Source organism: Bos indicus x Bos taurus, chromosome X (assembly GCF_003369695.1).
Source record: "Bos indicus x Bos taurus breed Angus x Brahman F1 hybrid chromosome X, Bos_hybrid_MaternalHap_v2.0, whole genome shotgun sequence".
In the NCBI taxonomy this organism is placed as follows: Eukaryota; Metazoa; Chordata; class Mammalia; order Artiodactyla; family Bovidae; genus Bos; species Bos indicus x Bos taurus.
In genome coordinates this window covers 29,065,539-29,137,627 of record NC_040105.1, presented here as the reverse complement: position 1 = coordinate 29,137,627, position 72,089 = coordinate 29,065,539, and the positions used below count along the sequence as shown (strand labels likewise).

General features: G+C 43.9%; 3 protein-coding genes and 1 pseudogene across 3 annotated transcripts; all 4 read right to left on the bottom strand.

Annotated features, from left to right (window-relative positions):
* Window positions 1-28,571: 28,571 nt before the first annotated feature.
* On the bottom strand, window positions 28,572-30,340 carry LOC113887648 (melanoma-associated antigen B2-like). The gene has a single exon (XM_027534820.1). The coding sequence runs from the start codon at window positions 30,281-30,283 to the stop codon at window positions 29,000-29,002; it is 1,284 nt and encodes a 427-aa protein (XP_027390621.1). The 5' UTR covers window positions 30,284-30,340; the 3' UTR covers window positions 28,572-28,999.
* Window positions 30,341-44,745: 14,405 nt separating this feature from the next.
* LOC113887885 (melanoma-associated antigen B4-like) lies at window positions 44,746-46,107 on the bottom strand. The gene is made up of 2 exons (XM_027535141.1): window positions 45,065-46,107; window positions 44,746-44,873 (listed from the first exon to the last, which is right to left on the bottom strand). The coding sequence occupies exons 1-2, from the start codon at window positions 46,071-46,073 to the stop codon at window positions 44,779-44,781; spliced, it is 1,104 nt and encodes a 367-aa protein (XP_027390942.1). The 5' UTR covers window positions 46,074-46,107; the 3' UTR covers window positions 44,746-44,778.
* A 12,962-nt stretch (window positions 46,108-59,069) lies between these two features.
* LOC113887630 (melanoma-associated antigen B1-like) lies at window positions 59,070-64,291 on the bottom strand. The gene is made up of 2 exons (XM_027534804.1): window positions 64,193-64,291; window positions 59,070-60,469 (listed from the first exon to the last, which is right to left on the bottom strand). The coding sequence occupies exon 2, from the start codon at window positions 60,409-60,411 to the stop codon at window positions 59,401-59,403; it is 1,011 nt and encodes a 336-aa protein (XP_027390605.1). The 5' UTR covers window positions 60,412-60,469; window positions 64,193-64,291; the 3' UTR covers window positions 59,070-59,400.
* A 5,197-nt stretch (window positions 64,292-69,488) lies between these two features.
* On the bottom strand, window positions 69,489-70,520 carry LOC113887990 (annotated as a pseudogene).
* Window positions 70,521-72,089: the final 1,569 nt, after the last annotated feature.

Below are 72,089 nucleotides of genomic sequence, written 5' to 3'. Positions count from 1 at the left end.
ATTCTCTACACAGGAAACACAGAACAGGTGTATAAACTCGAACCCAAAACAACAAAGTAAATGGCAACAGGATCATACTTATCAATAATTACCTTAAATGTAAATGGGTTGAATGCCCCAACCAAAAGACAAAGACTGGCTGAATGGATACAAAAACAAGACCCCTATATATGTTGTCTACAAGAGGCCCACCTCAAAACAAGGGACACATACAGACTGGAAGAGAAGGGCTGGAAAAAGATATTCCACAGAAATAGAGACCAAAAGAGAGCAGGAGTAGCAATACTCATATGAGATAAAATAGACTTTAAAATAAAGGCTGTGAAAAGAGACAAAGAAGGACACTACATAATGACCAAAGGATCAATCCAAGAAGAAGATATAACAATTATAAATATATATGCACCCAATGTAAGAGCACTGCAATATGTAAGACAAATGCTAACAAGTATGAAAGGGGAAATTAACAATAACACAATAATAGTGGGAGACTTTAATACCTCACTCACACCTATGGATAGATCAACTAAACAGAAAATTAACAAGGAAACACAAACTTGAAATGATACAATAGACCAGTTAGACCTAATTGATATCTATAGGATATTTCATCCCAAAACAATGAATTTCATCTTTTCCTCAATGGCACATGGAACCTTATCCAGGATAGATCACATCCTGGGCCATAAATCTAGCCTTAGTAAATTCAAAAAAATTGAAATCAGTCCAAGCATCTTTTCTGACCACAATGCAGTAAGATTAGATGTCAATTATAGGAGAAAAACTATTAAAACTTCCAACATATGGAGGCTGAACAACACACTGCTGAGTAACCAAAAAATCACAGAAGAAATCAAAAAAGGAATCAAAATATGCATAGAAATGAATGAAAATGAAAACACAACAATGTAAAACCTATGGGACACTGTAAAAGCAGTGCTAAGGGGAAGGTGCATAGCAATACAGGCTTACCTCAAGAAACAAAAAAAAAGTCAAACAAATAACCTAACTCTACACCTCAAGCAACTAGAAAAGGAAGAAATGAAGAACCCCAGAGTTAGTAGAAGGGAAGAAATCTTAAAAATTAGGGCAGAAATAAATGCAAAAGAAACAAAGAGACCATAGCCAAAATCAACATAGCCAAAAGCTGGTTCTTTGAGAAGATAAATAAAAGTGACAAACCATTAGCCAGACTCATCAACAAACAAAGGGAGAAGAATCAAATCAACAAAACCAGAAATGAAAATGGAGAGATCACAACAGACAACAAAGAAATACAAAGGATCATAAGAGACTACTATCAGCAACTATATGCCAATAAAATGGACAACTTGGAAGAAATGGACACATTCTTAGGAAAGTACAACTTTCCAAAACTGAACCAGGAAGAAATAGAAAATCTTAATAGACCCATCACAAACAAGGAAATTGAAACTGTAATCAGAAATCTTCCAGCAAACAAAAGCCCAGGACCAGATGGCTTCACAGCTGAATTCTACCAAAAATTTAGAGAAGAGCTAACACCTATCCTACTCAAACTCTTCCAGAAAATTGCAGAGGGAGGTAAACTTCCAAACTCATTCTATGAGGCCACCATCACCCTAATACCAAAACCAGACAAAGATGCCACAAAAAAAGAAAACTACAGGCCAATATCACTGATGAACATAGATGCAAAAATCCTTAACAAAATTCTAGCAAAAAGAATCCAACAACATATTAAAAAGATCATATATCATGACCAAGTGGGGTTTATCCCAGGGATGCAAGGATTCTTCAATATCAGCAAATCAATCAACGTAATATACCACTTTAACAAATTGAAAGATAAAAACCATATGATTATTTCAATAGATGCAGAGAAAGCCTTTGACAAAATTCAACATCCATTTATGATAAAAAAAAAACAGGACTAGAAGGAACATATCTCAACATAATAAAAGCTATATATGACAAACGTACAGCAAACATTATCCTCAATGGTGAAAAATTGCAAGCATTTCCCCTAAAGTCATGAAGAAGACAAGGGTGGCCACTCTCACCACTACTATTCAACATAGTTTTGGAAGTTTTGGCCACAGCAATCAGAGCAGAGAAAGAAATAAAAGGAATCCAGGTTGGAAAAGAAGAAGTAAAACTCTCACTGTCTGCAGATGACATGATCCTCTCCATAGATAACCCTAAAGATGCCACCAGAAAATTACTAGAGCTAATCAATGAAGATAGTAAAGTTGGAGGATATAGAACTAACACATAGAAATCCCTTGCATTCCTAGACACTAACAATGAGAAAACAGAAAGAGAAATTAAGGGCACAATTCCATTCACCATTGCAAAAGAATAAAATACTTAGGAATATATCTACCCAAAGAAACAAAAGACCTATAGATGGAACACTATAAAACACTGGTGAAAGAAATCAAACAGGACACGCACAGATGGAGAAATATACCATGTTCATGGATTGGAAGAATCAATATAGTGAAAATGAGTATACTACCCAAAACAATCTATAGATTCAATGCAATCCCTATCAAGCTACCAACAGTATTTTCCCAAAACTAGAACAAAGAATTTCACAATTTGTATGGAAATACAAAAAACCTCAAATAGCCAAAGCAATCTTGAGAAAGAAGAATGGAACTGGAGGAATCAGCCTGCCTGACTTCAGGCTCTACTACAAAGCCACAGTCATCAAGACAGTATGGTACTGGCACAAAGACAGAAATATAGATCAATGGAACAAAATAGGAAGCCCAGAGATAAATCCATGCACCTATGGACACCTTATCTTTGACAAAGGAGGCAAGAACATACAGTGGAGAAAAGACAATCTGTTTAACAAGTGGTGCTGGGAAAACTGCTCAACCACTTGTAAAAGAATGAAACTAACACACTTTCTAACACCATACACAAAAATAAACTCAAAATGGATTAAAGGTCTAAACATAAGACCAGAAACTATAAAACTCCTAGAGGAAAACATAGGCAAAACACTCTCCAACATAAATCACAGCAGGATCCTCTATGACCCACCTCCCAGGGTATTGGAAATAAAAGCAAAAATAAACAATGGGACCTAATTAAAACTTAAAAGCTTTTGCACAACAAAGGAAATTTTAAGCAAGGTCAAAAGACAGCCTTCAGAATGGGAGAAAATAATAGCAAATGAAGCAACAGACAAAGAATTAATCTCAAAAATATACAAACAACTCCTGCAGCAGCTCAATTCCAGAAAAATAAATGACCCAATCAAAAAATGGGCCAAAGAACTAAACAGACATTTCTCCACAGAAGACATACAGATGGCTAACAAACACATGAAAAGATGCTCAACATCACTCATTATCAGAGAAATGCAAATCAACACCCCAATGAGGTACCATGTCACACCAGTCAGAATGGCTGCTATCCAAAAGTCTACAAGCAATAAATGCTGGATAGGGTGTGGAGAAAAGGGAACCCTCTTACACTGTTGGTGGGAATGCAAACTAGTTCAGCCACTATGGAGAACAGTGTGGAGATTCCTTAAAAAACTGGAAATAGAACTGCCATTCCAAGTAGTGGGACCCAGCAATCCCACTACTTGGCATACACATCGAGGAAACCAGAATTCAAAGAGACATGTATACCGCAATGCTCATTGTAGCACTGTTTACAATAGCCAGGACATGGAAGCAACCTTGATGTCCATCAGCAGATGAATGGATAAGAAAGCTGTGGCACATATACACAATGGAATGTGACTCAGCCATTAAAAAGAATACATTTGAATCAGTTCTAATGAGGTGGATGAAACTGGAGCCTGTTATACAGAGTGAAGTAAGCCAGAAAGAAATATACCAATACAGCATGCTGCTGCTAAGTCGCTTCAGTCATGTCCGAATCTGTGCGACCCCATGGCAGCCCAGCAGGCTTCCCCGTCCTGGGATTCTCCAGGCAAGAACACTGCAGTGGGTTGCCATTTCCTTCTCCAATGCACGAAAGTGAAAAGGGAAAGTGAAAGTGAAGTCGTGTCCAACTCTTAGCGACCCCATGGACTGCAGCTTACCAGGCTCCTCCATCCATGGGATTTTCCAGGCAAGAGTACTGGAGTGGGTTGCCATTGCCTTCACCAGTACAGTATACTAATGCATATATATGGAATTTAGAAAGATGTTAATGATAACCCTGTATGTGAGATAGCAAATGAGACATAGATGTATAGAACAGTCTTTTGGACTCTGTGGGAGAGGGCAAGGGTGGGATGATTTGGGAGAATGGCATTGAAACATGTACATTATCATATGTGAAACAGATCGTCAGTCCAGGTTCGATGCATGGGACAGGGTCCTCAGGAGTGGTGCGCTGGGATGACCCAGAGGGATGGGATGGGGAGGGAGGTGGAAGGAGGGTTCAGGATGGGGAACACATGTACACCCATGGCTTATTCATGTCAATGTATGGCAAAACCACTACAATATTGTAAAGTAACTAGTCTCCAATTAAAATAAATAAATTTATATTAAAAAAAGATGTTTCACATAGCAATCAATCAATCAACAAAATACCATCATAGGAAAAAGTGATGGGGATCCATGAAAGAAATAATTGATGAGCTAGATTTCATTCCCATTAAATGTCTGCTCTGTAAAAATATACCATCAAGAGAACAAGAAGATGAGCCATAGTCTGGGAGAAAATATTAGCAAAAGACGTATCTGATGAAGACTCTAACCTAAAATATACAAAGAACTCTTAAAGTTAATAAGAAGAAATCTAACATCTAATAAAACATGGACAAAAGATATGAATAGAGACCTCCCCAAGGAAGATACACAGATGGAAACAAGCATATGAAAAGATGATCCACATCATATACCATTAGCAAACTGAAAATTAAAAAAAAAAAAAAAAACAAGCAGATATCACAACATGCCTTTTAGAATGGCCAGCATCCAAAGGACTGACAACACCAAATGCTGGTATGGATGTGAATCAACAAGAATTCTCATTCCTTGGTGGTGGTGATGCAAAATGGTAAAACCACTTTGGAAGACAGTCTGAAGTTTCTTAGTAAACTATACATATTCAACAATGCTGGTAGGAATGTAAATTGGTACGCCCACTATGGAAAACAGTATTGAGGTTCCTCAAAAAATCAAAAATAACACATAATATTCTCTGCAATTCCACTACTATCCAAAGGAATTGAAATCAGGACCTTGAAGAGAACTCTGCACTCCCACATTCATTGCAGGGCTACTCACAATAGCCAAGAGAGGGAAGTAGCCTAAGTGTCCAGGGACAGATGAATGGATAAAGAAGATGTAAAATATACATACAATGGAATACCATTCAGCCTTAAAAAGAAGCTAACCTCTCCAGTTATGACAGCATGGATATAACTAGAGGACACTATGTTATAGTGAAATAAGCCAGACACAGAAGGACAAATACTACATGACATTTATATGAGCAATCCAAAATGGTCAAAGTGAAAGAAGCAGAGAATAGAGTGGTGGTTGCCGGAGGCTATGGGAGAGTGGATGGGAAGGAACTGTAGACTTAAAAAACATTCACAGCCTAAAAGTTGACAGTTATGTTCTATTTGGTAGAAACCTTTAGGACTTCTACCCTGGAGGCAGCATCTCGGGTAACCCTGAGGGTTCGAACTGCTCCGGGCAAGGGAGGGAGGGGAGGAGCCAGGTCATATAGAAGTTTTGCAACAAAGGGTGGGTAGTCTGAATATCAAAAGATTATCATAAATGAAGGAAAACCAGATAACCCAAGTTAAGGAATTTAGTGCTTTTCCTTGTATGGGAAGATGCAAGAATCTGGGCTCACTGAAATCATTCCTTTGATATGAACCTCACCTATCTGTATCCCATAGTTTTACATCTTGTGTTCCCTCAAGGCTCAACATCTATGGGGGCTGCAACTGTTGATAACTGACAATGTACTTTCACTGATATGGTAGGCAGTATTCCAATTCTCAGTATTAATCAAAAGTTATACAGAATGAATAAGTTCTAGGAAACTACTATGTAATATAGAGCTTATAGTTAAGAATACTATATTGTACACTCTCTAAGAGGGCAAATACTATGATAAGTGTTCTTATCACACACAGAAAACATAAAGGGTGAGAAGGCAACTCTTAGAATGGCCATGATCAAAAAAGCTACAAACAATAAATGCTGGAGAGGGTGTACAGAAAAGGGAACATTCTTGCATTGTTAGTGGGAATGTAAATTGATACAGCCACTATGGAGAACAATATAGAAATTCCTTAAAAATTAGCAATAAAACTACCACATGATCTAACAATCCCACGATTGGGCATATACCCTTAAGAAGTCGTAACTGAATAAGACACATGTACTCCAATGTTAATTGCTGCACTATTTACAATAGCTAGGACATGGAAGCCACTTAGATGTCCATTGATAGATGAATAGATAAAGAAGCTGTGGTATACATATATATACAGGTCATGGAAGCCACTTAGATGTCCATTGATAGATGAATAGATAAAGAAGCTGTGGTATATATATATACAACAGAAAACTACTAAGCAATAAAAAGGAATACATTTGAGTCAGTTCTAATGTGCTGGATGAACCTAGATACAATTATACAGAGTGAAGTAAGTCAGAAGGAGAAATATAAATATTGTATACTGACGCATACATGTGGAATCTTGACAGATAGTACTCTTGAAGGTATTTGCAGGTCAGGAATGGAGACGCAGATGTAGGGCTCAAACCACTGCTCTGTGATAACCAAGAGGGGTGGAAAGGAGTGGGAGGTGGGAGAGAGGTTCAAGTGGAAGGGGAAATATGTATACCTATTGTTGATTCGTGTTGCTGTATGGCAGAAACCAACACAATACTGTAAAGCAACTATACTCCAAATAAAAATAAACTTTAAAAAGAGTGAGAGGGACATTTTGGAGGTAATGGATATGTTTATGGCATAAACTGTGGTGGTAGTTTCACAGTAGACTTAACTCCAAACTCATCAATTTGTATACATTAAATATGTACAGGTTATTGTATGTCAATCATACCTTAATAAATTGCTTTTTTTTTTTAACAAACTAAACATATTCTTAGGCTTCCAAGGTGGCTCAATGGTAAAGAATCCATCTGCATTGCAGGAGACATGGGTTCGATCCCTGAGTTGGGAAGATTCCCTGGAAAAGGAAATGGTAACCCACTCCAGTATTCATGCCTGGGAAATCCCATGGATAGAGGAGCCTGGTGGGCTATAGTCCATGAGGTGGCAAAGAGTCAGACATGACTGAGCGACTAAACAACAAACATACTCTTACCCTACGATCTAGTGGTCATGCTCCTTGGTGTTTAGCCAGATGAGCTGGAAACTTACATCCACACAAAACCTGCATGCAGTTCTTTATAGCAGCTTAACTCATATTTTCCAAAACTTAAAAAAAGCAACAATGGTGTCCTTTAGCAGGTAACAGGATAAGTAATGGAATACTGTTCAGTGCGAAAAATGAATAAGTTTCCAAACCCTGAAGACACATGAAGGAAACTTAGATGTGTATTACTAAGTGAAAGAAACTAATGTGAAAAGGCTACACACTGCATGATTCCAACTACATGACTCCTGGAAAAAGCAGAACTATAGAAACAGTAAAAAGACCAATGGTTGCCTGGGACTGGGTGTGGATGGGCAGAGGGAGGGATGAACAGAGCAGAGAGAGGTTTTACTGTTGTGAAACTGCTTTGTATGACCCTATAGGGGTGGATGCTGTTGTTTAGTCACTCAGACATGTGCGATTCTTTGTGACCTCACAGATTGTAGCCTGCCAGGCTCCTCTGTTTATGGGATTTCTCAGGCAAGAACACTGGGGTGAGTTGCCTCTTTCTTCTCCAGGGGATCTTCCCATCCAGGGATTGAACCCGTGTCTCCTGCATGAGCAGGTGGATTCTTTACCGCTGACTCACCAGGGAAACCCATAAGGCTGGATACAAGTCATCATCCATTTGTCTATATTCACAGTGGGTACAGTACCAAGAATGAAGGTAATGCAAGTAAGCAAGTAAGTGTGCTAGGTCAGGACTGTTTGCTAAAGTAGCTTCCTAGATTGTAGCAAACAGCCCACTCTACTGGGGGCCACTGACAGTGGGGGAGGCTGTACACGTGTCCAGGAAGAACACATATGGGAACTCTCTGTACTTTCTGCTCCATTTTGCTGTCAATCTAAAACTGCTTTAAAAAACGAAACTTAAAAAAATCTTTGGGGCCTGGGGTGGTGGCTCAGTCCCACACCCTTCTCTCAGGATCTCAGTCTTGAGTGCAGGGCCAGGCCCTCTTATCCCTCTATCCAAAAGTGGGTGGGCCCCTCAATCCTCAGTTAGCTTGATTTGGATGCAGGCAGGACCCAAGGCTCCCCTCTTTGTCTATCTGAGAACATTTCTGCAGAGAATGGCTCTCACTTCCTGAGATCCAAAAGGATGTGAGGGTGGCATCGCTTGACCACACCTGTCATGCCATGAGTGACAACTGCATCAGGCAGGTTGAAAACGCATATGATGGTGATCCCACTGAGGGTGCTGACTCCATACCCTAAATCTGACTCAGGTGAAGACCTAAGAGTTCCCCCTGTGCTGACCTGAGACCTCCATCTCAAATCAAGCTCATCACTTTTCTGTTACCCCTGAGAAGGATATGAGGACATCTCTTTCTGACATTTACAAGGATCTGCCATGGCAACCGCAGAAGGAAATGGCACCCCACTCCAGTACTTTTGCCTGGAAAATCCCATGGATGGAGGAGCCTGGTAGGCTGCGGTCCATCGGGTCGCTAGAGTCGGACACGACTGAGCAACTACACTTTCACTTTTCACTTTCATGCATTGGAGAAGGAAATGGCAACCCACTCCAGTGTTCTTGCCTGGAGAATCCCAGGGACGGGAGAGCCTGGTGGGCTGCCATCTATGGGGTCCCACAGAGTTGGACACGACTGAAGCGACTTAGCAGCAGTAGCAGCAGCAGCCATGGCAACAGAGAGGAATCCATGACGTCTCTGCTGATATGGGCTTGGCAGGGCTACTCTCCTTCCTCCTGGCACACCTTAGAAATATTTCTCTCTACTGACCTGAGCTGGCCAACCTGTGCTGACCTGGGAACCCTCCTAGGCAGCAGTCACAAGTCCCTGAGAACCCTCAACCTTAAGTGAGCAATTGCTCAGGCTGAGAACTTTGCCTGGGGCATGTTACCCTCCCCAGCCCACCTAAGGGCCTCTTCCTTCTGGCTCCTGTTTCTATTTTTTTTAATTTAAATTTATTCTTTTAATTGGAGGCTAATTACTGTACAATATTGTATTGGTTCTGCCACACATTAAAAGTCTTCCTGGGCAAGGCCACATCCTGGCAACCTCGACCCATTTCCCTATTGAAAAGCATTCAGAGACTGCATTCCCATCCCTGGAGTGATGTGAAATAGGGAAGTTGTATGTCAAGGTAGAATGGATGTGTTGACAAAGGATAAAACACTTTCATCTACCCCTTCTCTTTACTAGCCACACTTCACCTTTTGTGTAACTTCTCTTTGAACAGTTTTAACTTCCAAATGCAAGGGGCTGTCCAGCATGATTTTCTGGGCCCCTGATAATTTGGGTTCTCTGACTTTGGATATGTAGATGATTGGCCTAGAGCCAGACATCCTGGAATGTGAAGTCAAGTGGGCCTTAGAAAGCATCTCTATGAACAAAGCTAGTGGAGGTGATAGAATTCCAGTTGAGCTATTCCAAATCCTGAAAGATGATGCTGTGAAAGTGCTGCACTCAATATGCCAGCAAATTTGGAAAACTCAGCAGTGGCCACAGGACTGGAAAAGGTCAGTTTTCATTCCAATTGCAAAGAAAGGCAATGCCAAAGAATGCTCAAACTACTGCACAACTGCACTCATCACACATGCTAGTAATGCTATGCTAAGACACTTCAGTCATGTCCGACTCTGTGTGACCCCATAGACGGTAGCATACCAGGCTCCCCCGTCCCTGGGATTCTCCAGGCAAGAACACTGGAGTGGGTTGCCATTTCCTTCTCCAATGCATGAAAGTGAAAAGTTAAAGTGAAGTCGCTCAGTCGCGTCTGACTCTTAGTGACCCCATGGACTGTAGCCCACCAGGCTCCTCCATCCATAGGGTTTTCAAGGCAAGAGCACTGGAGTGGGGTGCCATTGCCTTCTCTGTTATTAGACTACAGGCACATTCTAACTACATATAGCACATTTAGCTATAGGAACATTATAATGAGGTTACTCACCCCAAAAATATATGATCCAGGAGCTATTCCTTTTCTTAAAAGGAAAGGAGCCAAAGAAGCCCTAGGAGGCCAGAGTGCCATGGCTAGGAAATAGGAACCTGAGAGCTGACTTTCTAGACAAACTCACTCGAGGTGGCCACTCAGGGTGGGTGCTGAGAACCACCAGGGGCTAAGTGCCTCAAGCAGATGGTCACAAGTCCTAAATTTCAACTAGGCTGCCCAAACTCACTGAACATGGGCTCACTGACAGATGTGCACAGAAGCCAATACTTATGGCAAGAGCTTTTGAGAAAAGAGCTTTACTGCAAGGCTGACCAAAGCAGGAGGCAAGGTATCAAATCTCTCTTCAATCCAGCAGCCTGGGAGAAATCTAAGGGGTCACGGGAATTTCTAACTTGGAAGCTAATTGGCTAGTCTTAAATTAGTCCATCAGCTACTCAGGTTACAGGAAGCCAGGCTTTCCTTATTGAAGGACTTCTCATTTTGCAATGGCCCTTGGGGCAACATTTGTATTCTCTGAGTTCCCCCAAATTGAGGATCTTGGCTCCAGGGTCATCCTGAGGTCATGGGTTCCTTCTTGGACACATGCAGTTCTTTCTTTGTAAAATGACTCAAAGTGTGATTAATCAACAATCTCTTTGAGGAGGCAAAAGCAATTTAAGCTGGTCAATTGTTTCACATACTGTTTCACTAGCCTTCTGAACTCCAGCACATTAACCAAACTCCAAGACAAAGAAAATCACAGTGAATTCAAATGTTGCCTAGCAAGGACAATCATGTAATAGTCACACCAGAGGATGTAACATAGAATGTGCTTGAGGTAGAATCTTTCCCAGTTGCAAACAACTCAAAGTTCTTAGAATTTTTGTCATTGACCAGTATCTTCCCTCCTAGCTACCCTTTCATCTAAATTACCAATATTTCCACGTATTTAAGTACCAACAAAAAATCTAGAACTTGCCTAGAATTTGCCCAATTACACACAAGATAAAAATAATCAAGTACCTTCTTAATGGAAAGGTCTCTGGCTCCCTCAACCCAGGGTAAATGTCACCAGTGCAGGAGTCTCTGGACTCTCTGAGGTCCTCCATCTGAGAACCTGGCCACGCCCACCACTCCCACTGTCTCTCTAGCCCACGAGACAACTTCACTTAAAATGACTTCTCACTGAAGGCTCTGCATTTTCCTAAGGCTCCAAACCTAGACATTGTATTAAAAAACAGAGACATCATTTTGCCAACAAAGGTATCTATATCTATGGATTTTCCAGTAGTCATGTACAAATGTGAGAGTTGGCCTATAAAGAAAGCTGCATTGAAGAATTGATGCTTTCTGACTGTGGTCTTGGAGAAGACTCTTGAGAGTCCCTTGGACTGCAAGGAGATCAAGCCAGTCCATCCTCAAGGAATCAACCCTGAATATTCATTGGAAGGACTGATGCTGAAGAAGAAGCTCCAATACTTTGGCCACCTGATGCAAAGAGCCAACTCATTGGAAAAGACCCTGATGCTAGGAAAGAAAGATTTGGGGTAGGAGGAGAAGGGGGCAGTGGAGGACAAGATAGTTCAATGGCATCACCGACAATGCACTTGAATTTCAGAAAACTCTGGGAGATAGTGAAGGGCAGGGAGGCCTGGTGAGCTGCAGTCCATGGGGTCACAAAGAGTGGGACATGACTTAATGACTGAACAACAACAAGGCTCCAAACTGCCTCACCGCAGGCCATTTACACTTGCTTTCAACTCCAACTGTCTGCCCTCCTTACCCCTGCTTTTGACTTGTTCTTTCAGCAGTCCCCAACCTTTTTGGCACCAGGGACTGGTTTTGTAGAAGACAATTTTTCCACAGACTGGAAATGGGGGATGGTTTGGGGATAATTCAAGCACATTACATTTATTGTGAATTTTATTTCTAATCTAAATGCTGTTGCTGATCTCACAGGAGGTACTGGTTGCAGGCCTGAAGTTTGGAGAACCCTGCTTTTGGTCATAGAGAGTATCTCACCATCTTTTCATATAATAGTACCTCCTAGACTCTAAAATTCAATGGACAGGATCTTGTTTTGGAGGTTGCTGTTGTTCCAGTTTTTTAAAAAGCATCCACAGTACTAGTAAGCCTACCAAAAAGGTCATTCTCAGAACTTCTCTCTTGGTCCACTGTTTACGACTCCCTGCTCCCAATGCAGGGGGCATGGGTGGGTTCGATGCCTGGTTGGGGATGGTCCAGTATGCTTCACAGCCAACAGAAAAAATAAAGAGCTCCTTCTCAAATAATAATTGGGAAATAAACAAGAGAATAAGCATGCGGCCTAATCCATTAGAATTTATCTTACATTCCTAAATAATATAAGCAAGTACGAGCATATAACTTTAATTTTTAGAAGAAAAAGCACAAGAAGGAGTTAGGTAAACCAAAAATTAACAGTCTTTTCCTCATTTATACTCTTTCTGTTTTTATTGATTAAATATAAAGTGCCTACTGTACACTTTGCAGATGGCACCCCACTCCAGTACTCTTGCCTGGAAAATCCCATGGATGGAGGAGCCTGGTGGGCTACAGTCCATGGGGTTGCACAGAGTCAGACAGGACTGAGCGAATTAACTTTCACTGTTCACCTTCATGCACTGGAGAAGGAAATGACAACCCACTCCAGTGTTCTTGCCTGGAGAATCCCAGGGATGGGGGAGCCTGGTGGGCTGCCGTCTATGGGGTCGCACAGAGTCAGACACGACTGAAGCGACTTAGCAGCAGCAGCAGCACACTTTGCATTATGCTCAGACTACAACCCCAAATAAGACCAAATATCTGCTCTTTTTAAAAAAAAAAAAAACACTTTATTGAGATATGATTATCATATAAAAAAACTGTACTCATTTAATGTATACAACTTGATGTTTGGAAATAAATATACACTTCTGAGGATGAAATGGCTGGATGGCATCACTGACTCGACAGACGTGAGTCTCAGTGAACTCCAGGAGTTGGTGATGGACAGGGAGGCCTGGCGTGCTGCAATTCATGGGGTTGCAAAGAGTCGGACATGACTGAGAGACTGATCTGATCTGATCTGCTACACTTCTGAACCACCGCTACAATCTATGCCATAAACATGTCCATTACCTCCAAAAGTTTCCTCCTATACTCTTTATTGATTTACTCATTTATTTTTGTGGAGGTGAGGAGGAGCAAGGACAACTAACAATCCTTTTAGCAAAACTTTAAGTATCTAATATGGACTTGTTAAGTATAGGCTCTATGCTACACATTACATTTCTTTTTTTTTTTCTAATTTTATTTTATTTTTAAACTTTACATAATTGTATTAGTTTTGCCAAATATCAAAATGAATCCGCCACAGGTATACATGTGTTCCCCATCCTGAACCCTCCTCCCTCCTCCCTCCCCATACCATCCCTCTGGGTCGTCCCAGTGCACTAGCCCCAAGCATCCAGTATCGTGTATCGAACCTGGACTGGCAACTCGTTTCTTACATGATATTTTACATGTTTCAATACCATTCTCCCAAATCTTCCCACCCTCTCCCTCTCCCACAGAGTCCATAAGACTGTTTTATACATCAGTGTCTCTTTTGCTGTCTCGTACACTGGGTTATTGTTACCATCTTTCTAAGTTCCATATGTATGCGTTAGTATACTGTATTTATGTTTTTCCTTCTGGCTTACTTCACTCTGTATAATAGGCTCCAGTTTCATCCACCTCATTAGAACTGATTCAAATGTATTCTTTTTAATGGCTGAGTAATACTCCATTGTGTATATGTACCACAGCTTTCTTATCCATTCATCTGCTGATGGACATCTAGGTTGCTTCCATGTCCTGGCTATTATAAACAGTGCTGCGATGAACATTGGGGTACACGTGTCTCTTTCCCTTCTGGTTTCCTCAGTGTGTATGCCCAGCAGTGGGATTGCTGGATCATAAGGCAGTTCTATTTCCAGTTTTTTAAGGAATCTCCACACTGTTCTCCATAGTGGCTGTACTAGTTTGCATTCCCACCAACAGTGTAAGAGGGTTCCCTTTTCTCCACACCCTCTCCAGCATTTATTATTTGTAGACTTTTGGATCGCAGCCATTCTGACTGGTGTGAAATGGTACCTCATAATGGTTTTGATTTGCATTTCTCTCATAATGGCATTCCTATACACTAATAATGAGAAAACAGAAAGAGAAATTAAGGAAACAATTCCATTCACCATTGCGACGGAAAGAATAAAATACTTAGGAATATACCTACCTAAAGAAACTAAAGACCTATATATAGAAAACTATAAAACACTGGTGAAAGAAATCAAAGAGGACACTAATAGATGGAGAAATATACCATGTTCATGGATTGGAAGAATCAATATAGTGAAAATGAGTATACTACCCAAAGCAATTTATAGATTCAACGCAATCCCTATCAAGCTACCAACAGTATTCTTCACAGAGCTAGAACAAATAATTTCACAATTTGTATGGAAATACAAAAAACCTCGAATAGCCAAAGCGATCTTGAGAAAGAAGAATGGAACTGGAGGAATCAACCTACCTGACTTCAGGCTCTACTACAAAGCCACAGTTATCAAGACAGTATGGTACTGGCACAAAGACAGAAATATAGATCAATGGAATAAAATAGAAAGCCCAGAGATAAATCCATGCACATATGGACACCTTATCTTTGACAAAGGAGGCAAGAATATACAATGGATTAAAGACAATCTCTTTAACAAGTGGTGCTGGGAAATCTGGTCAACCACTTGTAAAAGAATGAAACTAGACCACTTTCTAACACCATACACAAAAATAAACTCAAAATGGATTAAAGATCTAAACGTAAGACCAGAAACTATAAAACTCCTAGAGGAGAACATAGGCAAAACACTCTCAGACATACATCACAGCAGGATCCTCTATGACCCACCTCCCAGAATATTGGAAATAAAAGCAAAAATAAACAAATGGGACCTAATTAACCTTAAAAGCTTCTGCACATCAAAGGAAACTATTAGCAAGGTGAAAAGACAGCCTTCAGAATGGGAGAAAATAATAGCAAATGAAACAACCGACAAACAACTAATCTCAAAAATATACAAGCAACTCCTACAGCTCAACTCCAGAAAAATAAACGACCCAATCAAAAAATGGGCCAAAGATCTAAATAGACATTTCTCCAAAGAAGACATACAGATGGCTAACAAACACATGAAAAGATGCTCAACATCACTCATTATCAGAGAAATACACATTACATTTCTAGAAATTATTCATCTTGTATAACTGAAAATCTGTGTCCTTTGACAATCACTTCCACATTATGCCTCCTCCCAGGCCCTGGCAATCACCATCCTATCCTGCTTCTATCAGTTTGCCTGTTTTAGATTCCTCATTTAAGTGGTATCATGTATTTGTTATTCTGTGTCTGGCTTATTTCACTTAGCACAATGTCTTCTAGGTCATCTCTGTTATTGCAAATGAAAAAGTTTCCTTCTTTTTAAGGTTGAATAGTACTCCATTATGGGCTTCCCAGTTAGCTCAGTGGTAAATAATCCACCTGCCAATGCAGGACACACAGGAGACTCAATCGATCCCTGGATTGGGAAGATCCCCTGGAGGAGGAAATAGCAACCCGCTCTAGTATTCTTGCCTGGAAAATCCCATGGTCAGAGGAGCTTGGCAGGCTACCTTCCATGGGGTCAAAAAAGAGTCAGATACAACTGAGTGACTGAGGACACACACACACAGCACTCCATTTACTCCATAAATAAAGCATATATTTATCCATTCATTCATCAAAGGCCATTTAGGCTGTTTCCCTGTATTGATTATTGTGAATAATGTTGCAACAAATATGGGAATGCTGATATCTCTTGGAGAGTCTAATTTTAACTCCTTTGGATAGATACTCAGAAGTGGATTTGCTGAATCATATCATAATTCGATTTTTAATTTTTTGAGAAACCTCAATACTGTTTTCCACAGTGGTTTCACCCATTACATTCTCATTAACAGCATAAAAGAGTTGTTTTCTAAATGCTTGCACTTACTCAGCTTACTCTCTACTGGAGAGAGAGCAAAACAATCAACTTGTCAAATTATTGTTGTGGCAAAAACATTTAACATCAAATCTACTCTCAAAATTTTAGGCACACAATATAGTACTGTTAAATACAGGCACAATGGTGCACAGCAGATTTCTGGAATTTATTCAATGAATAACTGAAACATTATATCAAGTGAAAAGCAACTGCCCATTTCTCCCTCCCATGGCCCCTCTGTGTTTCAATGTGTTTAAAAACTAGATAACTCATATAAGTGAAACCATGCAGCATTTGTCCTTCTGAGACTGGCTTATTTCATTTAGAATGATGTCCCTGTGGTTTCTCCATGTTGTCCCATATAACAACATTTCTTTACTTTTTAAGGTGAAATTATATCCCATCGTCTGCATCTACCACATGTTCTTTATCCATTTATCTGTTGGTAGATTTTGGGTTGTTACCAAATCTTGGCTATTGTAAATAATGGTACAATGAACACAGGAGTGAAGATGTCTCTTTGAGATACTGACTTCACTTCCTTTGGATGTACAATTGACCCTTGAACCATGTGGAGTTAAGAAGTACAGTCAAAATCCCTGTATAATTTTGACTCTGCCCAAACGTAACTAATAATAACCTACTATTGACTGGAAGCCTTACTGATAAACAGTCAATGCATATTTTGTATGCTATAAGTATTTTCTACTGTATTCTTAGGATAAAGTAAGCTAGAGAAAAAATGTAATTAAGAAAATTATAAGAGAAAATATATTCACAGGACTGTATTTATCAACATTGTAAGTTTACAGCATCCATTTATAAGAAAAATTGGCTCCAAGTCATCTATATTGTCTTATATGACACAAAAGACTATACACATGAGACACTAAATATCAAACATGAGAAAATAATATGAAAAGAAATTCATATTTATTTACAGGTATAATGACTCAAGCTTTGATAATGAAGCAGCAATATGACTGCTTTATAGTAGCCTAGTGTAATCGATAGGATTGCTTCATGGTAGCGGAGCATATACAGTAATGAATGAATAGCTAAAAATTTTTATAGCATACACTATTTTGGTAATACTTAAAATACAGTACTTAAAACATTGTTACTTTAAGAGAAAACATTTACCTGTGATGACAGGCTGATAGGCAGTTTATCCATTGACAAGAGAGAGGTGGGACAGTGTGCAATAATACAAATCTTTGAAACTAAAGTTATAAAACAATAATAAAATGAAACATTATTAATTTTATATTAAATATCACTTACCTTCTGCCTATGCAATGGTAGGCTATCCATTTCAATACAAGTCTTGCACGCAAATTCTTCATGATGAATACTTAGCTGGTAATGATGATGAAGATGATGACACAGAAACATCTCATACAGTCCTTGCCTACAGTTATTAGCTCTTAGAACAAAGACACTCACACACATACTCAACAGATAAGTTGATTACCCATATGGCACAATGATTATTTACTACTCATTGACTGGAAATGGATAATCATGAAGGTCTTCATTCCTGACACCTTCTTGCTGAGTAGGCTGAAGAGGAGGAGGAAGAGGAGGGGTTGACCTTGATGAGTGGCAGAGATGGAAGAGTGGAGGAGGTGGAAGGGGAGGCAGGGGAAGTAGGCACACTCAGTGTATCTTTATGGAAATACATTGTAATTTCTGTCTGAAGATTTTGCGTTTTCATTTCTCTAAAAACGTTTCTGTGTGTTATCAGTCCTCCTTCCACCATTTGCTTTCATTTCAGTGCCTTTATCATAGAAGGGTCCATGCCATACAAGAGTCGAAAGCAGTCTTGAGTCCTCAGAACGCTTCTGCCAGATTGTCTAATGTCAATTTGTTTTCTGGCACTGCTTCTTCTACATCTTGTTCCTCATCATCCAGCTCTGGTTCGGAACCATTCATCTCCATCAAGTCATATTTTGTTAATTCCTCTGCTGTAGTGTCTGTTAGCTCTTGGGTTTTTCCAAGATCTGTATTTTGGGACTCTGCACCCCCTCCCACCCTTTCATGTCTTATCCACAGTCTCTTTCTTGATTTCCTTGACTGACTCTGTCACAAATCCTATGAAGGCATGCAAAACACCTGGACAGTTTTCTTTAGCAGGAATTTATTGTTTGGGCTTTCATGGTCTTTGTGTGTGTGTGTGTGTGTGTGTGTGTGTGTGTGTCTGACAACAATTGCATCTTCAGTTGTGTAATCCTTCCAGACTTCATGATATTCTATCAGGGTTCTCTTCCATAGTATTGACAATCATTTTCATAGAGTACCATGTGTAATGACCCTTAACCTTTGACCCTCTGATCTATAGGCTGACTTACAGATGTTGTGTTTAGGGGAAAGGAGACATTTTGACGCCTTCAGTGTTGAACTCATGGGGTTCTGGGTGGCCAAGGGCATTGTCCAATATCAAAAGAATTTTAAAAGGCAGTCAATAACCCCCAAGGTACTTCCTGAATTCAGGGATGAAGCACTGATGACACCAATCCCCACAAAGGTTCCTGTTGTCCGGCCTTCTGGTTGTACAACCAAAAGACTGACAGATGGTGTTTATCATTTCCCCTGAAGGCTCAGGGTTAGCAGCCCTATAGGTTAGGGGAGTCCTGATCATTTGCACAAAAACCTGACAGCGTTTGCACAAAATCATAGAAGTAGCCTCTTTCTGTCACAAATTCTGGAGTTTACTTCCCTTCTTTACCAATGTGTGTACTTTGTGGCAAATCCCCCAGAATAGGGCACTTTCATCTGCATTAAAACCTGTCTGGACAGATCTGTTTTCTCCTCAGTGATTTTTTTTTTAATTTCTTGGAGTACAGTTGATTTACAATGTTGTATAAGTCTCAGGTGTACTACAAAGTGATTCAGTTATACCTATACATATATCCATTCTTTTAAAGAATATTTTGTCATATATGTTATCACAGAATATTGAGTTTCCTGCTCTATAGAGTAGATACTTATTGGCCATCTACCTTATATACAGTATGTGTATATACACATATATGTTCATCTCAAGCTTCTGATTTATTGCTCCCTGCCCCATTTGCTCTTTGGTAACCATAAGTTCATTTTGTATACCTGTTCAGTCTGTTTCTACTTTTTAAATAAGTTCCTTTGTATCATTTTTAAAAATTATATTCCACATATGAGTGATATTTGTCTTTGTCTGACTTCACTTAATATGAAAATCTCAAGGATGTCCATTGTCTCCACGTTTTCTCAACATAATTTTAGAAGCCCTAGCTGTGGCAATCAGAGTAGAGAAGATATAAAAAGAATCCAAGTTGAAAAAGAAGTAAAACGCACTGTTTGCAGATGACATGATACTATCACATCATGACAAATAAATGGGGAAGCGATGGAAACAGTGAGAGACTTTATTTTTTATTTTTTATTTTTGGCCTCCAAAATCACTGCAGATGGTGACTGCAGCCATGAAATTAAAAGATGCTTGCTCCTTGGAAGAAAAGCTTTGATCAACCTAGACAGCCACAGGACTGAAAAGGTCAGTTTTCATTCCAAATCCCAAAGAAAGCCAATGCCAAAGAATGCTCAAACGACTGCACAATTGCACTCATCTCACACGCTAGTAAAGTAATGCTCAAAATTCTCCAAGCCAGGCTTCAACAATATGGGAACCATGAACTTCCAGATGTTCAAGCTGGTTTTCGAAAAGGCAGAGGAACCAGAGATAAAATTGCCAGCATCCATTGGATTATCAAAAAAGCAAGAGTTCAAGGAAAACATCTATTTCTGCTTTATTGACTACGCCAAAGCCTTTGACTGTGTGAATCACCACAAACTGTGGAAAATTCTTAAAGAGATGAGAATACCAGAGCACCTGACCTGCCTCTTGAGAAATCTGTATGCAGGTCAGGAAGCAACAGTTAGAACTGGACATGGAACAACAAACTGGTTCCAAATAGGGAAAGGAGTATGTCATCTTGGAATGGTAGCAACCATGACTGCAGACCCAAAGTGTGGTACACAACAAGTAATTCAACTTTTTCATATAATGTCATGACTTCTGTTTCTTGAGAGCACTTCCAGCACCACTAGCAGCACTTCATATGAGTTCAACGGTGTTATTCAAGGTTTACGGTCTCGTACTAAACACAATGAGAAATACCTGAGAACCACTGGTGATCACTTTTTTTTGAGATCACAGTTTACTACAGAAACTGCTCATCAGAGATGAATAGTGCTATTCATGGTCCATAAGTGTGTGTGTGTGTGTCTGTGTGTGCACAACTTTTGATAAGTTTAACCTTTTCATATTTGTGTATATTTTATGGCAGTAAGTGATAAAATAGACTAGTATCTATATAAATTTTATGCATTCATGACACCTTTCCCTTAATTTTTTATATTTCTAGGCTATGCGTGTCACCTGTGAGTTTTTTCAGGCTATCTCAAATCTCGGAATAGTTTTCCAATGTATTTATTGAAAAAAAATTCATCTATAAGTGGACCTGCACAGTTCAATCTTGTGTTGTTCAAGAGTCAACTGCATACTCAGAAGTAGAAATGCTGAGTCGTACGATAGTTACAGTTGTGATTTTATGAGGAACCTCCACACTGTTTTCCATAGTGGCTGTGCCAATTTATATTCCCAGTAACTGTGTGCAAAGGTTCCCTTTTCTCAACACCCTTGCCAACACTTCTTATCACTTGGCTTTTTGATAATAGCTCTCCCAACAGGTATGAGGTGATCTGTTATTGTGGTCTAGATTACCATCTCACTGATGATTAGTGATGCTGAGCCCCTGTTCACATAGCTGTTGGCCATTTCTATGTCTTCCTTAGAAAATATTTAGGTTCTTTGCTCATCTGTAATTGAGTTGTATGAGTTCCTTTTATAATTTACATATTAACTTATCAGATATATGGCTTGCAAAGTTTTTCTATTTCACCTTTTCATTTTGTTGATTGTTTCCATTGCTCTACAGAATCTTTTTAATTTGATGTAGCCCCACTGATTTTTCTTTTTCTTGTCTGTGTTTCTGTTGTCAAATTAAAAACAAAAAAACACGAAACTTTGCCATGACCAATGACAAGGAGCTTTCCCCTATGTTTTCTTCTAAGAATTTTATGATTTCTGGCCTCATTTTAAAGTCTTGAATCCATTTTTTTGAGTATGATGCAAGATAAGACTCTAGTTTACTCTTTGCAGGCAGATTTTCCGTTTTTTCAACACTATTTGTTGATTGAGGATACATTTTTTTTTTCCTTTTGTATTCTTAGTGCCGTTGTTAAGGATTACTTGCCTATATACGCATGGGTTTATACATGGCTGTATTCTGTTCCATTGATCTGTGTGTATATGTTTATCCTGGTATCACACTGTCTTGAACTATAGTTCAAAATCAAGAAGCACCGTACTTACACCTTTGCTCCTCTTTGTCAAGATTACTTTATCTATTCAAGGTCTTTCGAGGTGTCATATGAATTTTAGCCTATTACTCTGGAAAATTCCACTGGAATTATGACACACATTACATTAAATCTGTAAATCACTTTGGGTAATATGAATATTTTAACAATGTGAATTCCTCCAATCCATATACTTGGGACATCATTTTATTTGTGTCTTTTCCACTTTCTTCAATCAATGTCTCCTTGTTTTCAGTGTATAGATCTTTTACTTCCTTGGTTAAATTTATTTCTAAGTATTTTATTCTTTTTGACGTTTTTGAAATAGAACTGTTTTCTTAATTTTTTTCAGATAGTTTGTTGTTAATGTTTACAAACACAACTGAGTTTTGCGTGTTATTTTGTGTCCTGCAGCTTTGTTGAATTCATTTCTTAGTTCTAACATTTTCCTGGACACTCGGAACATTCACCCCACTCTCACTTTCCCCCACCAAGAAAGGTCACAATCTCTCTTGGTACTGAACTGTGCCAGCCTGAGACAAGGGCTAATGCCAATAAAGTCAAATTGCTGTTCTTACCCATTTCGAGTACAGCTGATCTAAGCTATATGCTTACCTGTGGTAATGCAATTTCTTAATTGCATTCTGGACCTTCTATAAAGGTATTTTGTTACTTATACAATGTTAAAATCTGGGCTGCTGAGGGGATACAGGGGCTGGGAATTCCCATTCCACTGTATTACAGATGCCACTCAGTCAGGACCGTTTTCTTTATTTCCCGATACCAACAATTTTTCTGTGTTTATTCACATTGGCAAGCAAATGCCAGTTCTCTTGACATGTTATCTTGTTCTGAACCACAAAGGGAGATTCAAGGACTTGATTCATTATACAAAATACCAAAACCTTTATACTTACACTGAAATACAGCAATAAGTGGGATATACTTTGTTCATAAACACAGATATGGAAGTCAAATAAACTTTCAATTACAAGGAATAGTATTTTAAGAGTACCAAAAAAGAAAAAGAAAGCCCTAAACAGAAAAAGATACATCTCCCAGTTACTGAGGTCAAGTAAGAACAAAAGAAGACATGAAATATGTTCCTTTCAGCTCCATCTTGGCACTCAGTTACTTGGAATACTTACTCCTGTTTTCAATCACAAGATGAAGCATCTGCCCTGGATGTCTCTATGTGGGAGGAGCTGGAAGACTTAGTTCTGGAACGTGCCCTGCCTATGGCAGTAGTGCTCTGTCTTTGTCAGCTCTCAAGGCCTCTCTCTTCCTCATCCTATGATGGAATTCAGGACCTCCCAGGGCTTATATCAGTAAATGGACGCTACAGAACCCCACTGGTTCTGGGTGGCTATTTCTTTCACTTCTTTTGAAGGGGCTTTATCTATATATCTGACAATTCCTTCTCTGACCTGAGATCGCCCTCCTTAGACCAAAGGTCTCAAGCCCCTGACAACTGTACTGTGAGCACGATGTTCAGCTTGAGAGCTCTGCCTGGAGCCTTCTTATACCTAATATTCTGGGGGTGTTGCTTTCCTCAGTCCAGATGCATGGCTATCTTCCTATAGGCCCTTGCTCCTTTGATAAATGGCTTCTTGGGAAATGTCACATCCCTGAAAAGCCCCAAGCAGTGTCTCTACTGCAAGTGTTGCAGAGAAGTAGTCCCTGTCCTAGGAGTGAGGAGACATGGGAAATCCATGGCATAAGTAAGGGGGCCCAGGTAGAGACCTGTGAGAGAAACAAACATGGTAACCTGTGTCGGGAGCCATGTTAGGCATTACTGACAAAATGGAGGCGTGGCCCCAACCCCCTCTCCTCATCCCGCAGGCAGAGTCCCGGGATTAAAGAGTTAGGTTTTGTGATTCTGACTTGTTCTTTCTTCGGTTGAGTTGGCTGGAAAGAACGTTAAGGTGCTTGTTGTTCTTCAGAAAACTATGAGAAAGCACAAAGCCTTCTGCAGTTGTGCCCATAAAATAATCTATAAAGTAACCATTGGCATTTGTTCAAGGATTTTTACAAAGAATGTCCCAGGGTGAGCATGTAGGCCGCAGCTTGAGGCCATGGGAAGGATTGTTATCTGAGACCTGTTTGTGAGGGAAATGTTGATGGCAAAGGAAGTTTGCTGAATTTAGGGTTTAGGAATAATTAAGAATAGCGAGAAGCCTTTTTAGGAGAGAGTGAGCTTAGGATACTAGGGGCAAGCAGGATTTAGAAAGGTAAGAAATAAACTGAGGGATGTGGTAGGCAGCCCAGACATAAGCATGAGTTACAATGTAATCACAAGTAAACACCATTCTGAGAGAATGGCTGAAACAGGAACTCTGTTTAAAGGGCAACAATGAGACAATAAATCTGGGTGAGGGGGAACTGAAAAATGTCAAACCTCTGACCTAATGTTTTTGTCAAAGTATAAAAGAAGACCTGATGCTTGAAATAAACATGTAGGTCCGTACCTCGAGTCAGAGGCTACATCATTCTTGGCCGGCACCGCTCATCCCTTCAGGCTGATTCCCTGGCTGCTGGAGCTGGACTCCGGCAAACCTGTCCCTTCTCTCCTTCAGCCAGACTTCACAGGGAACTTATGTTCGAATACATAAACTTTATATTTTATGTCTAATAGATATTTCTTTATACAAAGAAATGGCTCTGAGATGACTTGTTTTTGAATCCTGATCTTTGGAGCTTATGTGTAACCGTAAAGCTTTCAGATCTTTTTAGCTTATCCGAGACTTCATATATATGGACAGATGATCCTATTGTCAGCAAACATCATTGCTTTGTTTCTTCTCTTCACATGTCACATTTATTTTAGTTTTATTATTATTATTGCTCTAGCTATGTATTACAATATAATAGTTTGACCTGAGAGTCCTTCTTCTTATTGCTTCTGATACATTTCACAGTAATGAAAATAAAAGGGGAATTAAGGGCACAAGGTCAGCTCAGGCTTGCAGGAGTGAGAGGGTGAGCTTTAGACTAACTCACCTCAAGGGCCTACGACCATCCTTGCCACTTACCAGCCATGGGAAGTTTGTCAGGTCATTAAACTCTCTGAGAGCGCCTCAGGCTCTTTATCTGTGAAGTGAGTTTGAGAAGCCCTGTCTGGAAGGACTGGTAGCATGGTAATTGTAAAGCATCTACCACAGTGCCTGGAAGGCACCATATGCCTCCTTTCTCATGACTGGTGGCTGCACTTTCCAGCAAAGATCTGACCTCCCTTAGGCCTGAAATAGGACCACTTTAGTGGCTCAGCAGTAAAGTATCTGCCTATGGTACATACAGGAGCTTCAGGAGACCTAAATCAGTCCCTGGGTTGGGAAGATTCCCTGGAGGAGGAAATGGCAACCCACTCCAGTTTTTCCCTGAAGAATCCCATGGACAGAGGAGCCTGGGGGCTACAGTCCATGAATCAAAAAAGAGCCAGGCACGACTTAGTGATTCAACAATGACAAAAAGAAGGCCTGATATAAAGAAGTAAGGGAAAGCCTTGCCTGACAGCCCTCCCCGGAGCTTTCTAGAACTGATATCAAAGGGTATGGCATGACACTCTTTGTCTCTATTCAAGGATGGGTCCACTCCTCAGTCTGCACTCAGGCTCCAAAATTTGACTTGTGGTGGGGCCTGGGGAATCCCCTCCTTCTGGACCTGAGGCTTATCTCCTCATAGTAAGACCCATACCTCCCTGTGAGCCTGGAGGAGGAAATAAGGGTGGCCTTATCTAGCTACCCCTGCCCATAGTCTCACAAGGATGAAAGCTCTAGAAGCTGGTTGAGGATAAAAGACAGTTCCTCTCAGGGTCCCAAATCAGGGTTTCAAATCAGGGTCCCAAATTTGACTCTCAGCCAAGCCCAAGATCCCCCCCTCTGTTGACATGGGACCACCACCATCAGACCAAAACCCTAACTTTCCTGCTACTCCTCGGTCAGAACTGAAGGGTCCCTTGGGCTGACAACTCTGCCTGGGGCCTTCTAGCCTGATACTAGGGAGGATTCTATGTGGTCATCCTGGTATGTGGGTTCCCACATTCTTTACCATCCTCACCCTGACTTAGAAATAACCTTGAAATATTTACAACCTGGAAATATTCACTGACTTACCTTAAGGCTTCTCCCCTCATGCCCCCAATTCCCTGAGACCCGCGAGGAAGAGGTGGAATTTGCCTCATTGGGCCACCACAGCCTGTGGTCTTCCGAGGCTAACAGTAGTGGAAGGAATAAGTTCTGCCCCATTGTTTTGAGGTGGGTGGTCTTTTCAGTCATCAGGGTCCTTACCTTGGCTTCTGGCACAATCTGGAAATCATACTTCTATGAGCTGTGGCTGCTCCCTTTGATCAGGATGAGGTTCCTTACCTCCATGAAATGTTCTGGAAGGAAGTGAGTAGGACTCACCATGTCACCAGGCCTAAGTGGCACAGTCTAAGCCCTAACAAGAACAGTGCCCTCTGTAGCCCCCTTCTTTCTGGGAGGGATCCTTCGCTGTCAGTCAGTGCCATCAGTTGATTTCCTTTTAGGAACTGGGTACCCTTCCTCAGCTGATAGAGGCTTCCTCCATTAGTCCAAGGATTTTAATGCCCTGAAGCCATTCTCCTTCAAGAAATAAGGGATACACTTACTCTGTGAAAGCCCTGCCTCTTCCCTCCCAGGGCCCATTACATTTGCAGGACTTTCTAAGAATTTATCTGTAATGGGGTAGTTGGCTGACACACTCCTCATACAGGACTGTGAAAATGTCATGCCTGGGATTTCCATTCTCTGATGAAGAGCCAGCCTATAAACCAAGGTCCACATCTCCTTGACACCCTCCAGTCAGAAGTCAGGGGGCCCTTGAGCTGGCTAGCACTTACCTATGCTTCCCAGGGCTAACTGGAGAGGAGGGACTTAGTGTAGCCCTGTCGGCTGGGGTTGAGGGGCTTCCATATCCACACCCTGGGTCTTCAATTTGACTCTGCACCCTTCCTGGGGCTCTATTCTCTGCTGATCTGAGGCTGAGGACTCTGCTGATTCCCAATGTCCCCACCTTCCTGGGACCTGAGCTGAAAATGTTAACCATAGCAGCCTGGATTGTTCTGGACTTCATGGGATTGCCAATGAGGACGGGTCTTTACAAGTTGCTACTGTTGTGGCTGGGTCTTTCTATCACCCTCATTCAGGTTTATCACCATCATTTCTGAGAGACTGACCCTCTCTCCTATCTAACCTCAGATCAGAACTCGGTCCCAAGACCAAGTTTCTGAGAAGCCTGAAAAATAAGCGAGGCATGCTTAGCCTAACAGTTCTGAGATCCTGTGTCTGAGAGCAGACGGGAGTGCTGTCCCAGTGACTCCCACCCCATATTCTGGGGTGTTGCTCTCCTCAATCCTCCTCCATGGGGTCCTCACCTTGCTGTGTCTTGGATTAAAGGCTTCTGGGGAAATTCCACATCTCTGCAAACTCTTGAGCCGTTTGCTCTGCAGTGCTACAGAGAATGAATGGGTCCCTGTCCCAGGAGTGATGGGAGATGGACAAGCTATAGCCCAAGGAGTCCCAGGAGAGGTGGCAGCCCGTCAGGGAAAAAAAAAAAAGTACATCAATCTATCTCCTCATCAGCCAGGTGAAGGTTCTCATGGCATTTCTGTTCTGATAGATTTACTTTCTATAGGCAAGAGACTGTAAGCAAGATATGGAGAGCCCTTGGTCTTCAGAGGTTATCTAACATGGCCAACGTACATGCTTATACTGGCACAGAATATTGTCTCTTTCTTTCATCCGTGAGTAATGAATAAGGTATACGTATTTTTTGTTAAATATATTTGGTATTCTTACTGCTCTGGCTACACATTCCAATCCAGTAGCTTGAGCACAAGGGCATTCTTTTTTTATCACCTAGGACAAATTTTGAAGTGCTGAGAAAAACACTGAAATACAAGATACAGGGTGGGGACTTTACTGGTGGTCCAGTGGCTAGCACCCCAGGCTCCTGATGCAGGGGGCCCAGGTTTGATCCCTTGTCAGGGAAGTAAATCCCATGTGCCGCAAATAAGATTCAGCACAGCCAAATAAATAAATAAATAAAAAGTAAATAATAAAGAAAAGGAAATGAAATGTCAAAAGTACTTGTTTAAAAAAAGACGAGGGTGTGTCTCAGGGTGGGGAGAGAAGAATAGTACGACTGCTCATGTTAGTTTAGGGCAGGAGTCTAGTCCCAGCTCTGTCAATTACCAGCCTTAAGTATTTTGGCACAAAACCAAACTCTAACTCTATAAGCCTCAGGCTCTCCACTGTAAAGTGAGTTTGATAAGCTCTGTCTGGTAGGATTGGTGGAATATATGTATTTATGGAAAGCATTGGGCACGGCGCCTGTATCTATTGAGACATTAGGGGCAATGGCAGTTATCACTATGATTATCTTGACCTCAGATGTTACATCAGCTGGGTTTTTTGTTTTTTGCTTTTTTTGGCATCTAAGAGATGTCAGGGACTATGCAGTGTTCTAACTGATAAAAAATAAAAAAAGATCCAACCTCCCCAATCAGCCAAACTTCTGCTTAGCAATGAAACCAAAGTAATATGTTCTTGCCACCCCCTCTTTACCTTGCTTCTTTCTTGTTCGTTCTGATTTAGAGAGTAACTCAGCCTCTTCCAAATAATGACAGCTTCTCTGAGAAACTATAACTGCATGGGCAGAGGCATGCACTGCTTTTTTTTTTTTTTTGACTAAACATTGCCAGTACAAGCATGAAGTTTTCTTAAGAGCAGATGCTCAATTAATGTTTGTGTAAAAGAAGAACCACGTATAAATCATTTGCTGTAATTTATATTCTCAAACATTCTTGAAAAATATAATCCAATCAAAGTATATATCTTTTACATTTATATAAAGGGAAACTAAACAGAGAGTAAGTAAAGCAAACCCCAAATTGACAAACTTTCAGCTATTTGTCTGTGCTTCTATGTTCTGAGCCTTAGTGTGGTGTCTTGCATATTTCTATGGATATTCTTATCCTAAAGTGTAGTTATTCTCATCTTGGATCACAAAAGTGATTTGAGGATTTCCAGTATGTATTTCAAAGAACAAAACTCTTAATCCTAAATCTGACAAACAGCAAACAGCATGAGACCCACGTAATTCAAATACTTCTATCATGAACCTAAAATAAACTTTGTTGTAAAAAGTAACAATTGAAAATTGAGGAATAAAAAGTCAACAAGTTATTGATGCATATTCGGAACACAGGTTGACAGGCTTTTCCAACCACAAAGTGAAGAATGGGCTTCAGACCACACTAGGGGCCAGATGAGTGGCTGGATGTGGCCCTGGAGTGGGCACTGGTTGAGGCAGAAGTGCCATCCCTGGCTGCAGCAGAAGTGCCATCCCTGGCTGCAGCAGAAGTGCCATCCCTGGCCGAGGCCAAAGGGCCAGCACCGGCCAAGGCAGACATATCAGCCATGGCTGAGGCTGAAGTGCCAGCCCTGGCTGCAGCAGAAGTGCCAGGTCTGGCCGAGGCAGAAGGGTCAGCGCTGGCTGAGGCAGAAGGGCCGGTCCCGGTTGCAGCTCTGGCTCCGGTTCTCTCTGCCTCCTCTCTCAAAGCCTCCTCATAATGCGGCAGTAAGGCGTCAGGGACCAAATTGTTGACCTTGGTCAAAAATTGCAGGACTTTCGTCTTGCTGTTTTCTGTGAGCGCTTTAGGACCCCAGAGGAACTCATAGCGAGGGGGATTGCTGCCAGGCACCTGGTTGTATTCCAGGTACTCTTCCTGCACCAGATTTTCTGTGATGAGCTTCCTGGTGTCTCCAAAGATGAAGTGCATTCTTCCATCATAGATGCCCAGAATATTCAGGAACTTCCAGACCTCCTCCTCAGAGGCACGATGGCCATTCAGGTAGATGACACCCAGCAGAGGCATCAGAAGACCATTCTTCGGCAGCCCCCAGTCACCTCTCATAGACTCACTGTCGCTGAGATCTAGGTTGCTCACCAGGGTATAGCAGTGACTGTTGGGCCTGACTTCCTTCAGCACCATGCCAAACACCATCTCCATGTGCTCAGAGGCCCTGCTGAGGATCTCAGGGAATTGCGCCTTGTACCTTCTGTGGATAACCTTCACCATTTCTGACCTCTTAATTAGCTCCCTCATCTTATATTTTAACAGCATGTACTTCACCAAATTCTCTGACTCCATGGTCAGAAGATCTGTATGAGAGCTCTCAGCAGCAGCTGAGGCCTGGGAGGAATTTTCACCTCCCTGAACTTGGCCCTCGGCACCTACACCAGATCTCGAGCGTGCTGTGCCACCTACTCCAGATCTCGAGCGTGCTGTGCCACCACCACCAGATCTTTTGCGTATAGCACCTGCAGCAGCACTGGTGGTGCCTTGGGCTCCTGGAGGCCCCTTGGGGGTGCCAGCAGCAGACAAGCTTGAGGGAGCACTCTCTGAATCAGGAGGGGAGGAGGAGGTGGTCTCTTCTCCCCTAGATGTGGTAGCCTGATCATGAAGACCCTGGATCTCAGCCCGGGCCTGGCGACGTTTCTCACGAGCACGGTGCTTACTCTTCTGCCCACGAGGCATGACAGCTGTGGTCAGGGACCGCAGGCAGGGGTCTGGGCCAATAGACAGGAGATTGGGGCACCTGGAGGATGGAGAATGAGGTGACATGAGCACGTTAGAACAGGGAGATTCTACCTTGGCTTAATCAAAGGCCGCCTCTGCAGGTGTCCTTGAGGACACTGCCCTAGCAACCCATAAGCCTCCTGCTCAGCCTGTCCCCTGAGAATCCCAGAGGAAGAACAGAGGCCTTACTATTCCTCTGCATCCTCTCAGCCCTGCTTTGCATTTACTGAGGTGACACCAGGTGCTGACAGTGGGGTCCTCTCTGCTCATCTTCAGTATTATCACATCAAGTCCTGGCTCTGATGCAGACACTTCAGAACTCCACATGATCCAGAAGCAAGTGAAGGGATGCCTCAGTCCACCTCCCTCCCAGGGGATACCCAGTGCTGAGAGCTCAGTAGGGTCTTTTCTACCCTGACTTCACTGGGATCATCATTCATGGTCCTTACCTTGGCTCCTTAAAATGCTGGGCACTATTCTCCATTTGCTAACTGGTGGCTGCACCTTCAGACAAGACATTTCCCCTCCCCTAGACTTGGTATAAAACAGTAAAGCAGATGTTCAACCTCACAGCCCATCCCTGAGATTTCCTGGGCTGAAATCCAAGGGTTGGGATGCATGCTCTGAGTCCTCACTCAGGTTCCTTAACTGGGCGCCTGGCAGAGAACCTCCCCTTTCTCCTGAACTGATACCTGTCTGATAGTAAAAGCCAATCACCCTGTGTCCCCACAGGAGGAAGTGAAGATGACCTCATCTTCCCAAACACGGTCTCCTAAGAATGGAAGCTGTTGCAGGCAGGTTGATGTCCCTGTGGTCCCATTCAAGATCCCAATTCAAAGTTAAAATTTTTTTTTTTTTTGCTTCTCTTTTCTTCTATATGTCTTTTTTAAAACAAATTTATTTATTTTTAATGGAAGGATAATATCTTTACAATATTGTGTTATTTTCTGCCCCACATCAATATGAATCAGCCATAGGTATACTGTATGTCCCCTCCCTCTCCAAACTCTCTCTCCCCTCCACCCCATCCCACCCCTCTTAAGCTGTTAGAGCACTGGCTTTGAGCTCCCTGAGTCATAAAACTAATTCCCAGTGGTTATTTATTTTACATATGGTAATGTGAACGTTTTCAATGTAACTCTCTCAATCTGTCCCTCCCTCTCCTTCCCCCACTGTTTACACATTGTGTTCTCTATGTCTGCAGAGCCAGGCTGTCCTGCAAAGAGGTTCATCAGTACCATCTTTCTGGATTCCATATATATGCATTAATATATGATATGAGCTTTCCTCCTTCTGACTTAATTCACTCTGCATAAAAAACTATAAATAAAACTACCACATGAGCCAACAGTACCATTACAGAGGATATATCCTGAGGAAACTAACTGAAAAAGACACTTGTACTCAAATGTTCACTGCAGCACTATTTACAATAGCCAGGACATAGAAGTATCCAAGGTCTACAGTTGACACATGACAGGGTCTAAGAGCACTCCCTCTGTTCACCACTGCCTTAGCTGACCACTCCTTAGCCCACAGTGGGGACTGACATGTATTCTTGAGGTCTGCCAGGGATGACGTCAGGGAGGATTTGGTCCGAATGATGTGGTGTCGAACATATCCATAGCCCCCGAGGTTCTCACCATGACCCCTGGCAAATCTGAAACCCTCCCTTAATAACCTAAGGCTACCACTTTGACCTGGTTGCTCATTTCCCTGAGATGTCCCGGCAAGTGTCATGTCAAAACGCCCAATTCTCCCAGGCTTTAAAACAGGGCTGGCGCTTTATGTGGCCCCGTTTCTTAAGGAAGTGGCCGCCATCCTTACTCAGCGACACAACCATGAATCATGTTGCAGACTAGCTCCCTTTGTTGAACTGGGTTTATTCGGTTAGAGCAAGGTTCTCACTTCACCAAAACCACCTCCAGTGGACACCAGGGGGCACCACAGTTGGCCAGCTTAACCGAGGCCTCCTAGAGCCCAGTATAGGGGAGTCGCTCAGTGTGGCCCTCTTGCAGTGTCGAACTCTGCTCCTCAGCCCTCAGGGCCATAATCTAGGTCCTAGACCTCCTACGGGGTAGAATCTGGGCCTACCCCCACAGACCAACGCCTTAGCCTGAGACACTCTAGACCACATTCAGCCGATAGCTCTGAGGGGCCCACAAGAGCCATATCACAGGGGTGGGATGTGGATGGGTCACTTTTATTACTGGGAGGGTTGGGAAAGTCCCTTCAGCTACATTCAAGTCCTCACCTTGGTTCCAGACGAGTCCTGGACACTAAGTCTCCGCCAAACGGTTACTGCGGCTACTGGTCGAGCTCCTCGCCTTCGAAGCGGAAGTGGAGGGGAGCTGCGTAGGGTCCTACGTGAGGTCGTCTGGGGTCGACGGCAAGGGCAGCATGCTACGGGAAGCCCGGTAGCTCAATATTCATCTGTCCCTGGATTCGCTCTCAGGGTCCTACGTGTGCAGTTTATCAAAGCCCCGAACGCCTCCATCTATAAACCCAAGTCCTACAGCCCCCAAACAAAGCCCTTGCCTTCCGAAGTCCCTGCTACTGCTGCTGCTAAGTCACTTCAGTCATGTCCGACTCTGTGCGACCCCATAGATGGCAGCCCTCCAGGCTCCCCCTTCCCTGGGATTCTCCAGGCAAGAACACTGGAGTGGGTTGCCATTTCCTTCTCCAACCCAAGTCCCTAGTGGAAGGAATCAGAGCACTGTTCTGGGGAGATCCTCTCATTAGCACTGATCGTCCTCACCTTAAGTCCGGTTATGGTCAAGATGACACCCCTCTGCAGATCTGGGGCCCTATCCTGCTAGAGAAGGCCTTGTCCTCCCTGAGTTCACACAGGTGGAATGTGGGGACCACTTAGAAGTAGCTGTTCTGGGTCTCTCAGAGCTAAGAATTTACAGAATGCTGTTTGGCTCCCTCTCCAGCGGTCCCCACTAACACTCAGCATTGTCATCTGAGGTCCTGCTTAGGCTCAGGTTCCTCCACCCATCTAATAGGCTGATCCTATTAGACAGAGGCCTCACCTCACTGAGAATTTCCAGACTGAAATCAACCTGACATCTGTGCCCTGAGATTCCTGGGGAGCACAGCGATAGAGATTTTCCAGGGCCTCCTTCGATGCAGTGTGTGCTACTGTGAGTGCACTTTCACGTCCTCACATTGACACGGGACGAACCCTGTAACTCCACTCTCTGCTTTGTGAAGCTACTTGTCTTACATCAAGGTCCTAGTCTCCTTGAGAATTCCAAGTTGGAAGTCAGGGTGACCCTCATGTGATCGTAGTCCAGAAGGGCCTCCGAAAACAGGCAGCAGGGATGCAACTCGAGTCCTTCTGGATTCCTCTTGCTCAGCATCCTTACTACATCTACCACAGCCTGAGACTGCTCCTTCTACTGATCTAAGATAGCTCTTTGGGTGACCACTATAATCAGGAGTCACTGTCTCCACAGTCCTCTTTTATGGAGTTCTGATATGAGTTTCTGTTGCTTGATTAAAGGCTTCCTGGGAAATGCATATTCCTACAAACACTTGAGCAGTTACCCTCTAGCAAATCTTGGAGAAAATGGGTCTCAGTCCCCAAAGTGATGTAAGATTAGGAAAATGCAGCAGAAATCAAGGAACTCAGGACAGATGTTATGCTGTCAGAGAAAAAGAGCTGATATATTTCTTCTCCTCAGCCAGATTTTGGGTGTGTGCTTAGTTGCTCAGTCATGTCCTACTCTTTGCAACCCCATGGACTGTAGCCTGCCAGGCTCCTCTGTCCATGGGGATTCTCCAGGCAAGAATCCTGGAGTGAGTTGCTCTCCTCCAGCGGATGTACCAAACCCAGGAATCAAACCCAGGACTCCCACATTGCAGGTGGATTCTTTACTTTCTGAGCCACCAGATTTAGGGTGGTTCTAAAATGTTTGCTTTCAGGACCCTCCTGTTGGTCCAGTGGTTATGACTCTGTACTCCCAGTGAAGGGGCCCCAGGTTCGATCCCTGGTCAGGTAATTGGATCCCACATACCAGAACTAAGAGTTCATGTGCCACAACTAAAACTTTCATATGCCACAACTAAAGAGCCTGCATGTGGCAACAAAGATCCCGAGTGTCACAGCTAAGACTCAGAGCAGCCAAAAATAAATATTTTTAATTAAAAAAATTAAGTATTTACTTTCTACATAGAAGCATAGCACCTGATAATCTTGTAAGCCCTTGATAACTTGAGGGTGTCTGAATTTGCACATGCAGATAATCATATGGTTAGTGAGCATTATCTCTTTCTCTCCTTTATCTCTCTTAATTCTTTTGGTTATGTGCTATGTGGCAATATTGATGGTAGGAGAGTTTGGGGGAGAGTGGATACATGTCTATGTATGGGTGAGTCCCTGCACTGTTCATCTGAAACTGTCACAATATTCTTAATCGGCTATCCCCAAGCAAAAAATAAACGTTTAAATTACAGAAAACAAAACTGTGCTTCCAGTGTAAGGGGTATGAGTTCAAACCCTGGTTGTGGAATTAGGATCCCATGTTTCAAGGGGCAGTCCTAAGATGGCAGAGGAATAGGATGGGGAGACCACTTTCTCCCCCACAAATTCATTGAAAGAACATTTGAATGCTGAGAAAATTCCACAAAACAACTTCTGAACGCGGGCAGAGGACATCAGGAACCTACAAAGGCAGTTTATTGTCTTCAAAAGGAGGTAGGACAACATATAAAAGATAAACATAGAGATAAAAGAGGTAGGGATGGAAATCCATCCCGGGAAGGGAATCTTAAAGAGAGTAGTTTCCGAACACCACGAAACACTCTCACTGGCGGGTCTGTGGTGAGCCTAGGAATCTTAGAGGGAAATATAATCGGGAGGAAAAAAAAAATACATACATAAATAATTAAAACCCACAGATTACATGCCTAATGGCAACTCCCAGTGGAGCAGCAGCCTAGACACTCACGTCTGCCACTAGCAAGGTAGGGGGGCGGCGGGGGGGGGGCGGCTTGACAGGGAGGCGCAGGCTGCATTGCTTAGGGTAAGGACCCCGTGTCTGAATGCCCCGAGGGCAATCTGAGGGAACTAAATTGAGATAGCAACCCAGACTCTGGGATAGCTATCCCGTGAAGAGCTAATACCCAGTGATTTTCTTAATGGCATCTGGGAACGCATCTGTTGCCTGTTGATTTCGCAAAAGCTGCTTCTCCTATTATTTTGATATTTTAAGTCAAACCTCTTTCTAAATTTGTCAGGCCATCCTTTGCTGCCATTAAATTCTCCAGCTTTAGATCCTTCACACCCGCCTTTTGCTTTAGGTTGTCATAATGACTTTTATTTTTCTTCAATCATATTAGAGTCTATAGGTATGCCTTGCTTATTGCAATCCTGCACCCACATACAAGCTATATTTTAAACACAAGATAAAAATGTAGTTCACAAAAAGCACAAGGTTTTCACACCTGCTGGTGTAGCTGCACTTAAATTTCCTGTTCTTTTTCTTACAGTGGTCCTTATGCTGGATTCATTCATCTTGAAATGGTGGCAACCACGATTGCAGACCCACACTGTGGTACACAACAAGCAATTCAACTTTTTTGCATAATGTCGTGACTTCTCTCTGCTTCTTGAGAGCACTTCCAGCACCACTAGGGGCACTTCATATGAGTCCTATCATGTTATTCAAGGTTTACAATATATCATAGTAAACACAATGAGAACTACCAGAAAACCATTGGTGGTCAGTTTTTTGAGATCACAATTTACTACTGAAACTGCTCATCAGGGACGAATAGTGCTATTCATGGTCCATAAGTGTGTGTGTGTGTGTGTGTGTGTGTGTGTGTGCGCGCGCGTGCATAACTTTTGATAAATTTAATATTTTCATATTTGTGTATATTTTATGGTTCAGTTCAGTTCAGTTCACTCACTCAGTCATGTCTGACTCTTTGCGACCCCATGAATCACAGCACACCAGGCCTCCCTGTCCATCACACACTCCCAGAGTTCACTCAGACTCACGTCCATTTAGTCGGTGATGCCATCCAGCCATCTCATCCTCTGTCATCCCCTTCTCCTCCTGCCCCCAATCCCTCCCAGCATCAGAGTCTTTTCCAATGAGTCAACTCTTTGCATGAGGTGGCCAAAGTACTGGAGTTTCAGCTTTAGCATCATTCCTTCCAAAGAAATCCCAGGGCTGATCTCCTTCAGAATGGACTGGTTGGATCTCCTTGCAGTCCAAGGGACTCTCAAGAGTCTTCTCCAACACCACAGTTCAAAAGCCTCAATTCTTTGGCGCTCAGCCTTCTTCACAGTCCAACTCTCACATCCATACATGACCACAGGAAAAACTATAGCCTTGACTAGACGGACCTTTGTTGACAAAGTAATGTCTCTGCTTTTGAATATGCTATCTAGGTTGGTCATAACTTTCCTTCCAAGGAGTAAGCGTCTTTTAATTTCATGGCTGCAGTCACCATCTGCAGTGATTTTGGAGCCCCCAAAAATAAAGTCTGACACTGTTTCCCCATCTATTTCCCATGAAGTGATAAAATAGACTAGTATCTACATAAATTTTATGCATTCATGACAGCTTTTTCTTAATCTTTTTATATTCCTAGGATATGCGAGTCACCTGTTTTTTCAAGTCATCTCAAACCTCTGAATAGTTTTCCAATGTATTTATTGAAAAAAATTCATCTATATGTGGACCTGCACAGTTGAAATTTGTGTTGTTCAAGGGTCGACTACATACAAGGAATTGGCAATGCTGAGTCGTAGGATAGTTACAGTTGTGATTTTCTGAGGAACCTCCACACTTCTTTTCCATAGTGGCTGTGCCAATTTATATTCCCAGCAACTGTGTGCAAAGGTTCCCTTTTCTCAACACCCTTGCCAAAACGTGTTATCACTTGGTTTTTGATAATAGCTCTCCCAACAGGTATGAGGTGATCTCTTACTGTGGTGTGGATTATCATCTCTCTGGTGGTTAGTGATGCTGAGCTCCTTTTCATATAGCTGTTGGGCATTTGTATGTCTTCTTTGGAAAATATTTAGGTTCTTTGCTCCTTTTTTAGTTATTTTCAATTAATTAGTCTGTTATTGAGTTGTCTGAGTTCCTTTTATATTAAGTTATCAGACATATGGCTTGCAAACTTTTTCTCCTATTCCACCTTTTCATTTAGTTGATTGTTTCCATTGCTATACAGAATCTTTTTAATTTGATGTAGTGCCATTTATTTTTGTTTTTCTTGCCTGTGTTTCTGTTGTCAAATTACAAAGAACAACAACAACAAAAAAACTAAAATCCCCAGAACATTGCCAAGACAAACGACAAAGAGTTCTCCCCTATGTGTTCTTCTAACTGTTTTAAGGTTTCTGATCTCATTTTTAAGTCTTAAATCCATTCTGCATTTTTTGAGTATGATGTAAGATACGACTCCAGTTTGATACTTTTCATGCAAATATTCAGTTTTCTCAACACTATTTGTTGACTGAGGATACTATCTTTTTCACTGTGTATTCTTTGTGCCTTTGTCAAAGATTACTTGACTATATGTGCATGGTTGTATTTCTAGGCTCTATTCTGTTCCATTGGTCTGTGTATCTATGTATATGCTGGTATCATATTGTCTTGAACAAAGGCAAGAAGAGCCAGGCTTCCACCTTTGCTCGTCTTTCTCAACGTTATTTTGTCTATCCAAGGTCTTTTGTGGTTTCATAAGAATTTTAGCATTTCTATTTCTCTGGAAAATTCCAGTGGAATTATGACACACAGTACATTAAGTCTGTAGATCACTTTGGGCAGTATGGATATTTGAACAGTATGACTTCTTCCAATCCATATACTTGGGACATCTTTTTATTTGTGTCTTTTCCAATTTGTTCCATCAGTGTCTTGTTGCCTTCAGTGTACAGACATTTCACTTCCTTGATTAAATTTATTTCTAAGTACTTTATTCTTTTTGACATATTTGAAATAGAACTGTTTTCTTAACTTCTTTTTCAGATAGGTTGTTGTCAGTATTTAGAAGCACAACTCACTTTTCTGTGATATTTTGTGTCCTGCACCTTTCTTGAATACCTTTCTTAGTACTAACAGTTTCCTGGACACTCAAAACATTCACCCCATTGTCACTTTGCCCTACCAGGAAAGGTCGCAATCTCTTTTGGTACCAAGCTGTACCAGCCCGAGACAGGGGGTGATGCCAATAGAGTCAAATCACTGGGCTTATGCATTGCAAGTGCAGCTGATCTAAGTTTTATGCTTACCTGTGGTACTGCAATTTCTTAATTGGGTTCTAGACCTTTTATAAAGGTATTTTGTTACTTATACAATTTTAAAATCTGGGCTGCTGAAGGGAAACAGGGGCTGGGAATTCCTGTTCCACTGTATTGCAGATGCCACACAGTCAAGACCCTTTTCTTTATTTCCTGATAACAACAATTTCACTTAGTCTTCATTCACATTGGCAAGAAACTCCCAATACTTTTGACATGTTATCTTTCTCTGAATCACAGAGATTCAAGGATTTCTGATTCATTATCTGATTCATTATAGAAAATACCAAAAGCTTTATACTTATACTGAAAAACAGTAATAAATGGGATATACTTTGTTCATAAACACAGATACGGGAGTCAAAGAAACCTTCAATTACAAGGAAGAATATTTCAATACTATGAAAAAGAAAGCCCTAAGCAGAAAAAGATACATATCCCAGTTACTGAGGTCAAGCAAGAACAAAAAAAGACATAAAATGTATTCCCTTAAGCTCCATCTTGGCACTCAATTACTTGGAATACTTACTTCTCTTTTCAACCTCAAGATGAAGGATCTGCCCTGGATGTCACTATGTGGGAGGAGCTGGAGGACTTAGATCTGGAACGTGCCCTGCCCATGGCAGTAGCACTCTCTCTCAGCTCTCAAGGCCTCTCTCTACCTCATCCTATGATGAAATTCAGGACCTCCGAGGGCTGACAGCAGCAAGTGGACACTACAGAACCCCAGTGGTTCTGGGTGGCTATTTCTTTCACTTTTTATTAAGGGACTTCACATATATATTTGACAATTCCTACTCTGACCTGAGATTGCCCTCCTTAGACAAAAGGTTTCAAGTCCCTGACAACTATACTGTGACAACAGACAAAAGAGATGTTCAACTTGAGGTCTCTCCCTGGATCCTTCTTATACCTAATATTCCTGGGTGTGCTTTCCTCAGTCCAGATGTATGGGTGTCCCCCTATAAGCCCTTGGCCCTTTGATTAAAGGCTTCTTAGGAAATGCCACATCCCTGAAAAGCCCTGATCAGTTTCCCTACTCCAAACCTTGCAGAGAAGGAGTCCCTGTCCTAGAAGTGATAAGAGATGGGAAATCCATGACATAAATAAGGGGGCCCAGGTAGAGACCTGTGAGAGAAACAAAATGTGGTAACCTGGCCGTCTGTCCTTTAGCCAGACTTCTCAGGCAATCTCTGTTCTAATAAATAAATTTTATATTTTAGATCTAATAGATATTTTCTATACAAAAAAATGCTTATGTGATGATTGTTTTGTGAGTCCTTGATCTTTAAGCTTATTTGAAACCTCATATGTATGCATAAATGATCTTATTGCCAGCAAATATTATCTTTTTTCCTCTCTTCATATGTCACATTTGTTTTGGCATTATTATTATTATTGCTCTGGCTATGTATTACAATGTAATAGTTTGACCTCAGAGTCTTTCTTCTTATTGCTTCCAATACATTTCACAGTAATGAGAATAAGAAGGGAATTAAGGGTACAAGGTCAGCTCAGGCTTGCAGGAGTGAGAGGGTGAGCTTTAGACTAACTCAGATCAAGGGCCTATGTCACTTACCAGCCATGGAAAAGTTTGTCACATCATTAAACTGAGAGAGCCTCGGGCTCTTTAACTGTGAAGGGAGTTTGACAAGCCCTGTCTGGAAAGACTGGTGGCATGTGGTGGTAACTGTAAAGCATCTGTCACAGGGCCTGGCAGGCACCATATCCCTCCCTTCTCATGACTGGTGCCTGCACTTTCCAACAAAGATCTGACCTCCCTTAGGGCTGATATCGAGCTTCCCTGGTGGCTCAGCAGTAAAGGATCCGCCTGAGATACAGGAGCTGCAGGAGACACAGACTCAGTCTCTGGGTCAGAAAGATCCCCTGGAGGAGGAAATGGCAACCCAGCCTAGAATTCTTGGAATTCTTGGAATATCCCATGGACAAAGGAGCCTGGCAGGGGTACAGTCCATGGAGTCACAAGAGAGTGAGACATGACTTAGCAATTCAACAAGAAGAAGAAGGCCTGGTATAAAGAAGTGAGGGAGAGCCTTGCCTGACAGTCTTCCCCTGAGCTTTCTAGAACTGACATCAAAGGGGAGGGCAGGACTCTCCTTTGTACCCTCTATTCAGGGATGAGTAGACCCCTCAGTCTCCACTCGAGCTTCACAATTTGACTTCTGGTGGGGCCTGGGGAATCCCCTCCTTCTTGACCTGAGGCCTATCTCCTCATAGTAAGACCGATACCTCCCTGTGAGCCTGGAGGAGGAAATCAGAGTGGCCTTATCTAGCCACCCCTCCCCATAGTCTCACAAGAATGAAAGCTGTGGCAAGCTCCTTGAGGATGACAGGTGGTTCCTCTCAGGGTCCCAAATTTGACTCTCAGCCAAGCCCAAGACTCCCCCCTCTGTTGACATGGGACCACCACCATCAGACCAAAACCCTAACTTTCCTGCTACTCTTCAGTCAGAGCTGAAGGGCCCCTTGGCCTGACAACTCTACCTGTGGCCTTCTAGCCTGACAGTAGGGAAGATTCTCTGTGGCCATCCTGGTATGTATGTTTAGACAGTTTTACCATCCTCACTCTGACTTGGAAATAACCTGGAAATATTCACAAACTGGAAATATTCCCTGACTTGCCTTAAAGCTTCTCCCCTCAGGCCCCCAATTCCGAGACCCCCAAGGAAGAAGTGGAGTTTGCCTCATCGGGCCACAACAGGCTGTGGTCTTCCGAGGCTAACAGTAGTGGAAGCAATGTGTTCTGCCCCCATTGTTTTGAGATGGATGGTCTTTTCAGTCATCAGGGTCCTTGCCTTCTGGTACAATCTGGAAATCATCCTTCTGCTGACCTGTGGTCGCTCTGTTTGATCAGGATTCCTTACCTCCATGTGATCCTCTGGGAGGAAGTGAGTAGGACTCACCATGTCACCAGGCCTAAGTGGCACAGTCTAAGACCTAACAGGGACAGTGCCCTCCGTGGCCCCCTTCTTTCTGAGAGGGATCCTTCATTGTCAGTCAGTGCCATCAATTGAACACTATTAGGAACTGGGTACCCTACATCAGCTAAATGAGGCCTCCCCATTAGCCCAAGGACTTTAAGGCCCTGAAGCCATTCACCTTCAGAAAATAAGGGATAAACTTAGTCTGAAAGCCCTGCCTGTTCCCTCCCAGGGCCCATTACATTTGCAGGACTTTCTAAGAATTTATTGTAATGGGCTAGTTGCCTGCCGCACTCCTCAGACAAGAGTGTGCCACTGTCATACCTGGGATTTCCACTCTCTGATGAACAGCCCGCCTATAAACCAAGGTCCTCATCTCCTTGACACCAACCAGGCAGAAGTCACGGGGCCCTTGAGCTGGCCAGCACTTACCTATGCCTCCCAGGGCTAACTGGAGAAGATGAGCTAAGTGTAGTCCTGTTGGCTGTGAGTTGAGGGGCTTCCATATCCACACCCTGGGTCTTCACTTTGACTCTGCACCCTTCCTGGGGCTCTATTCTCTGCTGATCTGAGGCTGAGGGCTCTGCTGATTCCCAAAATCCCTACCTTCCCGGGACCTGAGTTGAAAGTGTTAACTACAGCAGCCCGGATTGTTCTGGACTTCGTATACTTGCCAATAAGGACAAGTATATCTTTACAGGTTCCTACTATGGGGCTGTATCTTTCCATCACCCTCATTCAGGTTAATCACTGTCATTTCTGAGAGATTGATCCTCTCTCCTCTACCAACCTCAGAACTCTGCACCAAGACCAAGTTTCTTAGGTCTCTGAGAAGCCTGAAGAATAAGCGAGGCCATGCTTAGCCCAACAGTTCTGAGATCCCCTGTGACTGAGAGCAGTTGGGAGTGCTGTTCCAGTGACCAACCTCCATATTCTGGGGTGTTGCTCTCCTCAATCCTCCTACATGGGGCCCTCATCTTGCTTTCTGTGTCTTGGATTAAAGGCTTCTGGGGAAATTCCACATCTCTGCAAACCCTTGAACTGTGTTTGCTCTGCAATGCTATGGAGAATGAATGGGTCCCTGTCCAGGAGTGATAGGAGATGGAGAAGCTACAGCCCAAGGCAGGAGTTCCAGGATAGGTGGTCATCCATCAGAGGAAAAAAGTACATAAATCTATCTCATCAGCCAGGGGAAGATTCTCATGTCATTTCTGTTCTGGTAGATTTACTTTCTACAGACAAGAGACTGTAAGCATGATATGGAGAGCCCTTGGTCTTCAGAGCTTATCTAACATGGCCAATGCACATGCTAATACTGTCACTGAATATCGTCTCTTTCATTTATCTATGAGTACTGAATAAGGGATATGCATTTCTGGTTAAATATATTTGGTATTCTTACTGCTCTGGCTACACATTCTGATGCAGTAGCTTGAGCACAAGGACATTCTTTTTTATCACCTAGGACAAATTTCGAAGTACTGAGAAAAACACTGAAATAAAAGTTACAGGGTGGGGACTTTCCTGGTGGTCCAGTGGCTAATACCTCAGGCTCCCAATGCAGGGGGCCCAGGTTCGATCCCTGGTCAGGGAAGTAGACCCCATGTGCTGCAACTAAGATCTAGCACAGCCAAATAAATAAATAAGAAAAAGGACAAGTGAGAAGTGAAAGTGAAGTTGCTCAGTCGTGTCCGACTCTTTGTGACCCCATGGGCTATAGCCTATCAGGCTCCTCTGTCCATGAGATTTTCCAGGCAAGAGTACTGGAGTGGGTTGCCATTTCCTTCTCCAGGGGATCTTCCCAACCCAGGGATCTAAATAGGGTCTCCTGCATTGCTGGCAGAGGCTTTTACCATCTGGACTTCCCTGGGCCATGAGGGAAGTCCAAAAGAGAGAATTACCATGTGAAAGTGAAAGTCACGTCTGACTCTGTGACCCCATGGACTGTACAGTCCATGGAGTCCATGGAATTCTCCAGGCCAGAATACTGGAGTGGGTAGCTTTTCCCTTCTCCAGGGGATCTTCCCAACCCAGGGATCAAACCCAGGTCTCCCACATTGCAGGAGGATTCTTTACCAGCTGAGCCACAAGGGAAATGAAATATCAAATGTTAAAAGTACTTGTTTAAAAGACAAGACAAGGGTATGTCTCAGGGTGGGGGGAGAAGAACAGTATGTACGCTACAGTAGTTTAGAGCAGTCTAGTCCTAGCTCTGTCATTTACCAGCCTTAAGTATTTTGGCACAAAACCAAACTCGAGCTCTATGAGCCTTGGGCTCTCCACTGTGAAGTGAGTTTGATAAACCCTGCCTTGTCAGGTATTTATGGAAAGCATCTGTCACAGCACCTGTCTCTATTGAGAAATTAGGGGCAATTGCAGTTATTACGATGATCTTGACCTCAGATGTTACATCAGCTGGGTTTCTTTTCTTTTTTTGCACCTATCAGATGTCAGAAACTATGCAGTGTTCTAACCAAAAGAAAAAAAAAAAATGACCCAACCTCCCCAATCAGCCAAAATTCTGCTTAGCAATGAAACCAAATTAATACATTCTCTCCACCCGCTCTTTACCCTGCTTTTTTTTTGTTCTTCTTGAAGTAGAGAGTCTCTCAGCCTCTTCCATAGAATGACAGCTTCCCTGGAAACTATAATTGAATGGGCAGAAACTGGGAGTTTCTTTGACTAAACATTGCCAGTACAGGCATGAAAGACTTCTTAAAAGCAGATGCTCAATTAATGTTTGTGTAAAAGAAGAGCCACAAATAAATCATTTGCTTTAATTTATATTCTCAAACATTCTTGAAAACCATAAGCAGATCCAAGCATATATCTTTTATATTTACAAAAAGGGAGACTAAAAAGAGAGTAAAGCAAACCAAAAATTGAAGAGCTTTTGGCTCTCTCTCTATGTATCTATGTTCTGAGCCTCTATTAGTGTGGTGTCTTTCACATTTCTAAGGATATTCTTATCCTAAAGTGATGTTATTCTCATCCGGGATCACAAAAGTGATATGAGGATTTCCAATATGCATTTCAAAAAACAAAATTGTTACTCATAAATTTCACATAGAGCAAACTGTGTGTGACCCATTTTACTCAAATACTTGTATTATAAACCTAAATAAACTTTCTGTTGAAAAAACAAAGAACTGAAAACTAGGGGGGGCGGAGCAGGGAATCAACAGGAACACAGGTTGACAGGCTTTTCTGACCACAAAGTGAAGAACGGCCTTCAGACCACACTAGGGGCGAGATGAGTGGCTGGATACGGCCCTAGCGTGGGCACTGGCCGAGGCAGAAGGGCCAGCACTGGCTGCAGCAGAAATGCCAGGCCTGGCTGAGGCAAGATACTCAGCCTGGGCTGCAGCAGAAGGGCCATCCCAGACCGAGGCAGACATGCCTGCAGTAACCCAGGCAGACATGCCAGCCATGCCCGAGGCAGAAGTGGCAGCATGCCCGAGGCAGAAGTGCCAGCCATGCCCGAGGCAGAAGTGCCAGCCATGCCCGAGGCAGAAGTGCCAGCCATGCCTGAGGCAGAAGTGCCAACCCTGGCTGCAGCTCTGGCCCCGGTGCTCTCTACTTCCTGTCTGAAAGACTCCTCATACTGCGCCAGGCAGGCATCAGGGACTGTATCATTGACCTTGGCCCAAAACTCCATGACTTTATTCTTGTTGGTTTCTGTAAGCGCTTTAGGACCCCACAGGAACTCATAGCGAGGGGGATCGCTGCCAGGCACCTGGTTGTATTCCAGGTACTCTTCTTGCACCAGATCTTCTGTAATGAGCTTCCTGGTGTCTCCAAAGATGAAGTGCCTTCTTCCATCATAGATGCCCAGAATATTCAGTAACTTCCAGATGTGCTCCTCAGAGATACGGGGGCCATTCAGGTAGATGAAACTCAGCAGAGGCATCAGAAGACCATTCTTAGGCAACCCCAAGTCACCTCTCATAGACTCACTGTCGCTGAGATCTAGGTTGCTCACCAGGGTATAGCAGTGACTGTTGGGCCTGACTTCCTTCAGCACCAGGCCAAACACAATCTCCATGTGCTCAGAGGCCCTGCTGAGGATCTCTGGGAATTGCTTCATGTACCTTCTACCGATTGCCTTCAGCATTTCAGACCTCTTAATGAGCTCCCTCATCTTATACTTATACAGCATGTGCTGCACCAACATCTGTGCCTTCTTGGTCAGAAGATCTCTGTGAGAGCTCGCAGCAGCAGCTGAGGCCTGGGAGGAATTTTCACGTTCCTGAACTTGGCCCCTGGCACCTACACCAGATCTCGAGCATGCTGTGCCACCACCACCAGATCTTATAGCACCTGCAGCAGCACTGGTGGTGCCTTGGGCTCCCTGACGCCCCTTGGGGGTGCCAGCAGCAGACAAGCTTGAGGGAGCACTCTCTGAATAAGGAAGGGAGGAGGAGGTGGTCTCTTCTCCTCGAGATGTGGTGGCCTGATCATGAAGAACCTGGGTCTCAGACCGGGCCTGGTGACATTTCTCATGAGCACGGACCTTACTCTTCTGCCCACGGGGCATGATGGCTGTGGTCAGGGACCACAGGCAGGATTCTGGGCCAGTAGACAGGAGATTGGGGCACCTGGAGGATGGAGAATGAGGTGACATGAGCACCTTAAAACAGGGAGATTCTACCTTGGCCTAATCAAAGGCCACCTCTGCAGGTGTCCTTGAGGACACTGCCCTAGGAACCCACAAGCCTCCTGTTTTCCTGCTCAACCTGTCGCCACATAATCCCACAGAGGAAGAACAGAGGCCTTAGACATTTCCTCTGCATCCTCTCAGCCGTGCTTTGGATTTACTGAGGTGACAGCAGGTCCCAGCAGTGGGGTCCTCTCAGCTCATCTTTAGTATTACCATGTCAAGTCCTGGCGGAGCCTGGGCACCCTTCTCTCTGCTACTCTGATACAGACACTTTAGACCTCCACATGATCCAGAAGCAAGTGAAAGGATGCCTCAGTCCACCTCTCTATAAGGGGATACCCAGTGCTGAGAGCTCAGTAGGGTTTTTTCCATCCCGAGTTCACTGGGATCATCATTCAAGGTCCTTACCTTGGCTCCTTAAAACATTGGGCACCATTCTCCATTTGCTGACTGGTGGCTGCACCTTCAGACTAGACATTTCCCCTCCCCTACACTTGCTATAAAGCAGTGAAGTAGATGCTCAACCTGACAGTCCTTCCCTGAGATTTCCTGGGCTGAAATCCAAGGGTTGGGATAAATGCATTGAGTACTCACTCAGGTTCCTCAACTAGGCTCCTGGCAGAGAAGCTCCACTTTCTCCTGAATTGATGCCTGGGTGATAGTAAAAGCCAATCACTCTGTGTCCCAACAGGAGGAAGTTAAGATGACCTTATCTTACCAAACACAGTCTTCTAAGAACAGGTGCTGTTACAGGCAGGTTGATGTCCCTGTGGTCCCACACAGATCCCAATTCAAGGCCTATAGTATTTTTTTGCTTCTCTTTTCTTCTCTATGTCTTTTTAAAATTAAATGTATTTACTATTGATTGGAGGATGATCACTTTACAGTATTGTGTTTGTTTCAGCCGCACATCAATAAGAATGAACCATAGGTATAGCTTATGTCCCCTCCCTCTTGAAACTCCCTCGCACCTCCCACCCCATCCCACTCCCCTAAGCTATTACAGAGCACTGGGTTTGAGCTCTCTGTGTCATACGACTAATTCCCACCGGTTATCTATTTCATATATGGTAATGTGTATGTTTTCAATGTTACTCTCTCAGTCTGTCCCTCCCTCTCTTTCCCCCACTGTGTCCACGAGTGTGTTCTCTATGTCTGCATCTCCACTGCTGCCCTGCAAATAGGTTCATCAGTACCATCTTTCTGAAATCCATGTATATGTGTTAATATACAATACTGGCTTTCCTCTTTCTGACTTAATTCACTCTGCATAAAAAATTAGGACTAAAATTACCACATCAGCCAACAATCCCATTACTGGGCATATTCCCTGAGGAAACAGTAACTTAAAAAACACTTGTACTCCAATGTTCGCTGCAGCACTCTTTACAATAGCCAGTACACAGAAGCAACCAAGGTCTACATTTGACTTATGACAGGGTCTAAAATTTCTCAATCTGCTGACCACACCCCTCGGACCAGGGCGGAGTGGTCTGAGGGGAGTTGCTTTTCCCCTTTAGCCCGCAGTGGGAACTGCCATGTATTCTTGAGGTCTCAAAGGGATGATGACAGGGAGGATGTGGTCTGAATGATGTGGTGTGGAACATCCCCACAGCCCCAGAGGTTCTCACCATCCCACAAGGGAACCTGAAACTCTCCCTTCCCAACCTGACGCTCCCCACTTTGACCTGGTCTCTCACTTCCCTGAGATGATCTGGGAAATGTCATGTCAAAACGCCCGATTCTCCCAGTCCTCAAAATAGGACTGGCGCTTTCTGTGACTCCATTTCTTATGGGAGGAGCCCCCATCCTGACTCAGTGTCACAGCCATTAATATTGTTGGTGACTAGGTCCCTTTGTTGAACTCGGTTTATTCCATTACAGCAAGGCTCTCACTTCCCCAAAACCACCTCCAGTGGACACCAGGGGGCACCACAGTTGGCCAGCTCTACCCGGGGCATCCTAGAGCCCAGTATAGGGGGGCCGCTCAGTGTGGCCCCCTTCACGGTGTCGAAGTCTGCTCATCAGCCCTCAGGGCTTTCATCTAGGTCCTTGAGCTCCTCCGGGGATAGAATCCGGGCCTACTCCCACAGACCAACGCCTTAGCCTCAGACACTCTAGACCACATTCAGCCAACAGCTCCGAGGGACTCATAAGAGCCATATCACAGGGGTGGGATGTGGATGGGTCACTTTTATTACTGGGAGGGTTGGGAAAGTCCCTTTAGCTCCATTCAGGTCCTCACCTTGGTTCTGGACGAGTCCTGCACACTGAGTCTCCGCCAAACAGTCCCCGCGGCTACCGGTCAATCCGCTGGCTTTCAAAGCGGGAGTGGAGGGGTGCTGCGTAAGGTCCTACGTGGGGTCTCCAGGGATAACGGCAGGGACAGTGTGCTACGGGAACCCCAGTAGCTCAGTATTCATTCGTCCTTGGTCCTCCTTGTGCAGTGTATCAAAGCCCAGGATGCCCCTTCCTATGAACCCGAGTCTTCCAGCTCCCAAACAAAGCCCTTGCCTTCCCAAGTGCCTAGTGGTGTGAGGCCAGCTCTGCCCTGAGCATCTCTGCTTGTCAGGTGGGTTGCCACTCTGTGAGCCTCCTTCGTTGGGGGAGAGATCCTCTCACTAGCACTGATGGTCTTCACCTTATGTCCAGTTATGTTCAAGACACCCCCATCTGCAGATCTGGGTTCTGATCTGGCTAGAGGAGACTCAGCCCTCCCTAAGATCACACAGGTTGAATGAGCGGACCACTCAGATGTAGCTCCTGTGGGCTTCACAGGGCTAAGAATTTACAGAATTCTGTTTGGTTCCCTCTGCAGGGGTCCCCGCTAACACTCAGCATTGCATGTGAGGTGCTCCTTGGATTCAAGTCCCTCACTCTGCGAAACTGCAGCTGATTGTATTAGACAGAGGTCTCACCTCGCTAAAACTTTCTAGACTGAAATCAACCAGACATCTGCGCCCAGAGCTTCCTGGGGACGACAGCATCAGTGATTTTCCAGGGCCTCCTTTTATAGGGTGTGCTACTGTGAGTACACTTTCAGGTCTTCACATTGACATATGACGAATCCTGTAACTGCACTCTGTTTTATGAAGCTTCTTGTCTTACATCAAGGTCCTAGTCTCCTGAGAATTCCAAGTTGGAAGTCAGGATGATCTTCATGTGATCCTAGTCCATCAGGGCCTCTGAGAATAGACAATGGGGATGCAACTTGAGTCCTTCTGATTCCTCTTGCTTAGCATCCTCACTACATCTACCACAGCCTGGGACTGCTCCTTCTACTGAGCTAAGATTCCTCTTCTTAGTCTTTGGGTGACCAGTATATCAAGGGGTGATTGTCTCGTTAGTCCTGCTTCATGGAGGTTCCCATATCAGCTTCTCGATTAAAGTCTTCCTGGGGATTGCATATTCCGACAAACAGTGAGCAGTTACCCTCTAGCAAATCTTGGAGAAAATGGGTCTCAGTCCCAAAAGTGATGTAAGATTAGAAAAATGCAGCAGAAATTAAGGAACTCAGGACAGATGTTATGATGTCAAAGAGATAGAGGTGATATGTTCCTGCTCTTCAGCCACATTTAGGGTGTGTGCTTAATCGCTCAGTCATGTTCCACTCTTTGTGACCCCAGCAGGCTCCTCTGTCCATGCAGATTCTCCAGGCAAGAATACTGAAGTGTGTTACATGCCCTCCACCAGGGATTGTGCCCAACCCAGAGATCGAACCCAGGTCTCCCACATTGCAGGCACATTCTATACCATCTGAGTCACCAGATTTAGGGCAGTTCTAAAATATTTACTCTCGGCACCTCCCTGTTGGTCCAGTGGTTATGCGCTCCCAATGCAGGGGTCCTCGGTTTGATCCCTCGTCAGGTAACTTCATCCCACATGCCACAACTATAAATCTCACATTCCACAACTAAAGAGCCTGCATGTGGCAACAAAGATTCCAAGTGTCACAACTAAGACCCAGAGCAGTCAAAAAATAAATAGAAATAACTACTTTTAATTAAAACAAATAAAATGTTTACTTTCTACATAGAAGGATAGCGCCAGATAATCTTGTAAGCCCTCGATTACTTGAGGGTGTCTGAATTTCCACATGCAGGTGATCATTTGCTAACTGAGCATTATCTCCTTCTCTCCTTTATTCACACCTCTTAATTATTTTGGTGTTTGTATTGCCTTGGCTATGTATTCCATCCCAGTGTTTCCGTCACAGAGTCCTTCTTTCTGTCACTCAAGATACATGTTGGAGTGCTAGAAGACAGTGAATTAACTGACTCATGAGCACCTCAGGCTGGGACAATGAAAGGGTACATGCTGTGGACAAATTCAGACCAGCGCTCTAGTCCCAGCTCTGTCTCTTATCAGTTGTGAGGACTTGGGTCCATCCCCAAACTCGGGGAGCCTCAGGTGAAGTGGCTTTTGTAGGGCTAGTGGCATGTAGCTAAAGCACCTGGCACACTGCCTGGACCACACTGGACTTTACACAATATCTGTTTTTACTATGATTATGGTTATTTTCATCCTGGAGGATACCACTGACCCTGAGGAATCTTTTAAATCCAGGAGATGTCAGAGAATCTGTGGCATTCTCGGACATGAAACACCAAATCAGTCCAAAATGCTGTTTAGAAAGAATCTTTCCTTTCCATTACTAGATCGTATTTTGAGTGTGGGGGTACTTTTTTAACTGAAAGAAATTCAAAGAATCTAAATTTGATTCTGAGACTAATTCTGTCTTCCTTCCCGGCTGCTCTTTCATCTGAACAACTCCTAGAGACTTCCTTAGTGGTCCAGGGGTTAAGACTCTGCACTCCCAATGCAGGAGACCTGGATTCCACTGCTGATCAGGGAACTAGGTCCCACATGCCACAGCTTTGCCACAACTAACAGTTCACATGCCACAACTAAAGATCCTATATGCCACAACTGAAACATTCCTCATGCTGCAACTAAAGAACTCGCAGGCTGCAAGGAAGATCAAGGATCATGCATGCCAAAGATAAGAGCAAGCATAGCCAAATAAATAAGTAACTAAAATAAGCCCTTATCTTCATCAATTTCATCATCACCTAAAATAGACTCACCTCACAGACTTTGGTGGAATTATCAACGTAGCCAAAAATGCTGAATGGAATGCCCTTTCAATAAAATGAGCTCTGTTTCCATGAGTCACAGCACAGTGTCAGCCCACTGGCTTCTGAGTTTCCAGTTTCATTCCACTATTACATTTATTGCACAGAATCTCCTTGGAGATGATGTGCATGAAACATCTAGGTTGTGCACTGTGTTCACGGGCACTGGGACAGGAGCACAGGGCACATTCCATCCCCTCCCCAGGGGGTATTTCTCTCTGGTCTACTCATGTTGCTGTTTAGTCACTCGGTCGTGTGTGACCCTTTTCTATCCCATGGACTGAACAGATTGCTCTGTCCATGGGATTCTCCAGGCAAGAATACTGGATGGGGTAGCCATTTCCTCCTCCAGGGGATCTTCCTGATCCAGGGAATGAACCCACATGTCCTGCATTGGCAGGTGGATTCTTGACCACTAAGTGTCCTGGGAAGCCTGATAATTGAAAAGTAATTGTTCAGGAATTGTTCCATTCCAGTCTTAAGTCTCTCAACTTTGAGACCCGCCATCTGAGGGTCTGACCCCTATTCAGTGTTTCCACAGCCTCCCTGGTGGGCTAGACCTGTAGCCTAACTTAAAACTACCTTCCACTGCCAGACTTTTATTGTCCTAAAGTCTCCAAGTGCCTTGCCTCAGTGTATTTACACTAGACTCCTCATGAGGAAGCCCTCAATCCCCTCACCTCCTTACACCTCATTTTTATTGGGCCCCTAGATCTTTGTTCACGAGCTACTTTATATGAATTGTTCTCTTAGACTCTAGACTTCTATAGGAAATGGTTCGGTTTATTTTTCTTAGCATCCCCAATACTACTCAGAAGCCTCCAAAGAACAGATGCTAAATTGATATTTGAAGAATTACAGTGAAAGTGTGCAAGAAGTAAAGTTTACTGGGTTTTCACTTCTCCCACATTCTTAAATAAGCTAAGCCAATCCAGGTATATACACTTCAGTTTTACAAAGAAAGACTATAAGGAATAAAACAAACCAAGAAGTGAATACCTCTCAAGACTTTTTTTTTTTTCTGTATCTGGTAATCACACAGACTTCACTGTGGAATAATTTCCATTCTTGCAAAAAATCCATATTTCAATATCATGTTTTCTTATTCTAAATGACAAGAAATGATTCAAGGATTTCAGTCTGTGCTATGTAATATGAAAATTCTTATTTTTCAACTTGATAATCTGCAGTACAAGGGAGAGCTGTGCCATTAGTATACTTAGACTCTGAAGCTAAACACATATTTTATTAAAAGGAACAACATTTAAAAACAGAAAAAAGAAAAACCTCTAATTTTTGCATATTGTATAGGATCACAAATACTTTATATGCTGTGTTTCCATGAGAAATACCTTGGCCCTCTACTAGTTGGAAGATTGCTTGCTGTCTTGAAATGCAATGTGAAATATCTGCTCAGACTTCACTAGGGGTGGGAGGAGCTTTGGACATGCTCTGAAAATTGCACTGGCCCTGGCACTGTAGGAGCCCTGGCTGCAGCTCTGGCTCTGGCTCGCTCTTCTTCAGCTCTCAAAGCTTCTTCATACCAGGATGCGAAGGCACTGCACTTGGTATCATTGACATTAGCCCCAAACTCCCACATTCTTTTATATATCTATATCTATCATGGAAGCACTCCATATTAGTTTACAAAGATCATGCTCATTATTTTTTATAGCTGTAGAGTACTCCACTCTGTGGATATATATCATGTTCCTTCAGTTAACATGTTCATGGATATGTAAGTATTTTCATAAAGTTGTGGATGGCTCTTCAGGGTTACTTTCTGAAAACTCTAATTACTGGCTCAAATGTAAAAGCATATTTAGTTTTCTGATAATACCAAGTTGTGTTTAGGGTCTAATCTTATTCTTTGACATGTTGCTGTCAAAGAATGAGATTAGTACATTATCTAACACTATATACAAAAATAAACTGAAAATGGATTAGAGACCTAATATGAGTGGAAACTATAAAACCCTTAGAAGGCACTATGAGTGGGCCATTCTTTGATATAATTGATAATAATATTTTTTTGGATCTGTCTCCTAATGCTAGGAAAATAAAAGCAAAAATAAATAAATGAGATGTATGTAAAGGTAAAAACTTTTGCACAGCAAAGGAAACCATCAGCAAAATGAAAAGACAACCTACTATATGGGAAAAAATATTTGCCAATGATATAACCAATAAGGGGTTAATATCCAAAATATATGAACAGCTTACATAACTCAACAGTTTAAAAAAAGAATTAAAAAAATGGGCAGAAGACTTAAATACACATTTTTCCAAAGAAGACATACAAATGGCCGAGAGGCACGTGAAAAGATGTTCAACATCGTTAATCATCATATGAATGCAAATTTAAACCACAATGAGGTATTATCTTATGCCTATCAGAAGGGCTATCATCCAAAAGGAACAGAAGTAACAAATGTTGGCGAGCATGTGCACAAGATCTGTACACTGTTGGTGGGGATGTCAATTGGTACAGCCACCATGGATAACAGTAAGGAGGGTCCTCAAAATCTAAAAAGAGAACTACCAAATGACCCAGAAAACCCACTCCCGGGTGTGTATCTGAAAAAAAAAAGAACCCCCTAATTTGGATGGTCTCCGTCAGGTACTCGATGCTTGTCTGAGTCTAAGGGTTTCCACTGCTCGTCTCCCCTTCCCCTCCAGCCTCATCTACTCTCTGCCAGTGACCCCACCCCAGTCCAACCTCCCTGTTTATTAAGAAGGCACCTGTGTCTGGCAGAGCCAGTGTGAGATGAAGAGGTAATCCTTCCCAGCCACCAGATAGTCAGGAGTTTTGGCCGGACCTTCACACACTGATAGTGAGGAGTCAGACAAAAAGCACAGACTGTGGCGCTGAAATGGATTAATAAGGAACTTAGTGAGGTGGCCAGGGACCCTCCAGCACAGTATTCTACAGGTCCAGTTGGGGATGATACATTTCACTGGGAAACCACAATTATGAAAAAGAACGGCAGCCCGTACTGAGGCAGTGTATTCTCTGTGCCAATTCATTTCCCTAAAGGCTACCCCTTCACACTACCTAAGGGTGCATTTGCAACAGAATTTATCATCCAGACATGAACACTAATGGCAGCACTCGGTTCGCTACTCTAAAATCACTGTGGTCTCTTGCTTCCATGATTTCTACAGTTCTGGTATCCATTTGCTCCCTGCTATGTGTTCCGAACCCCAATGACCCCCTCCCCAGTGCCAGAGGTTGCATAGATCTATAAAACAGACAGAGATGAGTACAACAGAATTTTTCAGGAATGGACTCAGAAGTATGCCATGTAATGCTAACTTAAAGTCACAATAACCTGCATTAAAGCTTGAATAAACTTTAAATTACTGTTTAAAATGAAACAAAAAATCCACTAATTCAAAAATTCCATGCACTCCAATGTTCATAGCAGCATTACTGACATTTGCCAAGGTACAAAAGTAATCTATATGTATACAACCTACACACACACACACTCACGCGTGCGTGTGTGCACGCATAATGGAATATTACTCAGTCATTAAAAAGAATGAACTTTTGCAATTTTTCAACAACATGTATGGAGTTGGAGGGTATTATGCTATTAATTAGTAAATAGTTGGACGGTATTAATGAAATAAGTGAGATAGAGGAAGACAAATGCTGTATGATACTACTGACATGGAGAATTTAAAAAATAAAAGACTAGGGGAATGAAGCAGACTCACAGATATAGAGAACAAGCTAGTGGTTACCAGCGGGGAGTGGCAAGCAGGAGGTGAAGGCCAGGGACAGAAGACTAAGAGGTGCAAACTAGGATGTATACAATAAGCAACAAGGATATATTGTACAACAAAGGGGATATAGCCAATATTTATAATAACTGTAAATGGAACATAACCTTTAAAGACTGTGAAGCACTTTGTTAATCATCTGTAATTTATAAAATATTGTACATCAACTATGAAAATGAAGTGAAAGTATTAGTTGCTCAGTCTTGTCCAACTCTTTTTGACCACATAGACTGTAGCATACCAGGCCCCTTTGTCCATGGAATTCTCCAGGCAAGAATACTGGAGTGAGTAACGATTCCCTTCTTCAGGGGATCTTCCTGACCCAGGGATTGAACCCAGGTCTCCTGTCTTTCATGCAGATTCTTTGCCATCTGAGCCACCAGGGAAGCCCACATCAACTATACCTCACTTTAAAAAAATCTACTCTCCCAGGAACTTTCACATATACAATACAGTATTATTAACTATGGGGTTCTCTGGTGGCTCAGCAGTAAAGAATCTTCCTGTTGATGCAGGAGATGAGGGTTTGATTCCTGGGTCAGGAAGATCCCCTGGAGAAGGACGTGGCAACTGGATCCAGTATCCTTGCATGAAAAATTCCCTAGACAGAGGAGGCTGGCAAGCTACAATTCATGGGGTTGCAGAGAGTAGGAAAACACTTGGCGACTTAACAACAACAATGATTAACTAGTCACCATGCTGTACATTATATCTCCAGGACTTCTTTATTTTGTACATGAAAGTTGTGAAAGTTTATGCCGTTTGGCCACTTACACCCATTTCATCCATCCTCCAACCCCCACTTGCGGCAACCACTAATCTATTCTCTGTGAGTTCATTTTTCAAAAATCTTCACATATAAGTGAGATTATACAGTATTTGTCTTTGTCTGACTTATTTCACTTAGCATAATGCCCTCAAGGTGCAACTGTGTTGCTGCAAATGGCCAGATTTCCTTTTTTTTTATTGGCTAAATAATATCTGAGTGAGGATGAGAGTGTGTGTGTGTGTGTGTGTGTGTCTATGTGACACTATCTTTATCCATTCATCCATTAATGGACAGTTATGTTGTTTTCATAACTTGGTTATGGTAAATAATGTTTCAATGAACATGGGGGGTGCAGATATCTTTTCCAGGTGTTGGCTTCATTTCTTTCAGCTAAATTTCCAGGAGTAGAGTTGCCAGATCACATGGTAGTTCTATTTTCAATTTTTTTATGAGCATCTATACTGTTTTCCATAGTGGCTGCATCACTTTACATTTTCATAAACCCACATTTTCTTTAATAATTTAAGTATATCCTAAATGCAAAAGTTATATATGCTCCAAAATTTAAAAGGTATGTATCTTTGAAATTTAGGAATGAGAGACTGAATACAGTAAGCTAGACCCATAACTGAACCACTTTAAATTTTTTTTTCTTTTCTTATCCTATCTTAGTGTGGGGTTTTTCACATTACCAAGGATACCCCTATTCCAATGCCATGTAATGTTGCTCTGGATCACACAGATGATTTAAAATTTTTCAGTTTGTATTTCAGAAAGCAAAATTCTTATTTCTAAGTCTGGTAAACAGCAATAAGTGTGTGACCCCATGTCATTCATAAGCTTATGATCTGAATCTAAATAAACTTAGTACTGAAAAGAAAATCACTTGAAAATTACCGCCTCACCCCCCGCAAGAAAAGGATAAGTCAAAAAGTTATTGACGCATATCAGGAACACAGGTTGACAGGCTTTTCTGATCACAAAGTGAAGAACAGTTTCAGACCACACTAGAGGTGAGACGAGTGGCTGGATGCGGCCATGGATTGGGCACTGGCCACAGTAGGGCCATCACTGCCCGAGGTAGAAGTGCCAGCCCTGGCTGCAGCCCTGGCTCCAGTGCTCTCTACGTCCTCTCTCCAAGTCGCCTGATAATGGGGGCAGGAATGCAGTGGGGACAGTATAGTTGACCTTGGCCAAAAACTCCAGGGCTTCTACCTTGCTGGTTTCCATAGCGGCTCTCAGACCCCACAGGAGTGCTCTCGTATCCCCCCATAGCGAGGGGGATCACGGCCAGGCAGGGGGATTGTGACCAGGCAGTGTGAAGAGAAATGAACTGACAATATGTCAGCCTCAGACTGGGAGGAGTGAAGCATTATGGACTCTAGAGCAATTCAGACCAGGCTCTACACTCAGTTCCATCACTTTATCAGCCTGGAGAATAGAAGTTCTTTGTCTGCTAAGTGAATTTGATAAGCCTTGTCTAACAGAAGTATCAGAACATATGTAGCTTGTGCAAAGCACCTGGCAATGCAGCTGGCAATGTTTAGGCCTTATGATGCTTATTTTCACACCAGAAGAAAATCTATGGGAATTTCTACCTTCATCTATGGGAATTTTTCTTTACCCAGGAGAAACTAGAGACTATGTGGTCTTCTAAACAAAGAAAGCTAAGTCAATCAAACTTCTGCTTAGCAAGAAACTGCAGGGCTTCCCCAGTGGCTCAGTGGTAAAGAATCTACCTGACAACCAGATGTCAGTTCAATCCCTGGGTTGTGAAGATCCCCTGGAGAAGGAATTGGCAATCCACTCCAGTATTCTTGCCTGGAAAGTTCCATGGACAGAGGAGCCTGCCAGGCTACTGTCCATGGGCCCACAATGAGTCAGACACGACTTAGCAACTAAACAAGTAATCCTATGTAAATTTTCTCTATCAGAGAATATGTTATTGAATTTAGAGGCAAGTGTTTTACCAGGATACAATGCAAAACCTTATAGAATGTGTGTCAAGGACCAGTAATTCCCCTGCCTCCCAAAGCCCTCCCGACAAAACACCCCGATTTTCATGTATTTCACCACCACTAAAATCTAGCCCCGCTCAAGAGGTCTACTAGATTACACTCGAGATACCCTCATGTTTGGAGTGTGCTGGGGCTTCTTCTGTTCAGGGCCCAGAGTGCCAGCACAGTGACGTCTCAACATCCCATCACAAAGGAGAGAGTAATATGCATCAAACACCTGGTTTGTGGACTGTGTTCACCTGCACTGGGGCAGGAGCACTGGACACCTTCTGTTCTTTCCCCCAGGTGGAGATTCCCTCTGGTTGACTCACAATCTCAGGGTAACTGTTCAGGGAAGCTTCTCATTTCAGTCTCAGCCTCCCAACTTTGAGGGCCACCATGTAGGGATCTCGGCTCGGCTCACCATTATCACAGGTTCATCCAGCCCACCACGCAGCCAACTTAAAATGACCTCCCAGGAAGGAACAGGAAGACAAAGAAGATGTATATTATGATTAGCTTTCCAGCCCCACCTTAGCCTCTCACAACTTAAAAGGCTGGGAGTGTTGGTCGAACGCAGTGAAATAGTTGCCTCAGACCTGACTAGGGGCTGGAGGGACTGCTAGATGTGACTTTGGAGCACACACTGGCCTTGGCAGGACTATAAACCCTGACTGCAGCTTGGGCTCTCTCGTCATCCTCTCTCAGAGCCTTTTCATAATCGGGTGGGAAGGCACTGGGAATGTTACCATTGACCTTGGCCAAAATACCAAACCTCAAAGTTTTGGTTTAAGAGAATAAAGGCTGAGAGAATTCATACCTCACTGCTCTCATCCCAACTCCCTCCCCAGCATCCTCCCTGATTTTTGTCACTTGTCTTAGATCATCACACCACCTTCCTTATGGAATCACTGCTCATATACTCAACACATCTACAGGCAGGTACAGGGTCTCCTTTATCTTTGCATCACCCCCACCAGCACAGAACCTTCTGAAGAGCAGATGCTCAAGTAAAGATGGGAATAAAGGAGCCACCAAGCAAGGAATGTAGTTTCTTATTGTTTTTATCGGCATTCTTGAATAAGCTAACAACATCTAAGTATATCGCTAAGGTTACTACTGAATGTTATAGAGAGACAAAGGTGAATAACATAAGTCAAAACTTGACTACAGCTTACTTGATTTTCATATGTTTTAAAACTACAACATTCTTTCACATTTCCAAGAAAATTGATCCCCAAAAGATGAAGGATTTTCTGAATTACACTACACAGTACCAAAACTCTTACTCTTAGATCTGACAGACAACAACAAATCTGTGATCCATGTCATTCATAAACTTGGATTCTGAATCTAAACAAACATTCTAGGAAATGAAACATTTGAAAGGTAATAGCGTAAAATAGGAACACAAAGAAGATAAGTATTATGAACTTTCCAGCCCTACTTTAGCCTCTCACTTCTTAAAAGGTTGGCAGTATTGGTCAAACAAAGTGAAGCTGCTGCCTGAGAACTCACTGGGCACTGGACAGATATCTGGGTGGGACCCTGGAGCGGGCAGTGGCCCTGGCAGCACCACGAGACCTAACTAGAGATCTGCCTCGGGATCTCTTTTCTTCTCTCAAAGCTTCAGCGTAATGCAACGAGAAAGCACTGGGGACGGTACTATTGATCTTGGCCAAAAACTCCAGCACCTTCATCTTGCTGGTTTCAGCGTAGGCTCTTGAGCCCCATAGGAACTCATAGCTCAGGGGATCACTGTCGGGAATCTGACGATACACCAGGTAATTCTGCTGCACCCACTCTTCCGTGATGAGCTTCCTGGGATCCCCAAAGATTACATGCTGCTTTCCATCATAGATGCCCAGAACATTGAGGAACTTCCAGACATCAGCCTCAGAGGCGCGGTTGCCATTCAGGTAGATCACACTCAGCAGAGGCATCAGAAGCCCATTCTTCGGCACCTCACTGCTGCTGCTCAGCACTTCATTACTGATGAGGCCTATCTTGCTGACCAGGGTATAGGAGTAACCATTCGGCTTGACTTCCTTCAATTCAAGACCAAATGCCAGCTCCATGCATTCAGTTGCTCTCCTGAGGATCTCGGGGAAGCGTGTCTTGTACCTTTTGTGAAAAAGCTTCAGCATATCTATCCTCATAATGGGCTCTTTCATCTTAAACTTATCAAGCAGGAAATTTACCAAGTCTCCTGCCTTCTTGGTCAGAGGATCTGGAGGAGCGGTCTTAGCAGAGGTTGAGGCCCGGGAAGAATTTTCATGTTCCTCAACTTGGCCCCTGCCACGTGCTTTAGATCTTGGGCGTGCAGCCCCTGCAACAGGAGAGCTAGTGGCTGCAGCTCCCTGAGGCTTCTGGCCCGCACCGGCAGGTGGGGAGCCCGGGGGCGTACTCCCAGAAGTAGGGGTGGGGCTGGCAGCAGCCTGAGCATTCCCGAGATCCTTGGTCTCCATGCGTGCCTGGCGGCGTTTCTCACGCCCACGGCGCTTGCTCTTCTGCCCCCGAGGCATGACTATCAGCAGGCACAGCGGGCAGGGAAGCAGGCAGGCAAGTAGGTGATGCTGGAACCTGGAGAAGAGAAGATGAGTGGATGAGCTCCTTCAGCATGGAGGGAATAAGGCTGCTCTGCCCCTTTCCTTGAGAGCCCTACTCCAGGAACCACTGGCCTCTTGTTCTTGGTCAGCCTATCCCCTGAGAACCCGGTGTAAGAAGTGAGAGCAAGCCAGCCTCAGGCCACAGCCTGCCTGTGGCTGCCTCCAGTGACAGAAGATCCTGGGAGTGGGGCCCTCTCTGGTTCCCTTCATTCACACACACAACTGTCACATCAGCTCTTAGTGGGGCCGGGACCCCTGCCATGTGCCGTTTGAAAGGTGACACCTCAAAACTCCCTGGGACCCATGAGAAGGAACCGAGTTGTGGATACTGTAGGGGTGGGTGGCACTGGCAGTTCTGGGGGCCTGCTCTGTCCTGAACTCAGTTCTCCACCATTCAGGGTCCTCATCTTGTCAACACCAAAGGTGTGGGCCCTTCCCTCCTGCCTCTGGTGCTGCCCCTTCAGGTGAAGAGCCTCATCTCCCTTAGAAATGACACAAAGAAATGAGGGGCCTCAGCAGAGGATCAGGCAAGACTCTAGTGTTCATTTGATTAGCTGGAAGGGGGAGCATGCTACCTTCAGTCCTCATTCGCAGTCCCCACTAACTCCTGGGAGGATCTGAGGGCTCCTTTCTCTCCTGGCTTGAGGACCTTTCCTCATAGCAAAGCCAACAGCTCCCTGAGATCGAATGGGGAAAGCCAGGGTGGCCTTACCTGGCCCTGCCGCCCACGGTCTCTGGGGCCTGAAGAGCTGCAGCAGGAGGTTGAGGCCCTGTAATGGGTGCTACTCATGCAAGGTCCCCAGATTTTACTCAGGGCAAAATCTAAGATTCCTTCCTCTGCTGACCCATTGGACTAAGGCGCTCAATTCCCTGTTAGCTCTGAGTGAGGCACACTTCTGCCCGCCATGTATGCCTGGGGGCACCAAGGAGTGACAATGAGAGGAATTCTGGGAGTTTCCCACCGGTCCTTAGCATCTTCTCTGTGAGTCCTGGCAAATGTTAGAAATTCACCCTCTGCTGACCTGAGCATGCTGAGGTTCCCAAGGTGAAAGAAAGAGTGAGCCACCTCCAGTCACCCCGTCCCTGACCTCCCTGGGATGGCAGCAGGGGCTGGACTCTGTGGGACTCTGCTGTTCCATCATAGCTGGCCCCTTTCGCCCTTACCTGAATGGGATCTATGCTCCTCTCTTAGTCCACCCTGAGTCTTCCGGCCTCAGATCAAGGCCCACATCCCCCTGAGTTCTTGGGGCTGGAAGTGAGGGGTGACATCTGGCAACCTCTGCCTGGGGTGTCCCATGGCTGATAGGGGCTGGGACTTTGTGGGCCCCACTGCTTTGGGTAGGTGCTCATCTAAGTCATCTCTCTGGGTCCTTACAGTGACTCCTGGCAGGACCAGGAAATCTGTCTTGACTTGAGATCTCTTCCCTCCTACTAAGGCCCCCATCTTCCTGAGACCCACTAGAAAGCAGTGACATTTTCCCAATCTCTAGCTACAGCTGTGTGTGGACTCCTGATGCAGACAATCAGGAAGAGATTCTGCACTGCCCTCTGTTGTCACGGGGTAGCTGGATGGTCCCTCAACTCTTAGGTCCTCTTCTGGGCTCCTGGTACTAGCTGCGAATGCTCCAGTGGCGGACCTGAACCCATACCCCCATCAACGAGGTTCCTCACCTCCCTGCCAGGCTCTGGGGAGAAGCAAGTGGGGGTCATCTGGTCCCCATGCCTGGGTCTCCCAGGTTTGAGAGGAGTGATGTCACTATGTGGTTCACTTCCTTCTGGGTGGGGTTCTCACATGTTCATTCAGTGTTACCACTGTGACTCCTTTTAGGAACCGGGCTTCCTCCCTATGTTGAATGAGGCCTCACCCATCAGACTCAAACCCCAATGTCCCTGAGACCATTCTTGGAGAAAATGAGAGGGCATCTCCGCCTGAGAGCTCTAACTGAGCTTCCCAGGGCAACAGCAGAGGTGGCACTCTGTGTGGGCTCCTCTGTTCTAGGGGAGTCAGTTGTCTCCTTCTTCACATAGAATTGGTGCCTCAACATCTCTCATGGCCTGGGACTCCTCATTTTCTGCTGACTTGGGCAGCCGGACCTGAAACCAAGGCCCTCATCTCCCTCGGACCCCACAGGCAGAAGTCAGGGGCACCAGAACTGGCCAGCTCTTCCCTGGGACCCCCGGGGCTGACAGCTGAGGTGGCATCAGATGTGGCTCTCTCTACCGTGTATGGATCTTCCCCTCGACTCTGCATCCTTCCTGGACTCTGCCCTCTGTCAATCTGAGTCCAAGACCCTGCAAAAAGGTCTTCACCTTTCTGGGACCACAGGTGACAGAGTGAGCCACATCCTGCCAAAACTGATCTGGGGCTATGCTGCAAATCACAAGGGCAGGATTCTCGACCCCCGCCCCTTGCCCCAGTTCTGGAGTCAGGGGCTCCCTCAGTCCTCACTCAGGATTCTGGCCTCCAGTTTGGGTAGGGTTTGGGAGTGTTCCCTCTGCTGACCCGAGTCTACATGCCCCAAGGCAAAGCTCTCACCTCCCTGAGTGGCTAGAGGAGATGCTGGGGGTTCCATATCCAGCTACCTTGTTTGGGGATGCCCAGATCTGAGAGTGGGGGTTGCTCCTTAGTGCAGCAATCCGCTTGGATCCCAGGCCTGCTGACTAGCACTGAAGGTCCTAGCTTGACTTCTTCTAAGGCTGAGACTCCTCCCTATGCCTAATGGGGTTACCTTATCTATCTATCTCTTTATTTACCTTTCAAACCCATTGATTTTATTATGTAACTAGTAGTTTGTACATCTTAATCTTCCTCATCTATTTCTCTCCTCCCCCACACTCCCAACCCTAACTCCCATCAGTGACCACCTCCTTTTTTTCTCTGCATCACAACTGTTTCTGTTTTACAGATTGCTCATAGAAGTGTAATCATATAGTTTCTTTTTCTCTAACTTATTTCACGTAGCATACATAATACTCTCTAGATCCATACCCTTTTATATAAATGCCTTTCTCTACCTGAACGTCCCTTAACCCCAGTGCCTGCCACCACCCCCACCACAAAAATGATGGGTTCTCTCAGCCTGAATTACTCTATGGTAATTTGGACCCATATGGTAGAAGTCCAAACCTTCCCAATCTAATGCCTAATGACCTAAACTGGAGTGGATGTAATAAAAACAGAAATAAAGTAACAATGTAATGCACTTGAAGCATCCCGAAACCACCCCTTTACCCTAACCCACCCTACCACCATGCCACCCCACCCTCCCTTGTCCACCCTGTCACGCCCCATCCCACCAGCTCACCCCACCCCATGAAAAAACTGTCATCCAAGAAACCGGTCCTAGGTGCCAAAAAGATTGGGGGCCGCTACTCCGGGTCCCTGCAGCAGTGGCGGCAGGAGGAGCCTCTGTGTAGTCACCTCTTTGGAAGCAGATACCCCTGTGAGCTCTGAAGGCCCCATCTTTTCACCTTTTGAGAACAAGACTACTCCCATCGCCTAAAGAGACCGCCCTCTTTAAACAAAGCCGCCTGACCCACTGTGGCCCTCCAGGTGGCAACTACAAGATGGCGCCTCGGCCCTGTAATTCAGGACAGGGCCAGTGAAACTGCGTATTACAGGGGTGGGATGAGGCTGGGTCACTTTTATTACTGGGAGAGGTTGGGAAATTCCCTTCAGCTACATTCAGGTCCTCACCTTGGCTCTGGACGCGTCCTAGACAATCAATCTCCACAGAACAGACGCCACAGCAAGTGGCAGACCGCCTCGCTTCAGAAGCGGAAGTGGAGAGGCGGGGCATATGGTTCTACGTGGGGTTTCCCAGGGATGACGGCAGGGGCAAGGACTACGGAAGCCCTGGTAGCTCAGTATTCATCCGTCCCTGGATCCTGTCTCACAGTCGACCCTGTACAGCCTATCAGAACTCGGGACGCCTCCATCTATGAATTCGAGTCCTCCAGCCTCCAAACAAAGCCCTTGCTTCTCGAAGTCCCTAGTGGGGGGAGTCAGGGCACTGCTCTGAGCATCTCTGCTTGTCAGGAGGGGTGCCACTCTGTAAGCCTCCCTCTTTTGGGGGAGGCCCTTTCACTAGTACCGACGGTCCTCACTTTAAGTCCGGTTATGGTCAAGATGCCTCCTTCTGCAGATCTGGGGTCCAATTCTGCTAGAGGAGGCCCTGCCCTCCCTGGGATCACACAGGTCGAATGAGGGGACCACTCAGAAGTAGCTCTTCTGGGTCTCTTAGGGCTAAGAATTTACAGAAGTCTGTTTGGCTCTCTCTCCAGGGGTCCCCTCTAATGCTCAGCATTATTACGTGAGGTTCTCCTTGGATTCAGGTCCCTCCCTCTGCGAAAATGAGGCTGATCGTATCAGACAGAGGTCTCACCTTGCTGAGCCTTTCCAGACTGAAATCACCCTAACATCTGTGCCCAGAGCTTCCTGGGGACCACAGTGTCAGAGATTTTCCAGGGCCTCCTTTGATGCAGTGTGTGCTACTGTGAGTTCACTTTCAGGTCCTCACATCGACACGCGACAAATCCTGTAACTCCGCTTTGTGGTTTATTAAGTTGCTTGTCTTACATCAAGGTCCTAGTCTCCTTGAGAATTCCAAGTTGGAAGTCAGGGTGATTCTCGTTACATCACAGTCCATTGGCGCCTCAGCAAACAGAGAGTGGGGATGCAACTTGAGTCCTTCTGGACTCCTCTTACTCAGCATCATCCTCACTACATCTACCACAGCCTGGGACTGCTCTTTCTACTGATCTGAGATTCTTCTTCTTAGTCTTTGGGTGACCCTTATATTCAGGGGTGACTGTCTCCTCGGTCCTCCTTCATGGAGGTTCCTATATTGGCTTCTGTCGCTTGATTAAAGGCCTCCTCAGAAATGCATGTTCCTACAACATTTGAGCAGCTACCCTCTAGCAAATCTTGGGCAAAATGGGTCTCAGTCCCCAAAATGATATAAGATTAGGAAAATGCAGCACAAATCAAGGAATTCAAGATACATGTTATGCTGTCAGAGAAAAAGAGTTGATATATTCCTTCTCTTTAGTCAGATTTAAGGTTTGTGTTTATTTGCTCAGTCATATCCAACTCTTTACAACCCCATGGACTATATAGCCTGCCAAGGCTCCTCTGACCATGTGGGTTCTCCAGGCAAGAAACCTGGAGTGGGTTGCCTCCTCCGGGGGATGTTCCCAACCCAGGGATCGAATCCAGGTCTCCTGCATTGCAGGCACATTCTTTATCATCTGAGCCATCAGATTTAGGTTAGTTCTAAAATCTTTATTTTGGGACCGCCTTGTTGATCCAGTGGTTAAGACTCTGTGCTCCCTGCCTGGGTTTGATCCCTGGTCAGGTACCTGGAACCCACATGCCACAACTAAGTATTCATTTGCCACAACTAAAAATCTCACATGCCACAACTAAAGAGCTTGCTCATGGCAAAAAAAGATTCTGAGTGTCACAACTAAGACCCAGAGCAGTCAAAAAATAAATATTTTAATTAAATAAATATTTACTTTCTACAGAGAGGGATAGTGTCAGATAATCTTGTAAGCCTTGGTAACTTGAGGGTGTTTAATTTTGCACAAGCAGATGATCATATTGTTATTGAGCATTATCTCTTTGTCTCCTTTATTTATCACTCTTAATTATTTTGGTTATGTGTTATGTGGCATGTGATGAGACAGGAGTTTGGGAGTGAATGGATACATGTATATGGATGGCTGAGTTCCTTCACCGTTCACCTGAACCTGTCACAATATTGTTAATTTGCTATACCCCAACACAAAATAAAAAGTTAAAATTAAAGAAAAATGGTGCTTCCAGTGCAAGGAGTGTGAGTTCAAACCCTGATTGGGGAACTAAGACCCCATGTACCATATACCAATCAATCAATCAATAAAAATTTCATCATAGAAAAAAGTGATGGGGATCCATGAAAGAAATAATTGATAAGCTACATTTCATTCCCTTTAAACTTCTGCTCTATAAAAATACACCAAGAGAACAAGAAGATGAGCCATAGTCTGGGAGAAAATATTTGCAAAAGACATATCTGATGAAGGCTCTAATCTAAAATATACAAAGAACTCTTAAAAATTAAGAAGAAAATTAACATCTAATAAAAGTGGACAAAAAATATGATTAGATACCTCACCAAGGAAGATACACAGATGGCAAACAAGCATATGAAAAGATGCTCAGCCTCATATGCCATTCCGTTCAGTTCAGTTGCTCAGTCATGTTGGACTCTTTGCGACCCCATGAATCGCAGCACGCCAGGCCTCCCTGTCCATCACCATCTCCCAGAGTTCACTCAAACTCATGTCCATCGAGTCAGTGATGCCATCCAGCCATCTCATCCTCTGTTGTCCCCTTTTCCTCCTGCCCCCAGTCCCTCCCAGAATCAGAGTCTTTTCCAATGAGTCAACTCTTTGCATGAGGTGGACAAAGTACTGAACTTTCAGCTTTGGCATCATTCCTTCCAAAGAACACCCAGGACTGATCTCCTTTAGAATGGACTGGTTGGATTTCCTTGCAGTCCAAGGGACTCTCAAGAGTCTTCTCCAACACCACAGTTCAAAAGCATCAATTCTTTGGCACTCAGCTTTCTTCACAGTCCAACTCTCACATCCATACATGACCACTGGAAAAACCATAGTCTTGACTAGATGGACCTTTGTTGGCAAAGTAATGTCTTTGTTTTTCAATATGCTATCTAGGTATACCATTAGGGAACTACAAATTAAAATACACAAGCAGATACCACAACATGCCTTTCAGAATGGTCAACATCCAAAGGACTGACAACACCAAATGCTGGTAAGGATGTGAATCAACAAGAACTGTTATTCCTTGGTGGTGGTGATGCAAAATGGTAGAGCCACTTTGGAAGACAGTTTGCAATTTTCTTAGTAAACTATACATATTCAACACTGCTAGTAGAAATGTAAATTGGTACAGCCACTATGGAAAGCAATATCCAGGTTCCTCAAAAAGCAAAAATAACACATAATATTCTATGCAGTTCCACTACTATCCAAAGGAATTGAAATCAGGACCTCGAATAGAGCTCTGCACTCCCATGTTCACTGCAGCACTACTCACAACAGGCAAGAAAGGGAAGCAGCCTAGGTGTCCAGTGACAGATGAAAGGATAAAAAAGATGCAAAATATACATACAATGAAATATCATTCAGTCTAAAATGAAGCTAACCTCTCTAGTTAATGACAGCGTGGATAAATCCAGAGGACATTATGCTACAGTGAAATAAGCCAGACAGAGAAGGAGAAATACTGCATGATGTCATTTATATAAGCAAACTAAAATGGTCAAAGTCAAAAAAGCAGAGAGTAGAGTGGTGGTTGCCATGGGCTATGGGAGGGTGAATGAGAATGAACTGTAGACTTAAAAAATATTCAGAACCTAAAAGTTGACAGTTAAGCCCAAAGAACACAGAGGGCGCCACTCTAGCGGCTTCTGAGCATCATCCCTCCTCAGGGGAGTGCCATCCTGATTTCTCAGAAACTCTGTGGAGAGAAGGTAACATGAATAAAACATCTAACCTGCAGTGTTTACATGCACCCAAACAAGAGCACAGGACACATTCCATGCCAGCTTCATGTGATTTCTCTCTGATTTACTCACAATCCCAAAGCACAGGCAGACTCAGAAAATACTGCAGGTTTGGTTCTCAACCCCCAAAGGAAAGTCCATATCACAATGCAGTCACAAGAATTTTTTGGTTTCCCAGTGCTTCCATAAAATTTATGATTATACTATATTTTAGGCTATTACGTGGGCAATAGCATTATGCCTCAAAACAATATAGATATCTTAAATAAAAACACCTCTTTGCTAGAAGAAAAAAGATGCTAACCATTATGTGAGCCTTCACCGAGTCCATCATTTTTGCTGCTGAGGGTGTGAACATTGCAAGAGGTATCAAAACGTGACACACAGACATGAAGTGAGCAAACGGTGTTGGAAACATGGAGCCGAACGACTTGCTGGAAGCAAGGTTGACTAACACAAACTTTTACTTTGGTAAAGAAAAAGAACAAAGAAAAGCAGTACCTGTGAAATACAATAAAGCAACATGCAACAGAGTGAAGTGTGTCTGTAACTGTTAAGGACAGTTTCCCATCCCAGGCTTTGTCTTTAAACTATGCAGCCCACCATGTGAGAACCTGGTCCCTGGTCATGATTACCACAGCCTCATCCAGCCCGCCATGCACTCAACTTATAATTACTTCCCACCAAAAGATTTATACTTTCCCAAGGCCCACCACTACCTTGCATCAGGGAATTCACATTTGACTGCTGTCATGTCACCATTTCCTTTACAAGACAGCTACTTCTCGACTCTATAATTTTATGGTCAGTGGCTAGATCTTTTTCTCAGCTCTCCAAGTACTAGCATGGAGTCTTCTATGAGCAGAAGCTCAATTACTGTTTAGGGAATAAGTGAGCCTGTGAGCATGAGGTTGAAATTATTAGAATTTAATTCTACATTTTTGAATTAACCAAGCATATATTGTCATTTATAATTTTGTAAAACAAAGAGTACAAAGGATGAGGAAACCAAGTACCGACCATATTCCTTTTCCTCTATTTCTTGATCCCACATATCTTACTGCTTAACTTTTTCAAATTTTCAAGGTAATAACATATTGCAATGCTATGCTATCTTGCACCAGCTTACTAAAAAAGATGGAAGCTTCCCCATTTGCTTTACACAATATAAAAATCTCTTATCCTTAAGACTGATAAACAACAGTAAGTGTGATTCATGAATTCGCACACTTAGATTATAGGCTAGATAAATTTTCATTTAGTAGCAACATTTGAAAAGCAGCAAGAACATAAAAACATAGATTTATTTCTAAATTCCCTATACACAACAGAAACACCAAGGTATTTTACACTATGAACCCTTGGTGAGGTCCAGTCCTGTACTACTTGGAACACTGACTCCTCTCTTGAGCCTCAAAGTGCAGAATTTGCCTCAGCTTCACGTATGGAAGGAACTGCTGGAGGAACACTGGGACATCTGCTAGCTTGGGCCCTTTCTTCCTCATCTTTCAAAGCCTCTTCATACAAAAAGTGGAAGGCACTGGGATCCAAACAGTTAATCCTGGCCAGGAACTCCAGGACTCTCATCTTGCTGTTTCAAGTGTGTGCTCTCGGACCCCACAGGAACTCATAGCATGCTGGATCACTGCCAGGCACTTGCCGATATTCCAAATACTTCAGCTGCACCAAATCTTGGGTGATGAGCTTCTTGGGCTCCCCAACTAAGAAGTGCCTCTTCCCAGCATAGATATTCATCTTACCCAGGAAATCCCAGATGTCTTCCTCTGTGGCACAGTTGCCCTTCATGAAGATCACACCCAGGAGATTCATCAGGAGACCGGCCTTGGGAAAACCCCTGCCATGGTGCAGGATCCCATTGTGGGGGAGATTCATCTTGCTGACAAGGACATAAGAATGCTTGGCAGTGTTGTCTTTCTTCATGTCAATACCAAATACCACCTCCATCCTGTCAGAAGCTCTTTTGAGGATCCTGGGGAATCGATGTGGTACTTTTTATGAATGATCTTCAGCATATGCACTTTCCTAATGGGCTTTTTCATCTTATATATGCATTAACAGGAACTACACCAACAGACTTGTTGGCCTGGTTAGTGAGTGTCTTGCAGACTGCACATTGGAGAGAGGGGCCTGAGAGGAATTATGTGTTTTCCCAATTTTCCCAAGGGCTCTTTTGGATGATCTTGTGGGAGAAACACCTGCAGGCATAGTGGTGGTGGCCAGGGCCCTCCGAGGACTCTTGAGATGGTGATGAGACCTAGAACCAGGCTTTCCCTTAGCATCAACCCCGGGACCAGGACTGGAAGAAGATGAGAGTGCTTCCATCGTGGTGGCAGTGACCTGAGTGCCCCTCAGATCCTGGGTGCCATGCTGAGCCTGGCGGCATTTCTCACAGGTGTGGAGCTTGGCCTTCTTACCCCGAGGCATGGTGACTGTGGTCAGGACAACAGGCAGGAGTGCAGGTAGAACAGCACATGATCTGGGCACAGAGGAGACAGGATGAGAGGGTGTGAGTGCCAACGGCAGGGAGGCACCACTCGGCCTTTAAGAAGGCCTCCTCTTCAGGTTTCCATGTGGGCACTGCTCTACAAACCCAGAGGACTCCTGATCTGATCACCCTGTCCTCTTGAGAACTCTGTCGAAATAATTGAGACTCAGGCTGCAGCCTGCCAGCCCTGCCAGCTGCCTCCTGGGGCTGAGGAGCAGTGGGCCAGTCCTTGAGGTTAAACCCCTCCATTCTGGAGGGTGAGGGTCCTCTCGGTTCATATTCAGGACAATCGTATCAACTTTTGGCAGGCGCAGGGCCCCCTCCTCTGTGTGGCTCTAAGCTTATACCCCAGAGGCTGGTCCTCATCTTCCTGTGATACCTGAAGAAGTGAAGAGGTACCTCAGCCCAGTGTCCCTGGCAGGGGGCAACCATAGCAGTCAGCTCTAGGGAACTCTGTCCTGGGCTCACTGGGGTTTTCTGTCCTCTTTCAGGGTCTTTCCTTGGCTCTAGGTAGAGCCTTGGACACCCGTGTCTGCTGCCCTGGTGTACCTCCTCTCAGACAAAGGCTCTCACCAATCCCATACCATCAGAATGGAGGGTTCACATACACCTGACTTCCATGCCTGGGCTTCTCAGTGCTGTGCAGTGGGTGAGGGTGGTACAGAGGGTACTCTCTATTGATTCCCCTGTTGGTGGGTGAGTGCAATCATCAGTTCTTTCAGGGTCCTCACCCTGACTCCTCTGAAGCCCTGGGCCTCCTACCTTGGCATAATTGAGGTCATTCACTTAGTCCAACACCCTCACTTCTCTGAACTCTCCAGACAGAAGTGAGAAGACTGCTCATCTTCACAGATGCTCTAGGTTTCTGCACGGAAAAGGGCCAGAATTTATGAGAACTTAAGTTTAGAGTCGGTGTCCACCTTAGTCCTTGCTCAGGTCTGGGTGGAACTCAGGACTCCTCCCACCAATAACCTGGGTAGTTCAGCCTCAGAGCAAAGTCCTGAATACCACGAGTCCCTGGAGGGGCAAAGTCAAGGTACTACATACGTGACTACCCCCTCACTGGAGCCTCCCAGATACATAGCCACTCTGCTTTGTGATACCACCCCTAAATGGGGAGGGGTCCTCAGTCAGTACTTAGGGCGCTCACTTCACTGCAGTTAGGACTGAGGTATCCTCCATCTGCAAGCAGGGGCTACTTCTGACCAAATGCCTCCCATCCCTGAGACTTCCTGGGCTGAATTCAGTTTTATGGCTCTGCCGGGACTTCCCAGGGCTTACAGCAGCAGTGAGACTTGGTGCGGCCCTCTTTGTTATGGGCTGAGTGGCCCCTGCCTCAATCCTGACTCAGTCTTCACCTTGACTCTTGACCAGCACTTGGAATCCACCCTCCACTGGCCTGAGGCCAGGCCCTCGACCTGAAGTCTGTACTTCCTGGAAACTGTAGAACAGAAGTCAGGATGACTCATATCCCACCATTGATGCTCAGGGTCTCAGATAGTACAGTA

Bases quoted from the DNA above. Each gene is read 5' to 3' on its own strand.
- LOC113887630 (XM_027534804.1), bottom strand. From the start codon at position 60,411: ATGCCTCGGGGGCAGAAGAGCAAGCGCCGTGGGCGTGAGAAACGCCGC.
- LOC113887885 (XM_027535141.1), bottom strand. From the start codon at position 46,073: ATGCCCCGTGGGCAGAAGAGTAAGGTCCGTGCTCATGAGAAATGTCAC. The intron at 44,874-45,064 runs GCATGGCTGGCA...ATCTTGCCTCAG, and splicing joins GGTTGGCACTTCTGCCTCAG to CCAGGCCTGGCATTTCTGCT.
- LOC113887648 (XM_027534820.1), bottom strand. From the start codon at position 30,283: ATGCCTCGTGGGCAGAAGAGTAAGCACCGTGCTCGTGAGAAACGTCGC.